Source organism: Taudactylus pleione, unplaced genomic scaffold, assembly GCF_031769625.1.
Source record: "Taudactylus pleione unplaced genomic scaffold, aTauple2 ptg000296l, whole genome shotgun sequence".
NCBI lineage: Eukaryota > Metazoa > Chordata > Amphibia > Anura > Myobatrachidae > Taudactylus > Taudactylus pleione.
This window is the reverse complement of record NW_028284698.1, coordinates 10431652-10503740: the sequence shown is the minus strand read 5'-3', so window position 1 is coordinate 10503740 and position 72089 is coordinate 10431652. Positions and strand designations below refer to the sequence as shown.

Genomic DNA, 72089 nt, shown 5'->3' with positions numbered 1-72089 from the left:
CTAAAATTCTATAAATATTAAAATATAAAAGTAAATAAATAAGTATAATAGTTAATACATATAAAATTGTTTGCTTTTACAATTTTATATCAATTTGTTTTATGTACGAGGGTGGTTCAATAAATAGGGTAGCAAGACCTCTCATTCTGTAAATGTATTCAACTCATACATGGTATCAAACCCAAAACTATTTCTGTGACATGACATTATCAACGTACACATCAACAAGTTGGTGATGAATTTCAGCTTCTGATATGCCCTTTTATAGACACAAATCTGATTACACTACGCACCTCAATGTTTGACCATATTTCTGCCAACCTGTCATCTTACAACTGGTGTTGGGACAGTATAACTGTTACGGCTTCCAAGACTCACCGTGTAAGATCTCTAGAATCACACAGATGAGGTCTTCACCAATAACAGCCACCCGCTGTTCCCTTAGAACTGGACACGTTCACCGGTACTTAGGTGGCCGCCTGGACTTAACTCAAGATAGTAGATGCTTACACGGTTATCCTAGGGCCACAAGATATTATGCGACTGTTGAATCTCAGGAAAGGGTGAGATATACAAGGAGGAGTAGACAGGGTGCAGCTTAAAGAGTTTATAAATACAGTATATAATGACTTATATGAAGCACAGTGTAACGGCTGTGAGGGGAAGCAGTGGTCTACCTGCTCTGGCCTGGTGGGAAATTAGAATGAAATAGAGAATATTACACATGTGAGAGGTTATGTTACCGTACTTATTGAACCATCCTCGTATTACAATCCATTCACTTTTATATCAATTTATTTTATTTATATCCGGCCTCCAAACCACCCCTTCCAGCCGGCCAGCACACACCACTGATGTTATTATCTCTTATATTAAATATATACTAAAATTCTATAAATATTAAAATGTAAATAAATAAGTATGAAAGTAAATAAGGTAAAACATATAAATAACAATCAATATAGAAAAAATAAAATTTTTCATAAAATATAACAAATATAATTCAGAAAATATAAAAATTCTTAGTATTCTATTGGTTACAATCTTTGATCTTCTACAGACTTGATAACTATGTTGTCTTCCATGTGCTGTATAATTACAAATGAATATCAGATCAGTATACCTATTACACATGTGCACTCTGGTAACATGTACAACTAGATACTGTATAACATTATATACATCTTTATTTACATTTGTACCCTTTGTTTATTCCCTGTTACTCACCAACAGCTGACAGCATGCAGTAATATAGCCGGGTTATATACCAGCATGTAATATTACACCCCTGTAGAGCATATGCTGCCTTGTGACATCTCTTCTTGCACTAATGTGCACACTTATACAGTAAGCACCTGGATCTGTACATCTACGGGTGGTGCAACATCTTGGTGGGAGAAGTTGGGATAAGCAGTGTTTGTAGCTAAATATTGGGGGCTACACTTACAGGATATGATATGTAACTGAGTCTTAAGGGAAGGAGATTGGGCATTTATAGGGGCATTCTCTGGTTAGTGTGTGGTCACAGAGACTCTTCTCTGCTAAAGGATCTTAGAAGGTGTCTGTAATTAGGAGTTGGTCTAATTCTGGGGCTGATTCAGACCTGCTCGCAAGCGGGTCGATGTTTGCCCCCTGCGCATGCGCCACCTCTGGCGTGCGCATGCGCGAGACCCAGCCAGAGACGGGTGCTCCGCAACTACGGGTCTCGCACCAAAACGGGGCGGCTGTCGATTGTGATTGCAGCTCACCCCGTTTTGGAGGTGGGCAGGGGGGTGGCTACACAAACGGAGGAGTTCCCGAAGGAACGCCTGCTGTTTGTGGGAGGCACCACTGACATCACCAGTTATGTCAGTGGTGAGCTTCCGGCTCTATTTAGAGCCCGAAGCTCACTAGGGCTTGTGGGAACGAGACCCTACCACAAGGGTTTCGTCGCAAGCCCCGATGGTCACGACCATCACCTGGCCGCTCGCAAAAGCTGTGGGTGGTCACCCACAGCTATGCGAGAGGCCAGGAGGCTGAAACAAAACAAAACAAAAAAACGCCCTGATTCAGAGCGAGCGCTCTGAAAGAGTGTCCGGCTCTGAATCAGGGCCTCTATACTATCAGTAGGACGCTATTGGTTCCCAAGGGGGATCCATCTGTTACAGAGCATTTAACAGGCTGATTCAAATAGACACAACCCAGCCTCTAACAACTGAGGGTCCCTAGATTCCCGCCACATGCAACATCCTAACAGTTGTTCATATCATATACATTTTGTTGCTTGAAGTCTCTGCGGTCCATAAGTTGAGAATGCATGATGCGATCTCCCCACCGATAACACCGGAATACTGTGGAAAGAGTACGCATCAGTACAAAACCAAACACGGCTTACTTAGCATGTATAAAACCTTAGTTACCAAACAATCTTTATTTCATAGCATTTATACTAAATGAACAAACTTAAATCTTATACCTTAAAGCTTATGAAACCTTGTATGTGAATATGTAATGTGTGAGTATGCGGGGTTTGATATAAAGATGCTAGTTAACTTGGTGCGGATGCGTGCGCATTTAGCTACTAAAACGGTGTTTTGTCTTATGCATTCGCTAATATGCGACTAGTTAACAGTGCGATTGTGCATATTACTGTGTGTATGATAAATGAGAAAGATGCAATCGCATGGTGCTAATAGTAGTCTCGCCATATGTACTTAATTGTGAGTTTATCTAAAATGGCGCTGGGGCGGCCATTCGCAAAATGGCGTCTTGCGATTTCATTTCCAAGATGGCGTCTTGTGGCCAGTCGCAAGATGGCGTCGCCGCGATTCAATTTTAAACTGATATCATCTCAGCCAATTTCCCAGCTTCGACTGGGACATTAAACCACAAGTGTTTTGAGTGTTGGCTATTGCCCCTTTAAGTTTAGCTGCTCTTATGCAGCCAATGAATGTTAATGGGGAGTGGTCTAGGGGTATGTAATGGAGTGTATGTAGATCTGTCTCTTTGTGCCAGTTTTTCAGGACAGAGAAGTACATGCAGTTGTTATTATAATATTTGCAGCTTCCTTTATCTTTCTTTCTTACTGCTCCTCGGCTCCCCCCTTTTTCTCTTTCCTTCATCTTCATTCAATCTGTTTTCTTTTCTCCTCGTTTTCTTTCTTTAACCTGCTCCCCCCCCTTTTGAGCATGTCCCTTCCTGTTCATGTGCCCACTCATCTTCCCTCCCCACCGCTATATGCGCCCTGGGAGCCTGATCCCTGTGGCAGCAGGCTCCCAGTACTGTTCCCTGCCGTGGCCGCCGCACCTTGACCATCAGTGTGTCTGAGGGGGTCGCCGCGCATGCGCAGTAAGGCAGAGCCGTGGCTGAGGCTTTGGCCAGAGGCTCTGCTTTGAATGCAGCCATGTCGGGAGCGGCCAGCAGTGCCGCCGCACCACATAGTATCCCCTACACCACGGCCACTGCCAGGCTCCTTCTAGGCTGCGACCGTGCATGCGGACTGCTGCTGCAGCTATGGCCGATGGCCATACTGATCCGGTTATGTTGAGGCAGGCAGCACCTGCTTCTGCCTCTATATTGCAGAGGTAAAGGTCCGGTCGCGTGCAGGCCGAGCCCGCGATCCGGATCCGCTCGGGGCGTTACTATGCCGCTAGTCGCGGCCGCTATTTTGTGCTTGAGGGGCTGCTAATGCACCCTACAGATGTTCAGCCTCCCCTGACCCTGGTCCCTGACTCCACAGTGCCCTATGTTATAAGGGGCTGCATGGGTGGTTCTATTCCCTCGGGCTGCTGCTGCAGCTTTGTGCAAGGTATGCCAGTGCGTAGGAATGGCGCTCCCCCTCAGTCCTTAATGCCCCTGGTCAATGTCATCTTTGTGGCTGCAGGGCCAGCCCATAGGCAGGAGGGGTTTATGGTTGCCCCCTCCCCCCAAGCCCATACCTTGATGACCACAATAGAAATAGCCTATAATACTAAAGTAGCATATTTTTTAGGATCCCCTCAGGTCACAAATGTCTATCCCCTCAGGTCACAACTATCCAGAACATAAGGAGTCCAATCTGTACATCTATGTCCAGGGCAGTGCACGGTTTCTTTTTCTGCCCTCCCCCAAGTTCCCCAACTTACTCAAATGATCAGTAATGGAGCCCGCATATGAAATAAAAGATTCAGGGCCTGATTCAGAGCCGACGCTCTGACCAGAGCGCTCGCTCTGAATCAGTGCCCTCCTACCTAAACTTGGAGCGGCCTCTTGGACGCTCGCATAGCTGTGGGTTACCACCCACAGCTATAGCGAGCATCCATGATGATGGTCGCGATGGTCAAGACCATCGCGACCATCGGGCTTGCGACAAGACCCTTGCGGTAGGGTCTCGCTGCCGCAAGCCCAGGAGTAATTTTTGCTCTATCAGCCAAAATCACTCCCACTGACATCACTAGTGATGTCAGTGGGGCCGGACCCAGACGGTAGGCGTTCCCATGGGAACGCCTCCATCTGGCAGCTATGCCCCCAGCACACCCACCAAAGGGGGCGTGCTGTCACTCACCATCGACAGCACGCCCCCTTTGGTGCGAGACCCGGAGCGACAGCTTGGCTGTCGCTATGCGGGTCTCGCGCATGCGCTTGACGGAGCTCCCTCCATCATGCGCATGCGCATTTGGGTACCATCGACCCGCTTGCGAGCGTCCTGCGCTCGCGAGCGGGTCTGAATGAGACCCTCAGCTCAGACAGGATGGCTCTACTTCTGCATATAATTGCTTACTGTGTTTGCTAGTCCTTTATATACCAGAATTATGTCATTCAGTACATTCGTATGATGTATATTATAGCTGGTTTAAGTGCTGATTATGCCCTCTTCCTGGTAGTAAATGTTGAACTCAAGCATTTGGAAACCCCTCTGCAGAAATTCTGCTTTTGTCACTGAGCCCTGTCCCTTTACGAACAAGGGCTGTTAGGATTGCCGAAGCAGGAGATGCAGGCAGGCCCCCCACCCCACTCCCTACTGAGCTGTGCCAGTGGGGTTTGTCCAGCCTGCGGGGGACTACTGAAGTGAAGAGAAAAACAAGCAGTGGCAGTTTTATGCTGGGAATTGAGGTCCCATTGGGGGAATAGCATACTTTAGTGATGCACTATCTGGCTTTAAAGGGGTAGCTGCTTTGTCACTGCTTTATTTATGTATGGCACCTAGGATCTAGCTTTTATCTCCTTTGAATCATTGTTATCAGTCAATAGAGGAGATTGTGTTATATATTCTGAGCATTTAAATTGACAGAATACATGGGCTACAGTGAATACATGAAATTCCACAGGGTGCATGGCTTATTGCTGCAATTACTGCCCCAAGCTGCTGTCACTGGAGTGGGAACACCTATGGGAAAGCTCCATTCTCAGCTTTGCTCCTAATTCGCATTGTCTCCTGTGGCTGTGGCACCCCCCCTCTCCCCCAGCTGTCATCTCGGGCAAGCCTTTTCACCATGGCAAGGCTTGCTTCCGTGTTGAATCTGGTACCGCCCCCAGCCATCCAGCTGTCGGTGGCAAATTTCTGTAAGACGGCATCATCTATACGCCTCGGTCGTATGTGGCGCTGGCTATGGCTATATCCCCATAGGGAGGTGGCTGAGTACTCCTGCAGTAACACTCAGCTCCAATTTTACTGACGCTGCTGTCGCAACTGGCTTTTTGAGCTTACCTCAACAGTTCGTGGTGCACTATACTTTGGCCGTTCACGTGGGTTGTGTAGGGGTTCACTAAGAACATGCTGTTTCTTGAGCTGTTCTCCAATGTTGTTGCTCTAGAACTCTTGGAGGACCGCTTGGGTAACCTGAGTATGATTTTGTTGCGACAACCTGGATGCGTTGTAGGCGCTCGAACCCAGAGGTCGTCCTCTCTTCCAGTTGTTTGTTTGCTAGCATGAATTGTTCTGTGTTGCCTGCTGCTTAATATCCAATTTGTGTCCAGGCATGTGCCTGGGATAGATTGGATTGTGGATGCACTGTTGCCGTTCTAAGAATTAGCCCCTCAGGCCGCTCTGGCAGGTGGGAACAAAATATATGATTGGCAGTGATCCTGGGCGCTTATGGCCAGGGCCGGCGCTTCCATTAGGCAGCTGCCTAAGGGTGCCGGGCTCTGATGGGCGGTCCGTTGAGGCTGCCTTCTACAGTGGGCATGGTCTTGTCTCTCCCCACCGGAAACTATTTCACCCAGTGATGGCTGCAGTGCTTACCCAGTGGTGGGCACCTGTCAACACCCTCCCCCCTTCATGCAGCTAGCCGCAGGAAGAGCTTTAGCCCACAGCACCTAGTCCGGTTACGGTGACATCATCCTGCTACCGGCAGGAGACGTTCCCTCCCCGCCCAGTGCGGTGTCTCCAGCAGTGCTGTCACCCGACCTGTAACTCGGTCTTCCCTTGCTTCCTCCCCCGGCGGTGACGAAGAGTCGGAGCAGTGCCTGCGCTACTAGGGATGAAGCATCATGAAGGCAACGAGGAGCTGCAGAGCGGGACCGTGGACTCTGTTGCTGCCGGACAGCTGGGAGCCTGGGACTCCGGGAGTACTGAGGTAAGTGGAAAAAACTGGTAGGAAATGGGAGGGGGGAATAATTAAATATATCTTAAAATGGCTTGGAGTGAGGGGGGTTTATTAAATATATATAATGGCTGGGGTGAGGGGGGTTTATTAAATATATATAATGGCTAGGGTGAGGGGGGTTTATTAAATATATATAATGGCTGGGGGTGAGGGGGGTTTATTAAATATATATAATGGCTGGGGGTGAGGGGGGTTTATTATATTTATATATAATGGCTGGGGTGAGAGGGGTTTATTAAATATACTGTATATAATGGCTGGGGGTGAGGGGATCATTAAATATATAAGGGCTGGCAGTGAGGGGGGATCATTAAATATAAATGGCTGGGGGTGAGGGGGATCATTAAATATAAATGGCTGGGGGTGAGGGGATGATTAAATATTTAAGACTGGGGGTTAGGGGGTTCATTTAATACATAGTAGATTGGGGTGAGAAGATCATTAAATATTTTGTATAAGGAGTGGGCCATTAAATATGTTATATAACAGGTGAGGGGGGATCCTTAAATATTATATATAAGGGTGGGAGTGATGTATTGTTGGGAGGTAGAAAGAGACAAAATTATTCAATATATAAAAGGGAAGAAGTGGGGGGACACATTTATTACCAATAATAGAATGGTTCGTGTGTGTGTGGGCAAATTTGTGTGTATATGTAAATATATGTATATATAGCATTCCCGCTAGGCTGTTTTAGCGGGGCGCGGCGCCCTGCCCTCTTCCTGGAAGGCAAAAAGCGCCCTGCCCTCACAGCCTGCGGGTGCCATCTTCACCCGCGGGTCGCAGTGTCCCGCGGGTGGAGAAATGTGCGGTGACCCAGTCATCGCCGGTCACCGCCCGGCATCTAGTCTCTGTGTCTGCAGCGCTTGGGGGCTACCCGGCGTGTCCGTAAGTGCCGGGCACGCCCCCAAGAGTAATGAAAAGGGGACGCGTCTTATAGACATGCCCCCTTTTCGGGCACGTAGGCACCTTCGGCGCGCGCACAAAGGTGCCCTCTCTGGCTCCGGCGCCCTGCCTGCCGCCGGAGCTAGAGTGAAAAAAAAATATATATATATATATATTTATGTTGAAAGCAGCACTCCTCAAAAGAAGTAATAGTTACAATCCTATGCCCTCCAAGATCTGCACGGAAGTCGTGTAGCCACAATAGGATATCCAGCCGGCGGCACTCAGAAAAAATGAGACATACACATGTAGGGTGCACTCTGACGAAAATGCCGAAATAGAGCGTTGAAACGTTGGTCTACGTACATGTGTATGTCTAATAACTAATTCGTTTTTTGTATATAATATATAGATATACACATATACATAATATGCACCTGGAGTGCTGGTACAACCAGCAGTGCTACCTCATTGAAGTGTGGGGGGGGAGGCGTCCACGCAGCGGACACAGCCAGAGGAGGTGGTGCAGAGAGCCCCCCTCTCTTAAGTGCCCTGGGCCCCCCCGAAGGCTTAATCTGGCCCAGCCGCCGTGATGCCGTATAATTCGCACTTTCGAGCGGATATTGGACATTAGAGCGACCCTATGGTTGCTCAGAATGTCAGATGGTATATTGCCACTGGTGTCAGTGGAACAGCGTCTTTCGTCCAACACTCCCACCGATGACAGTCACTCCCCCAGTTGCCGCCCAGGAACGACTATCGGAGTTGCATGGATCGCCATCCAATTCTAATGTGTTCCCTGGTGGTAAAATTAAGAACATATGAACAGTGCATGCGCAGATGCCCAGTGTTTTAAATGTGTACACCTCTGAATCGGGCCCTATCTATCTATCCTGACTGTGTCCCCTGACTACACTAGAGACTGTCTGGGTGTGCCTTGAAATGTCGCGCATAATGTTTTTTACATTTTTGTTTTTTGGAGGGGGTGTTTCACTATTTAACATAGCGGCTTTGGAACATTTAATATGCCACCTCCACACTTTCACCTGAGAGGCTAAAGTATGTGTGTGTGTGTGTGCGGGAGGGGGGGGAGAGGGGGGGGGGGGAGGGGGTGGTAGGGTGCCGAGAAACCTTGCATCGGCCCTGCCTATGGCATTTGGATATGGCTGCAGATAAAATGTCAAAAAAAAAAAAAGTACCACCCCAAGATTCTCAAAATATATGTAGCGAAAATATTACTGTGACATTTTAAGTGCGCACGGTGCCAAAATAAGGATTATGGAATACTCCCCAATTATGCTGATATTGGGGTCCCGTATATGTCAGTCGGTCCCAGTCGATGATACTCTCATTTACATGTAAAACATAATTATCATGTAGACATAGTGCATTAAAGTAATCAATTTATTGAACAATAAAAAATTAATGAACTGGTGCAACTTTCGTAGTGCAATACATAAACTTATTCATAAGCGCAATACATGACATGCCAGATAGGTTATAATATGTGCATATATGCGTACACAATATAAAATCCAAGGGCCACTGCCTCTTGTTTATAGTAAAAGTTGGGGAATTACCTCTTTGGCAGGTGACCCGTGTCCTTATGTTTGGCAGATCATCAGGCCGCCATTTAGGAATTGTCTACGAGGGCCAATGCCCCCCAGGACTTTGCGCTGTTATCAGGCGGGTTGGCTGGAATGGGAGCGTTTTTTCTGATTTCAGTGGCTCATGCACCTAAGAGCTTGCAGAGAGTCATGCTGACATTTATTTTGGATCTGTATTCGCAAGGGTGGTCGCTCGCTGTGGTAGGGCATATTTTAGCAGGTGTGTCTATTTTCTCTGCGTTGTATGACAGGCCCGGCCCCTTCAGCTCCTTCATAATTTCAGGGGCCTGCAGGGGTTGTTCCAGGTCGACCCCTAAAGCGATTTACTGCAGGTGTTCCATTGTTATGTCCATGTTGCTTTACTTGGTGGCTGCGGTCCCTTCAGTTTGTTTTTATTTGCAGCTTTGAATGCTTGCTGTTTCAATTAGGTTTTTGCCATGACGCTTCTTGTAGCATTTTGGGTCCACAAATCAGTTGTCGCCTTTAAGAGGGCTGACCCACCACTCACTATTGCGATGTAATTTGTATGCCCAGAAGCGATGCTAGGCCTTATACAATGCTCCAGTACGGACCAGGCTGGTGGAGGGCACTGGCTTTCACTTCAACCATATCCCATTCCTGCAGTATGTCCGATGGTGCTGGCGCGCGCCTTTGAGCAGATGCATGACGATGGGATGGGGCATGGTTGATGCACAAGGATGTATCCCGGGTACGAAATACCAGTTTTGTAATTTTTTTTGCAGCATTGTTTGGCTTTTTCAGAGCTCGAGCTGGGCAAGTTCGGTAATCACTCATTTAGAAGAGGAGCTGCTTTATCTGCGGCTTCTGCTGGCTTATCCGACGGGGATATCCAATCCCTTGGTCGGTGGCATTCTGCTGCATTCCGGGGTTATATTCGTCCAGGTTTAGCTATTTTGCTCAAACGTAGCTCACCGGAGGCCTAACTACTCACCGACCTACTGCAGGAGTTTAGGAGGAATTTTTTATTTTCCCCCGGGGGACCAATTGGCTTCTGAATTATATGATATGGCGTGATGGTTAGTTTACTCTGGTTTTTATTTTGGTTTTTTGCCTCAAGTCTGGTTAGCTACGTTGTTCCCCTCCCCCTTCTCCCCTCTTTGTTACGGTTCCATGTCTTGTCGGTATGGTGTGTATGTGGTTCAACTGCTTGATTTGTTTTTTTTTTTCGTATTATAAGGTGCTGCATCTGTGTGTGAATGAACATATCTACTTATGTTGTGATAAGTAGATATGTTCTCCATTGTACGCAGTGCTATAAGTAATGTTTGAAATAATATGGAGAGAGTGGCATTTGGTTTAAATAATTATTGCAATAGATTAAATAAATGGTAATATATACAGTAGATATCCAGGATACTACCACATATTTCAGAAAAATATTAAAAACACACCTGTATTGGTACCAAGAATCTATTTTAATTAAATTTTTCTTACCTATATAACACTTTAATTTCTTTCATTGAATATTTCACGTATTATATCATTGATTTACATATTATAAAGAATAATAAAAGTTATATTTTAATTCTGTGCATCCATTGCAGACAACTCTTTCCCTCTCTACCCATCATTGGGAATGACTTAAGTCAGCGAATTGCATTGGATTTGCGCTCTATTGTCATTAGAGCCACTTGATAGCAGAAGCTCTGCCTTCCTGCCAGTTGTTGTGGTATTTCATTGTCCACAGGAGTGTTTGGTGGTGTGCTGGTTCTGGTGCCCGGTTAGATGTGGCTAGGAGGAAGGAAAATACTGCAGTGGTGAGGTACATGTTGGAGAATGCTGGTGGTGTAGTGGAGAATGGTGGTGGTATAGTGGAGAATGGTGGTGGTGTAGTGGAGCAGGTGTTTATTCATTCAGCGATGCACATTTGTTTCGTGGAGCCGGTGTACATTTTTAGTCCTGCAGGATTGGCTCATTTTCTGCTGGTTGAGGTGTTTATTGCTACAGGGTTGAGTTATGGTGGCGGTGCATCGGTTTAGGCCTCGCTTGGCGGTAAAGAATGACACTTGGAGTTACTTTATGTTAATAGGTAGGCTTAGTGGGTGCGCTCTCATTGAAGTGGAGTAAGGCGACAGCTAATTGTCCTGGATGGGAAATGGCCATACCACCAGGACCGGTGGTTGAAGTTAAAGTAGAATTGATCAGTAATGCTTGGCTTTTTTGGCTGTGTGTTTGTTTGAACGGTTTTATTGTTATTGTCCTGTGTGTTCTTATTGTGCCATCACCATTATTAGTATTAACTTATAGTCTAAAAATGTAATCACTTGTCAAAAATAAATTTGACAAAATATTTAAATGCCAACACTGTTGTCTGTGTCTTTATTTTAGAAGTTAAGTTCTAAAATAGTTATACAATAAGTTATATTGTATTTAAGAGGGTATTATATGGTAACACGATAATACACGTTAGTGACTTTATATTCTATTAGACAGCTTGGTAACCACAGATTCCTATAGAACAGCCCCACTTGTAACTACGCTTATTATAATGAATTGTAGAAATCTTCCTGGTATTTTCCATACACCAAGTATCTAAATAATGCATCACTCAGCAGGAAATGTTCTGGAAAACATTTATTGTGTTTGTTTTTACAATTCTTCATATTTTATTACAAGCCATTCAATTTTATATAAATTTATTTTATGTACAAGGGGTGGCCCAATAAATCAGTAACAAGAGCTCTCATTGTGTATATTGCAGGAACTGCACTCCCTCCTCATGGTACTGTGTCATGTGCATGAGACACAATCCCAACTTATTGGTTTTATGAACTTCTGTGCGGTTCTTCAGTACCCAGCGTGAACACTTTTTCCTGTACCCCGGTTGCCCACGAACGATGTTGTGCACAGTGAGCTCGATTCAGACCCGGTCGCTAAGCTGCGGACGCACTCTATGGACGATTATCGCACATTTGCGCATGCATATGTGTCAATGTATGCATGCGTGAACCAGTCACTGCGTCTGGGAATCGTGCGCTCGTAGTACACAGATAGGACGCTATTTTGAGTGACAGCACCGTTTGTTGGAGGTAACAGGGGAAGGTGCTTGTAAACGAGGGAGTGGTGGTGCGAACACAGGCGTGTCTGGGCGTCAAAACGGCGTCTTACGGGTATGCATAATTAGCAAAGTTGCGTCAATGTACACGTCACTTGGTTGTATTTCAGCCTGCAGTAATCGCAGTGCTGGCGGGGGGATAAGGTCTACCTCAAACGCTGCGTGCAGCTCCGATGGCTCTCGATGGTTCCGATTAATCATACACTTTCTGGAGATGACGGGTGTTAAGTGAGAAAAGTTAGTGTCTTTATTCTGGCGGGCGTTCGCTCTGCCATCGCTCTCTAAGACATAGAGGGCGTCCTTACACCAGACAGTGCATCTTAAACATCTGTCCTGCTATTATCAAAGACAGTGTACCAAACCCAAACCTGTTTTCGTGACATGACATTATCACCGTACACCTCGACATGTTGGTGATGAATTTCAGCTGCTGATGTGCCCTTTAGATGCAGAAATGATCACACTACACACCTCAATGTTTGACCATGTTTCTGCCAATCCCACCATGTTACTGATGTTGGGACAGTATGACTGATATGAGCCTCAGTGTAATGGCCATGAGGGGAAGCAGTGGTCTACCTGCTCTGGCCTGGTTGGAAATTAGAATGAAATAGAGAATATTACACACGTGAGAGGTTATGTTACCGTACTTATTGAACCATCCTTGTATTACAATCCATTCAATTTTATATCAATATATTTTATATATATCCGGCCTCCAAACCACCTCTTCTAGCCGGCCAGCACACACCTCTGATGTTATTATCTCATTGCTATTACATACTAAAATTCTATAAATATTAAAATATAAAAGTAAATAAATAAATATAAAAGTTAATACATATAAAAGTGTTTGCTTTTACAATTTTATATCAATTTGTTTTATGTACGAGGGTGGTTCAATAAATAGGGTAGCAAGACCTCTCATTCTGTAAATGTATTCAACTCATACATGGTATCAAACCCAAAACTGTTTCTGTGACATGACATTATCAACGTACACATCAACAAGTTGGTGATGAATTTCAGCTGCTGATATGCCCTTTTATAGACACAAATCTGATTACACTACGCACCTCAATGTTTGACCATATTTCTGCCAACCCTGTCATCTTACAACTGATGTTGGGACAGTATAACTGTTACGGCTTCCAAGACTCACCGTGTAAGACCTCTAGAATCACACAGATGAGGTCTTCACCAATAACAGCCACCCGCTGTTCCCTTAGAACTGGACACGTTCACCGGTACTTAGGTGGCCGCCTGGACTTAACTCAAGATAGTAGATGCTTACACGGTTATCCTAGGGCCACAAGATATTATGCGACTGTTGAATCTCAGGAAAGGGTGAGATATACAAGGAGGAGTAGACAGGGTGAAGCTTAAAGAGTTTATAAATACAGTATATAATGACTTATATGAAGCACAGTGTAACGGCTGTGAGGGGAAGCAGTGGTCTACCTGCTCTGGCCTGGTGGGAAATTAGAATGAAATAGAGAATATTACACATGTGAGAGGTTATGTTACCGTACTTATTGAACCATCCTCATATTACAATCCATTCACTTTTATATCAATTTATTTTATTTATATCCGGCCTCCAAACCACCCCTTCCAGCCGGCCAGCACACACCACTGATGTTATTATCTCTTATATTAAATATATACTAAAATTCTATAAATATTAAAATGTAAATAAATAAGTATAAAAGTAAATAAGGTAAAACATATAAATAACAATCTATATAGAAAAAATAACATTTTTCATAAAATATAACAAATATAATTCAGAAAATATAAAAATTCTTAGTATTCTATCTTCGATCTTCTACAGACTTGATAACTATGTTGTCTTCGATGTGCTGTATAATTACAAATGAATATCAGATCAGTATACCTATTACACATGTGCACTCTGGTAACATGTACAACTAGATACTGTATAACATTATATACATCTTTATTTACATTTGTACCCTTTGTTTATTCCCTGTTACTCACCAACAGCTGACAGCATGCAGTAATATAGCCGGGTTATATACCAGCGTGTAATATTACACCCCTGTAGAGCATATGCTGCCTTGTGACATCTCTTCTTGCACTAATGTGCACACTAATACAGTAAGCACCTGGATCTGTACATCTACGGGTGGTGCAACATCTTAGTGGGAGAAGTTGGGATAATCAGTGTTTGTAGCTAAATATTGGGGGCTAGCCTTCCAGGATATGATATGTAACCGAGACTGAAGGGAAGGAGATTGGGCATGTATAGGGGCATTCTCTGGTTAGTGTGTGGTCACAGAGACTCTTCTCTGCTAAAGGATCTTAGAAGGTGTCTGTAATTAGGAGTTAGTCTAACTCTGGGGCTGATTCAGACCTGCTCACAAGCGGGTCGATGTTTGCCCCCTGCGCATGCGCCACCTCTGGCATGCGCATACGCGAGACCCAGCCAGCGACGGGTGCTCCGTAACTACGGGTCTCGCACCAAAACGCGGCGGCTGTCGATTGTGATTGACAGCTCACCCCGTTTTGGAGGTGGGCAGGGGGGGTGGCTACACAAACGGAGGAGTTCCCGAAGGAACGCCTGCTGTTTGTGGGAGGCACCACTGACATCACCAGTTATGTCAGTGGTGAGCTTCCGCCTCTATTTAGAGCCCGAAGCTCACTAGGGCTTGTGGGAACGAGACCCTACCACAAGGGTTTCGTCGCAAGCCCCGATGGTCACGACCATCACCTGGCCGCTCGCAAAAGCTGTGGGTGGTCACCCACAGCTATGCGAGAGGCCAGGAGGCCAAAACAAAACAAAAAAACGCCCTGATTCAGAGCGAGCGCTCTGAAAGAGTGTCCGGCTCTGAATCAGGGCCTCTATACTATCAGTAGGACGGTTTTTATATCACCCAGACATCTTTCATATGAATGCCTGACTAGGTGCACATATACGCTTTGTAATAAAAGCACTGACATATAAAAGGGACACATACAGTAAAAACAGTCCACATCCCTCCCAGTACCCTCCCAGTTATTATTAATATATGACTGGTGATGCTTGTTTTAGGAGAAAGCGTAATATGGGAGACTAATGAATAGGGTGATGGTGCAATAATAGGAGGCATTGTATAGAGGGGGTGGGGCCAAAAGGAAACATGGCCATGCCCCCCGCTCTGCCCGCAAATACCGGGTAAGCTGTCCAGCGATGCCACCCTATGCCGGCCACGCTCCCCTGCTATGCCAATCTACTTGTTCCCTCCCGGAAGGGGCAGCCAGAATGTCAGCATCCCTGTCATCTACATTTCCACGTGCACCACAATCCATCCAAAATAGATTTATCTCCATTTTGTGGACAGTTACCAAAGGTATAACATGGGCTTCCCCTGTACATGTCCTAATACACACATTTAAATAAACAGAACACACTGAATGTCGTCATATGTTGCAGTTAGTAAATGAGCTTTTATTTTATACTTAAGTCTTATTAATTATTAAGGCATGGGGGCTGATTACTAAGATAAATCATATGATGTAGTCCATAGCAACCAAGTAGTCATTTTCTATCATACATCTATCCACTAGACTGATGAACGGTAATATCTGTTGTTATAGCACATTGTCATATTTATATTATTTCATGACTGTCCAACACCCAGCCCACAAGGGGTCCTCATAGAGCCTGTAGTGTAATTAGAGGAAAAGGCCTCTAATCATAATCATAAACCTTCCAAAGAATAAGGGTTATAGTTAATAAAGTGAAAGTTTCTAGAAGTGGAGATGTTGCCCATAGCAACCAATCAGATTCTACTTAACATTTAACTAGCACCTTCTAGAAGATAATAGCTGGAATCTGATTGGTTGCTATGGGCAACATCTTCAATTCTAAAAACTCTCACTTTAGTAAATATACCCCTAAGAGTGTGCACCAGTGGCGGTTCTTACCTTTTCCCAGCCGGGGGGCTGCCCGGGCTCCTAATCTTGTATTGCACACGTGCAAAAGTCGGGCTTGGGGGGGAAAAAAAAACGTGCATGCGCAGCTGTAGTATAAAAGCATCTGGGCTGTTATACTACACTGCCAGTGCCAACATGCAGGGCAGGTCTACACAGGGAGACTGTCTCCTGCTCCCTGCTGTGCCTGCCCTGCTATTGATTATCACGCCAGTGAGTGGGCAGGGCCGGAGTCAGAGCAGAGATCACTGATGGGGACTCACAGTGGCAGATTTTTACTGGGGGGGCTGCAGTCCCACTGCCCCTAGTTAGAATCCTCCACTGGTGTGCAAATTAGGGTGTGCAGTCCAGTATTTGTGTATATAAAGAAGATAGCCACTTCCTTCTGCTAGGTACCAGCACCCCTCCCATCTGCCCTTAGGTGTTTATAACCAGCACAGGTTCCTGCATTGCTAGCTACATATTACCAGGCATTGTATAAATATACAATAATAATAATAATCTGTAACTAGAAAATATAAATGGAGTTTTGGTAAATGACTCTTAATGAAAGCGCACTTGCTCTGTGGCTGGAACCGGCCGCCTCCACCTACGGTCATGGCTACTACTGCCCGCTACAACAATCAATAGTAGCAGTGTGCTTGGCTCTTTAATTGCCGGGCACAGCGCTACTTATAAACTTTACAGTGGACCGGGCAGCGCTGCAGCGCCCCCTCTCTGTTTCTGTTAGTATCACTTGTGGACTGGGAGAGACATCATGACGACTCCCAGTCAGTCCCAAGGTGGCCTGCGATGAGGAGCCGCTGGCCTGCCGCCATTCCCCCTACTGCGGCAGATACAGAGACTGCGGCTCCCTAATGCCCCCACCCTCAACTTGTTATAAAGCTAAGTGCTGCTTTATGTGCGGGGATGGGGGATTTTAATTGGCATACTGTGTAAGGGGGATGGGGGATTTTTACTTTGGCCTAATGTGTAAGGGGGTGGGGGGGTTACTGTTTGGCCTAATGTGTAAGGGGGGGATATTTACTGTGTTGGCATAATGTGTAAGGTGGACTATTACTGTGTGGGCATAATGTGTAATGGGGAGGGGGGAATTTTACTGTGTGGGCATAATGTGTAAGGGGCATTACTACTGTGGGCATAATGTGTAAGGGGCATTACTACTGAGGGCATAATGTATAAGGGGCATTACTACTGAGGGCATAATGTGTAAGGAGCACTACTACTATGGGTATAATGTGTAATTGGCATTACTACTGTGTGGCGTAATTTGTAAGGAGCACTACTGTGTGGTCATAATTTGTAAGGGGCATTACTAACGTGTATAAGGGACACTATTATGTAGTGTAATGTAAATAAGGGGAACTACTACCGTGTTTCCCCGATAATAAGACACTGTCTTATTTTTTTTTTTGTTAAAAAAAACACCATAGGGCTTATTTTCGGGGTAGGTGTTATATTAATTAATATTGACAGCAGTGCCCCTTATGCAGGCCCCCTTGTAGAAGTGCCCCTTATGCAGGCCCCCCCTTGCAGAAGTGCCCCTTATGCAGGCCACCCCCTTGCAGGCCCCCTTGTAGAAGTGCCCCTTATGCATGCCCCCCCTTGCACGCACCCTTGTAGAAGTGCCGCTTATGCATGCCCCCCCCCTTGCAGGCCCCCTTGTAGAAGTGCCCCTTATGCATGCCCCCCCCTTGCACGCACCCTTGTAGAAGTGCCGCTTATGCATGCCCCACCCCCTTGCAGGCCCCTTTGTAGAAGTGCCGCTTATGCAGGCCCCCCTGTAGCAGTGTCCCTTATTGCAGTGCACTTACCTGACTCGCCGCCGTCCGGGATGTCGCTCTCACCTGCGCGCTGACTGGATCTAACATGATCCAGCAGGCGCGGCCGCACAGGATCCTCAGCACTGTATGACTGGGAACGCTGGTCTCTGCAATGTTCCCAGCTCAAAATGAGTTCAGGTAGGTCTTATTTTCGGGGTAGGGCTTAATTTGGACCGGGTTACAAAATTAAGGGTAGGTATTATTTTCGGGGTAGGTCTTATTATCGGGGAAACACGGTATATCTCGTAATGTGAATTGGGGGGTAGTATAGTGTGGCCACACCCTTTTTTCGGACGCGCGCCTGTAACGCTCACTGTCCCGGTTTCATAGTGGCCGACATACAGCTCCCTCCTTCCGGGAGGGAGCTGAATGCCTGCACACAGCACGGGGCGTGGCCGGGCACTGACTCTGCATGGGGGTGGGACCAGGGGCGTGCGATCGTGCCATCATGGCATCGCCCCCTCTTCACAATGCCAAAAATAAAGGCATTGTAAAGCAGGGGGCGGAGCCACGATGACACGGCACCCGATAATCGGGAGGCTTCCGACCAAATCGGGAGGGTAGGCAAGTCTGCCCTGTTTACAACATGGGGGGGGCACTGATGCAAATTCTGGCACAGGGCACCAAAATGTCTAGCTACGGCTCTGCCGGTATACCATACACGCCTACTCTCACAGGAGTCACGGGAGGCTCACGATTTTTGAGGTAAGCCCCGTACCCTCGGTAGAGTAGGCATTTCTCCCGCATTCTTGCCCACTTCCTAGTGAAGTGGGCAGAATAGGGAAAATTTCTGTGGCGATTTCGGGTCCCCGTGTAGGGGACAGGGTTTTGTGACGCGATTCTGCAAGAATCACGTCATTTGGCTCCACCCCTGTTTAACGCTGCGTGAATCATGGCAACTTACCATGAGGGGGCGGGGCTTAATTACTTGGACCGTCATGTCCCACCCCCCCATTGCCATCCAGCTGCTTCTCCTCCCAGGATTTCTCCCGGGGAAGAGAAAAAATTAGTCGGCAAGTATGCGGTATACCAAACCATTTGGAGTAATGCTGGAGGATGGGAAATAAATAAAACAAAAGGACATTACTCTGTACAAACACTGAACCCTTCTGTAGATAAGAACATGTATTAGTTCTGCGCGGTACTGTATGTGTAGCTAAGTATATAAGGCTGTGTTTTTTGGGATTTGGTATTGAAATATCGACAGCTCTTTAGCCACCAGTTCAAATACCATCTCTGGAAGCTCAACAGCAGGAGATCCCGACGCGACTAGGTAAGTAATCTAATCCTCCCCTATACCCCCCAACCCTAACCCACCCTTAGTGGTGCCTAAAAATAACCTTGCCTAACCCTATGTCCCCCCCAGTGGTGCCTAACCCTAACCCCCCCTCCTGGCGCCTAAACCTTAGTCTCCTGGGGGGGTGCCTAACACTAACCTCCCCCTGGGATGCCTAACCCTAACCACCCCCCTCCCCGCATGCTGACACTAACCCCCTTGCACTGATGTGCTCGCAACCGGGTCGATGGGTAGCCCTGCTTCTTGCGACCGCCTCTGAATGAGGGCCAATGTGTGGTCTGTGTAATGTACATTGTGTGACTTGTGTGAGAACTTCTGTTGGGCAAGGTATGACAGGGGTGAGAAAATTTGGAATGCAAGGGTTGGCATATGGGATAAACACTGGTGGGCAGAGGGTGTCATGGGAGATAAGACATGGTGGCTGTGGGAGTACAGCTGGTAGGGAGTGTGTGGCATGTGACAGAAATCTGGTGAGCATGGGGGCATGTGAGGGAAAAGTTGGTGACCAGATGGAATATGAAGAAAAAGCTGGTAGAAAGGACATGAAATGTGAGATAGAAGCTGGTAGGCAAAGGGTGACATATGATAGAAAAGTGTGGTGAGCAGAGAATGGCTAGTGATTGAATAGAAACAGGACTAGGGCTGGTACGGGAGGTGTTGGGCACTCCCTGGTCCTAATATATTATAGATGATCCTGCCCACTATGCCAATAAGTAAGGGTGTGTAGAGCTAGATAGTAAGAGAGAGACACCTCAGATTCCTGACTCACCATGATGTGATTCAGCCGTATTCGGAGAATGTAACTCAGGCCTCACTGACGGGCGCAGCACTGATGCGGGAGAAGAGGATCCCTGCCTTGCACACCGGCCTTGGATTTCTGTAAAAGAAAAAGAAAGGGCAGTTCTGTGAGAGCACCACCATTCATGTCCCTTACCAAACAATACTCACCAAGTAACGAGTTCATCTGATGACCTCGGTGGAATCCTTGCTCCTTCTCTTCATGTGTATGATGGTGTTCCACTAGCTGGCTCTCACTGATGTTACCAGATGATCTGTGGACAGAACGTACCTTATTACTTATCCTGTCCCTAATCTATCTCTGGTGATACACTCTACAACCATTTACATGCAGCCCTGGCTGTTACGCTCTACATGACATACAATAACCCAATCATCCACTGCACTGATCACTTCCATTTTGGGTACATACCAGCTAGAGTACATTACTAGCGTCTTTCATAAATGCTGTAATACATTTGTTCCCCCGGGATCACGCACCATAAGGCCCCGTGAAACAACTGATATTGCATGGTTCTCTTTCTTCTTCTGAGGTGTCCATCCTCTGCTAACATCCCTGACAGGCCTCTTCTCCTCTCCTCACCCCCTGTCCTCCATTTCCCCCATTTTATTATATCTCTTATGTGTAACTCAAGCTGTATATCAGTTTAGTTAATAATCTCAAGACTGCTATTGTTTCTCCATTTAGTCTTGTGAGAAGCCTATTGTACACCTTTCACCATGAATATTGATTATTACTGCTCCTTACTGTACATCATTGTTACTAGCTCTAGCTCCCTTTTTTCTCTCTTTATCCTTGTTTACAAATAATAACACATAAATATATTATGTACATACATGCAGAGACCTCCATTGGTGTAACCAGCAGTGCTGCTGCCTGAGCTCTGTGTACTTATAGGCAGGGTGGCTTTGGCAGGGTTCTCCAGGTGGAGTTGGTAAATGAGAACCCATGAAATACTGCCTGGTCCTTAGATGTTATTGGCTGTTTGCTGGCCTCTGCTGCTTCCAGACTTTCCAGGTGGTTCTTTCTGCATCCAGAGTGAGGAATGGCTGGCTACAGAAAGAAGAAATAAGTGATTATTGCATCTTTCATTTCAATGTGTAAAGCTGCATACACACATAAAGATTTTCTGTCCAACCATCCAACTATACACAAACAGTTGATAGACGGCGCTAATGTCTCACAGCAGATAGAAAATTAAAAAATGTCTTTAATTTAAATGTTAAATATTTGTATGCACATATATAATAGATAGATTATCCCTAAATGGGATTCCTAAAAAGGTATAATCCTAAAAGACATATATTGTACAAAATGACAATGATACATATAAATAAAACAACCGGTGGGAAGTGATCTCCAATCCCCTGTATTACAGGGTGCCAAAGCCCCTTTCCAGATCCAATGTTAAAAGGCTGTACACAATAGTTCCTCTGTTTGCAATGGTATGAATAATGGGCCTGATTCAGAGCCGCTCGTAAGCGGCCGCTCGTTCACTCCGAGCGATGTTCGCACACCTGCGCATGCGTATGGGTTGTAATACGCATGCGCGAACCAGTCAGTGTGGTCGGAAATCGTGTGCTCGCAAAATAGCGAATGCCTGCTAATTTGAGTGACAGGATGAGGCGTTTGTGGGGGGTAACAGGGGAAAGTGCTTGAAAACGGGAAGTGGAGATCCGAACGCAGGCGTGCCAAATGGTCAAAACGGGCGTTTTAAGGGTGTGCATAATTAACAAAGCAGCGTCATTGACCACGTCACTTGGTTGTATTTTAGCCTGAACTGCTCGCATGATTGCGGTAGGAAAATGCTACCACAAGCACTGCGAGCAGTTCATACGTCTTTCGATGTACTCGATTAATCTAATAAATAGCGGAGATGACGTATGATGCGAGCGGCAAGGGGGCATTTTTTCCAAAATAGTGAGCGCATGTTTTGTTCGCTCGTTCAGACATAGAGGCGTCAACAGACCGCAAAGAGCGAGCGCTTAATTTAAATAGCCAGCCCCTTTTTCTGAACGAGCGTCTGCAAATAGCGTCCGGCTCTGAATTAGACCCAATGTTCCCAGTTATGTGACACTGTGTTGCAAACAAACCGATTGTTTTATTTATTTTATATGTATCATTGTGTTTTATTTATATGTATGATTTGTGATATATATATCAGATGTGAATTCAGCTATAAGAAAGTATTATCAAAGTAATAAAAATCCTTTCTTATATACTGTATGTCCACTTATAGAAAGAAAACTCTTATAAATGTGTCTTGTCAGTAATTACTGTATAGACCTGATCACAAGAATATCTTATTTAAAAATTTCCATTTATAATTATGTAAAAGTAGCCAGGTGGCATATTAGTCACATTGCAGCCTCCTGGCACTGGGGTCATGAGCTAAATTTTCAGCCAAGGCCCTATATGCATGGAGTTTGTATGTTTTCCCCATGTTGGTGTGGGTTTCCTTCCAGACTCCAAAAACACATTGATAGGTTAATTGACTTCTGATTACAATGTACATGTGTGAGTGTATTAGAGAGAGCTAGTAGAAGTGACAGGTGCACATCTCCTTATATCTATGTGACTGACACTTATACATCATCTGCTGATCTGCATTTAGTTACAGGCTGCCCAGGAGCTCATACAAGTTCTGTGTTATACTTACTGGAGCGGGTATGTACGGGGGTGCAACTTCAAGAGCTTCAATTGAGACCCAGTCAACATGCTGGAAAAATGGATGGTGGCGGATCTTTCCATGCACTCCGAGGCGTCTGGTCGGATCTTTATCGCGCAGCTGAAAAAGTGATTTGTATTTAATTTAGTGACTTTAATTAATACAGCAGAAGTGCTCAGCACAATCATGTTATACACATTTCTGCTGCCTGGCACAGAGGAATATAAAGTGATCTATCCATGGCCACAGTATGATAACACTGAGATTCTATCTGGGGACTGTAGCATGTCTCACATTGGGCCTGATACAGAGGAGGATGCATTTAATACATCAGACAAAAGTGCTGGATGTTATAAATGTGTGCATGGGTCTGAGACGCACTGAGCCAGCATCCTGATGGTTACCGCCATCTGTAGCACAGTGATAAATGGTATGTTAAATTAAACATCTAGGATTTCCCTCATGCTGTATATAATGTTATATAACGTTATCTATAGCCATTAGAATTGTATAAGTGACAGAAATACTTCTAAACGTAATATCTGGTTACCTTTACAATGATGTCTCTGGCTGCTGCGCCTGGTGCTTTAAATAGCTTACGTTGGAAGGTAAGTCTGCTGGTGATCATTTGGGTTAGGATGACACCAAACGAATACCAGTCAGCACCAGCGTTGTAGTTCTTGCCAGACCGCATCTACCAGAAGAGAGATAATAGTTATTATGGCTGTCACCAATCCCACTCTAATGTACATTCTTTTATCTCACTGCCCCAGTCCATCACTCTATATAATAAGTGTTTATGTGGGGATAGAATACATGGAGGTAGAATAACAATACAATGTAATGCTCCAATTCAGAACACTGATGAGTGACTGTGCAAGCTTGTAATGATATTGGCATGTGCTGGGTTGTATGGGGAAGGCTGCATGTATACTATACAGGCATTACTATTACTCCGATCTTTATTTCATTATTTATATATCATGGATATTTCCCTGACCTGGGATATCAGGAATATAATAATAGTTACTATCTAGTCTCCTACCTTACTCACCTTTTCTTACTATTTACATAGTAACATCTCAAGACAACATTATAAATCACGTGACGATGATGGCCGTCATTATAAAGATCCAAATAAATAACTAAGAACCCCTTGTTATCCCCTCATAATGTGTAACCAGCACCAGTGCTATAGCCAGGACTTGGTACAGCTAAAGCAGAGCGACCACCAGGGGGTGTGGGGATTAGCTCTCTGCATGGTTGGGTCACCAGTGATCTTGCAGATACAACTGTAACAACGTAATCACATGTGAGAGCCTGACGTCTCACTAAGAGATCTCTGACAATGGCTAATGGGCCTGATACAGAGATGTACCCAATGCCAATGTTTCCATAAGTGAAGCGATTATTTGCCACTGCACAGGCAACATGGTACATTACGGTAGTCGGTATGCAATCGGGAAGCCGGCTGCTGGAATCCCGGCAGCCAGCTCCACGACTGCTTTATCCTGCCGTGGGATAAATGACCGGCGTCTATATCTAGATGCAGCTCATTTCCCCAATGCCGGGAGACAGGCGCCCGGAATCCTGATCGCGGGGGGGTGGGAGGGTTAGGTTTAGGGCACCGGGGGGGGGGACTTAGGGTTAGGCACCCCCCCGGTAGGGTTAGGCTAGGGGGAGGGAGCGTTAGGGTCGGGCACCCCCCCTGGGGGACTTAGGTTTAGGCAGCGGGGAAGGGGGGGGTTAGGGTTAGGCACCCCTACGGAGGGTTAGGGTTAGGGGTTTAGGTTAGATTAGTTCATACCTTACCACGATCGGGATTTCCAGCGCTGTCGGGCTTCCGCTGCCGGGCTCTGCTGTTTTGTCAGCCTGCCGCTGCCGGGATTCGAACTCCAGGCCATGCGGCAGCCGGGATATCATACCAATTCTCCGTAGTCACAAGCTGTGCAGGTAATGTACAGGTGTTCTTACAGTGTGCTTTTTGTAACCATATTGCCTTACACCAGGCTTCTCTATGAAATGGGAGCAGTTACATGAGTAACAGTAGGAAATCCTGTGCACCTCACCTCAGGAGCGATGTAGCCAGGTGTTCCTGCGTATCCATTGGCTGTTCTGTCTCCCAGCATGTTTTCAATTGCAAGACCGAAGTCTGCAATCTTCAGATGACCCGTTTCAGCAACTAGAATGTTTTCAGGCTTGAGGTCTCTGTGAAGAAGAAAAACTCTTTGTATGCATTATGCAAATATTATTTTGATACATTAAATGATGTGTACATTCTAAATATTAGTAGTTTTGGATGTAGGTTTAGGAGCATTGACTAGAGTGCCAGCACCTTATATTGTCATTATGAAATTAGTGTCTATATGATACCACTATTTTATGTACATGTATATGGGTTCAGCAGAATTCTTTTAATCATTTTGCAGCTAAGGACGAGTAGGACCCGTCCTAAGCAATGTAGAGGTTCAAATTGGGATGGGGAAGTTACCTAACAGTCCCCTCTTATAGTTGATGTTGCTTGGACCTGGAAGGGAGTGGGGCTTGATGATGTCATCTTGTCGGCCCTGTGATGTCTTTAATCATCATTACTCTTCTAGATTAAACATTGAAGAACTTTTTAAAAGCTAAAAAATAGGGGAAAGAGCATTCTGAGTGCTCTATCTGCTCTATCCTGGCATCCACAGATTAAGAGGGACCCTCATATGAAAGAAGAGAATCTCCCCTTTCAAATGATTTGATCCCTGAGAAGTTATTCTGTAGTGAATATCGGTGATCACCAGAGAACACATCTGAGCTCCAGAGATTATTATAAAGTCCAGGGATAGGGGAATATATATCCCATCCTGGCTTGAATAAACTCAGGGGCATCTTTATTTGAAAGAGGGGAGTCCCCTCTTTCAAATAATGTGGCCTCTTTGTGGTTATTATCTGGTGATCACCAGGCAATATCAAACTGCACTGCAGAAATACTAGTACACCTGGCAGATAGGGAAGGGTACTTAACACAATTAATTTCCCCCATTCAGTGGCGCTGAGAGGGGGGGGGCGGGTATTAATTACCTGGGCTTGTTGGAGGGTACCGGGTCCGATGCTGCCCCCCTCTCTCTTATCTGTCAGCAGCCCAGCTGCAGTCTCCTCTCCTCTGTCATGCCCCCCTTGGCAACCTCATGTAAAAGAGGAATTTTCTTGGGGTAACCTCATGTAAAGGAGGAATTTCCCCTCTTTCAAAAATGTGTAGTTTTTTACTTGTGATCACCTGACAATAGCACCCTATGCTATAGAAGTGTAATAAGTCAGGGCTGGTGTGCTTCTAATCCCCAGATCTCCCACATGCTGGAATCAAGTAATACAACGGTCCCCTCATTTGATGCGATAGATTGTCTATGTATCAGAGTGCTATACCTTGTTGAGCTGCCATATTATTCCTGCACATTTGGGCCTAAATTGTGTTGCCCGCAGCTCTGTACATGGCTGCATCTAGTGAATTATAGCAAACCGCATATGTATTATGTACGCTACCATATTTGCCTATAATTCTTAGTCAGACAGACCTCTGCTGTTTCTCTCTGTATGTGGAACGGGGGGATATACGGAAGAATAATAGGAGAGATAGAATGCCATGGGCATGTAGCCAGAGGTACCATCCTGTTCTGAGTCCTGCAGATGGATCTCCTGCACCCAGCATGGGACAGTGTAAGTGCCAATACCAGAGATGACGGCTGTGACTGCATATGGAAAATGAATGGGTGGCGCAATGTGCACACAGGATGATGTGCGCTTACTCGCAATAACATCCTGTTACCAAAATATGTGCATTGGAATGTGGCCGCATACAGAGCTGCTTGTGACACAGAATCAGGCCCTTTATGTGTTTCATTCATACACGTAATAGAGAAAATGCATTATCACTTTCTGTGCAGCTTCTGTTTTGGAAACCTGTGTAGAATGCATTATGATGCTGGTCTGGAAAGGTGGATTAATGGTTACAAAATAATGCATACATTTTATTTTGGTTCACACTGTTTTGCAATTACAATAAAAAAAACATTTTATGCCATTGTTGGTAGATTGGCTTTTGCCTTGGTAGGAGAAATAAGCAAACTAATGCTATTACCAGGAAAGTCAGAGTCTTCAGAAAAAACTAGGTATGATTTGTGTGTACACCATAAATAATGACTGATGTTAGATGCTGGAATGTGACCATTACAAAAGTGCCATAACTGGATCAGCAGTAAAGGGGTTAAAAACCTGTGTGCGATTAATATTCTCCACAAAGGATTCCAATTATTGCTGCAAGCAAAGGTGGAAAAAAAAATATCTGTTTTGCACTGAAAGTAAATTTAGTATAATGCCTCTGCCGTGCCACAAGCCTAATTCACAGAATTTATTTTCCCCTCCACTTGGTCACATTTTCTCTTTTCTTCATTAACAGATCTATGGGCCCAGGTCCCATTTGTATAAAACACCATTACCATTAATGATAAATTATGCATACACAGTATGTGAGATAAGTTACATAAATGTGCTGTGATAATAGAACAGTGGCTGGCATGTCACTCTTGTACATCTTTTGCCTTTGGGCCGGCCTATCTTATACCACTTACACACCGAAGATGAAAACCCTGTGTAATTCACTTTTACCCGGTAATTTCCTAAACAACCCGGGATTTTTCCCTGTGTGAAAGGGTCTCCGACCCTGGTTTTTTGCAGGGTCGTAGACTCGGGAATTAAGTCCCGGGTTGACCCTTTCACACAGGGAAATAACCCAGTGTATACTGGGCCTGATTCAGAGACGGACGCTCTGAACGAGCACTCGCTCTGAATCAGGGCGTTTTTTTTTTTTTGTTTGTTTGGCCTCCTGGCCGCTCGCATAGCTGTGGGTGACCACCCACAGCTATTGCGAGTGGCCAGGTTGATGGTCGTGATGGTCAAGACCATCAGGCTTGCGACGAGACCCTTGTGGTAGGCTCTCGTGGCTGCAAGCCCCAGAGAGCTGCTGGTTCTAAAAGAGCCAGAAGCTCTCCCACTGACATCACTGGTGATGTCAGTGGGGCCGACCCCAAATGGCAGGCGTTCTTTCGGGAACGCCTCCATTTGGCCATCCACCCCCCCCTGCCCACCTACCAAATGGGGCGAGCTGTCAATCACCATCGACAGCTCTCCCCCTTTGGTGCGAGACCCGGAGCGACGGAGCACCCGTCTCTAGCCGAGTCTTGCGCATGCGCACGACGGAGCCATACTTGTTGATGAAAACACACTGATACTTTTCAGAAAATCCATGTAGCCATAGGGATCATTGTGTCTTATAACCAATGCAGGGAAATAATACTAAAGATCACATTTGAATGTATATATCTCTGTTTTTATTTTAATATAACAACTTCATAATGGGGGTAAGGTGCAATCAGGGAGATTTCTAGACTCTTCGGGGAGACAGGGAGATTACTACTATTTCAGGGAGTCTCCCTGACAATGAGGGAGAGTAGGCAAGTATGGGCCACAAGTAATACATCCCCATATCAGGCAGCTGAGAAGCTTCTGGATAGAACCTCTGAATAATGTGAGTACAAATTTTTTAAAACTCTCCTCACCCACAAATCCCAGTAACAGAATAAATGACTTGTGCAGAGAGATCCTATATGTGTTCTGAGAATACAGAGTGAGCATTACTGTGTAAGGGACGCAGTGTGTAAGATGTAGGTGGAAATATCGGCAATGAATAAAAGTGTAACATGTAAATATTCTGCATAATACAATCCATACTTATATAACATCATTATACTATTGTTATGTTGTAGCTATATAATTACCGATGGACTATGCCCTTGGAATGGAGGTATTGTACCCCACATACAATCTCCGCTCCATAGAACCTGGTAGAAAGAGAATAAATCAATGTATCATTGTTAGGTTGATCACATATTGGCAACACATTTTCTGACAATGTCTCTGATATTTGTTTTATATAATTTGTCTTTGGTGATACCTATCACTAATCTAACTGTGGTCTCGATTCAGACCCGGTCGCTAAGAAGTGTTCGCTTGTAGCTGCCGATGGTTCGCATTGTGAGCGAAAGCGTATGCATCGCAGTGCGCGTGTGCAAACCACTGTGAAAGATCGGGAAGGGTACGCTTGCCGAACATAGACAGCCCAGCAGAGTGAGTGACAGGAGAGGCCGTTTGTGGGTGGTAACAGGGGCTGGCCACTAGAAACGGGGGAGTGTAGATGTGAACGCAGGCGTGCCTGACTGAAATAACGCAGTTTCAGAGGCGTGCATAGTTAAAAGGAAGCGTCATTGTACAGATCATCTGGCTGTTTTTTACACTCAAGTGATCGCAGTGTTTGAGGTAGGGTATAGACTACCTCAAGTGCTGCGTTCGCTTTCGATGGTACCCAATGTACCGATGCTTGCATACACTTCCTGGAGATGGGATGGCATTAGGGAGCGTCTTAAGACAAGCTGGTGGGGACGTCTACATACACGAAGTGATCGCATGCCAAGACATAGAGGGCATGCTTATGCCTTACCGTGCGTTCGTCTGCCGTGCCGTCACTTAGCCGAATTTGCATACACTGGGAGTGAAAGAACGCATCCAGCGAGCGGGTCTGAATGAGCTCCAGTGTTCATAAGATTGACCAACTTGCACGCCCAAAGGCAAGTAGCACCTTTCTATGTGATAAGCTCCACCCAGCTCTATCCTAATTGGATGGGGTTATACCCATGTGTCCTTCTCCCTGCATCTGACAGCTGCCTCCTTTCCTATATAAAGCTGACTCGCCCCGCTGTTCTCTCTGACCTGCCTAATGGAGCCCAGCCTGAGATCTGGCAACAACAGTGAGAGCAGAATCTCCTCCAAACACATGTGGTGAGTAATATATGTATACATTACTATAGGGACATTCCTCATCAAGTGACCAATGCAACTTACCTTACTGTTTACTTTTATTCTCAGCACACATTTATTACTATAAGAGTGTGTCCCAAATATACATCTCATGTAGCTTCTGCTTTATAAGTGTTTGACAATGTAAAAATGAGGCTAATATTGGCATTGGTGAACATATGATTCTGAGTGGGACCCAGCCACATCCGTGTGTGCATCTTTTGGTGGTCGCCCATCGGTGACTTTATGCCAATGATGCTGCAAAGTCCTCCCTGGTGTACTCTTGTGCCTACGAATGTGCAAGGACTAAGACACCCACTATCAGCGCCCATAGATGCTGAAATACAAATTGGTCGTACCACTGACACTGGCACCAGCCCTATGGCAGATGCAGTTTCCCCATCTGAGTACGGCCTCCTATATGAGCGGCTGAGCTGGCAATTTATGACTTTTAAGGCCCATCGACAGCCTGTCTGAATACTTATTTTGATATTATTCCCAGGAGTTTTTCTATATGTATAAATGTAATTATTATTAATATAATTAAAAATATATTTATACTATCCAAGTGTTTTCCTGTGTGATACACCAGCGCCTGGCATAATTCTCCTGCACAGAAACACCCACTACATTGTCAGCACATTTCTGAGGGAATCAGTATGATTTACCGCCGGCCGACAGCAGCAGGCCGACAGAGGAGGAAATCCTGATCGTCTAGAGAGGTAAGTATAACTAATCTAATTCCCCCCCTAACCCTCCTTTGCCTTCCTGCCTAACCCTAACCTCCTCCCCAGTGCCTAACCATAACCTCCCCTTCCCCTAGCCTAACCCTAACCTCCCGGGGGGGTGCCTAACCCTAAGTCCCCCCTGGGAGCCCTAAACCTAACCCTCCTCCCCCCAGCAGCTGTCCACGGCCATAGCCCGGCATCCCTTCGATCGGGATGCCGGGCGTCGGTCTCCCGGCGTAGGTAAGATGACAGATGTCGAGATTTCAATGCCTGTCATGTAACCATTGCCGGGATTAAGCAGTAGGGAAACCGGCGGTCGGCATTGCGTCCACCTGCTTCCCGACTGCTTCCTTTTCTTAGACTGTGTCTCCCATGCGCCTCAATTGCAGCTCTGACCCTGTGCGCACGCTATCTGGACACATGCGCAGTGCGACATAGATTCAAGCGCAGCACAAAGAAATCGGCAGTGCGTGTGACTCACAGTCAGGCCCTTAATTTTCTCAGGCTAGGATCAAGATATTTAAAAAAAACAAAAACATTTTGCTCAGAGCATACTATCATTTTCATGGTCACAGATGCAAACATTAAAAAGCAGATTTCCCCAAAAATAATGTTTTAAAATCTCCAAAAACCTTGATGTTTTAAGATTGTGAACACAAAATTTCAAGGATCTCAGTGCAATCTTATATTTTTAACCATGTTTGTTAATATTAGCACATGAACATGTCTGATGTTGCACTATATTGCAGTCACTTATCAAACATTTATAAGAAACATTGACAATTTTATGCAAATGCAGTGAGAACTGGAGCAAGGCCCTACCTGTCCTCCCCTCACAGCTCTCACTGGCTGCCACGGACTCAGCCTCTCACCCCCTCCAGCATTGTGAATAGAGAGAGGGAGGTGAGAATGAGAGGGAAGTAAGATATAGAGGGAGGAGGGAGAGAGAGGGAGGAGGAGAAGAGAGGGCCTGATTCAGACCCACTCGCAAGCGCTAAGTGCTCACAAGCGGGTTGATGGCCGGGCAGTGCGCACGCTGCACGTGCAAAAGCCCTGGAGCGAGAGAGAAATTCTCTCTGGTTCTCTCTGGTCAATGATATCTTATGGTCGATGATATCTTATGGTCGGCCGTACTGCACGGCCAACTGGACGATATCGCATGCGGCTCCGTGCAAGGTAATGAAGAACGGAACAAGGAATCATTCCATCCTTCATGACATCGATCTGATGTGTACCACGTATATGATATGTGGACCACCATATTATCCGGGTACGCAACATTCCAGTGTGAAAGACTTAGCTGTGATCAGTGACATGTTTGCACACTTTGATAAAACAGCTTTACAATTATGTCACAACTGTTTTTTCCTGCTAATATTACTGATATCCCAATTCTAAGATATAACAAAGATGTATGCTTTTAAACACTGTGGGGGCCTATTCATCAAACGATAAATGGCCCGGTAACCATGTGGAAACGCTAGTTTAGGTTACCAGGTCATTCATCATCAGGGGTCCGGTAGGACCACCTGATATTCACCAAACTCCAAAAACTGAAAGTTTTCAGAGTTTGCTTCCGAGAACAAGCGCCATCTTCAGATGGCGCTTGTTCTTGGATCCCCGCTCCTTCCTATGGGAAGAAGTTCTGGGGATGTGAAGAGGGATCCGAGTGGATCCTCCACCACCTCCTCACTACCTCCCTGGTGGCTTTGCGCATGCATGATCTCGAAGAGGTACATAATGCAGCTACTTCTGTAGCTGTGATACTAACCGAGGGGACAGCTGCATTTTGGAGCAGCTGTCCCCGCAGCGGAGCAATGATGAATTGCTCCTGTGCCAAGTTTCCCCTGCTGCGAGTTGGATAGTTAAGTATCCCTCGCAGAGAGACCATTCCTTAATCATCGGGGCCCATACGGCCTCCGATGATGAATAGGCCGCTGTGTTATCAATTTCTATACATCAGAAGAAAACGTTCATTAAGTCCATCCTCTATCTAGTTGTGTTTACAAGATATTATCTATATCCTCACCTTGCACTGGGGATGTCAAGGCGGCCTTCCCTTGTGAGGAGCTGATGGAAATCCCCACCACATGCGTACTCCATGCCAAGAAGCACATGCTCCTGTTTATGGAAGAAGCAGTAGTATCATTACACATGTCGGGGAAGCCAGGAGGGAACAAATGGGATCTAAAGGAAAACATCTCAATGAATTAATAATTGCAGAAGGGCTGCATAACTACATTAGCATTAGAAGCTGTTATCTAAGGCATTGATCCCCTATCCTGTGTCAGACTGTGGCATGAAGGGCCCACTGGGGGAAGGCAGCGGTAGGGGCCCATACTTAAGGGTTGTGGCCAGCCAAACTGGATGCTTGGCCACCCATTATAGAGGAGATAGCCTGCAGATAACATGGATACTACAGTGCATGGTCTGTTCATCCATGGTCCTGCTCTACCAGGTAACTGACCCTGTAATATAGTAACAATGTATAATTCAAGTGTACTGTCTGAAACTTGACATTAGAAGGGGAGGGGGGCCCTCAGGCAGTGGGGCCCACCGGAGATTTCCCCTGTACCCCTGTGGGCTAGTCTGACCCTGTCTCTATCTATGGGCCACATAACACAGGCAAAGCCGCTCTTTTCTTCCTGCAGGAAGCAGGACAGATGCACGGATACCTGGTACAGAATTACCGCTGTCTCCCTGTAACTGTCCTTTCTTGCATTGTCCTGAGTCTGAGTTTGGCTTTCTGCAATCACCTACATAGCTGCAATGGGGCCTCTTATAAGTAATGTCAGTCAAACAGCAAGAATGAATGAGCTACACTGTGATATGCCACCAGACCATTACTGTCCTATAGTAGAGCATGGTCTCACAAGAGTTTTACTGCATGGGAGCAGGGGCATAGGGAGGGCGGTTTCGGAGTTCCAGACGCCTTAGTTGCCAGAGGGTGCCCTGAAGTCAGACTCCGGAAGCAGCTGTCAAGTAGGTGATAGCCTGCCAGGTGCTGTGATACAGAGTAACAGCAGCGTCCTGTCCTGCCTTCCTGCTGCTCTAGTGAGAGACTCCATGGTCAGAGGAGCTTGTACTGAGCCCTGATTGGTGAAGCTCAGCACATGTTCATCTGACCTCATCAGAGGGCGGGGCTACAGCAGAATGTCGATGAGGAAGAAGCTGCAGGGTCCACATTAAGGTGAGAGAGGTACCCCAGTTATGTCTATCACCCTCCCTGCCTGTATGTATATGTAACCCTTCATGCCTGTATTTATGTATGTGTGTGTCCCTGCCTGCATGTACTATATGTGTGTGTATGTGTGACCCTGCCTGTATGTGTATGTATGCATGTGTGATCCTGTCTCTATGTGTGTATGAATGTATGTATGTGACCCTGCCTGTATGTGTGTATGTATGTACTGTATGTGTGACCCTGCCTGTATGTGTGTATGTATGTACTGTATGTGTGACCCTGCCTGTGTGTATGTATATATGTGTGATCCTGCCTGTATGTGTATGTATGTATGTGACCCTGCCTGTATGTATGTATAACCCTTCATGCCTGTATTTATGTATGTATGTGTCCCTGCCTGCATGTACTGTATGTGTGTGTATGTGTGACCCTGCCTGTATGTGTATGTATGCATGTATGATCCTGCCTGTATGTATGTATGCATGTGACCCTGCCTGTATGTGTGTGTGTATGTATGTATGTGACCCTGCCTGTATAGTGTGCATGTATGTGTGACCCTGCCTGTATGTATGTATGTGTGATACTGCCTATATGTGCATGTATGTGTGTATGTATGTATGAATGTATGTGACCCTGCCATGTGTATATATATATATATATATATATATATTATAGCACACACTTTTTTTTGGGGGGGGGGGCTGGGCACGCTCATGCTCCGGTCGCCCTGGCCACACGCTACACCTCTGCATGGGAGGACAGTGAAGTGATATGTAGGGGAATATGTTACTGCATACCTGGGACTTGCTTACTCTTCCGGGAACCTGTGGGAGGCTCCCGAATTTTGAGGCAGTTCACCCGCACCCTCGGAAGAGTAGGCACTAGTGGGCAGAATGGTAGGAACCTTACCGGGAATTCACAGTCTGTCAGGAGGGACGGGGCTTAAGGTGCATACACACTGGGCGATAAAGTGGACGACTGAACGATAACGATATCATTATCGTTCAGTCGTCCACTTTATCGTCCATTTTTAACCCCAAAAAGATGAACGATAACGACGACGCGCGTTCCCGCGGGTCGTTCGTCATTATCGTTCATTGGGCTGACATGCAGGCCAACCTGACGATCTTGTCAGGTTGCTGCATGTCAGGGAATGGGGAGAGAGCCCGGCGCTGAACGATATCGTTAATGATATCGTTCAGCAGCTGTGCTCAATGTCATGAACGACATTGAGCACAGCCTGCCGGGGACAACACTACACGATATCGCTCAGGGAGCATATCGTGTAGTGTGTACCCACCATTAAAGTCACAATTCTATGATAATTACATCATTTGGCCCTGCCCCCTATTCAAATGTGCCCTAGTAGTCCAGCCCCACCCCCCTCACTGCCCACCTTCATCTCTTTTCTGGCTTCTCCCCGTAGAGGACAATTTAAAAGTAGGCAAGTTGGGAAGGATGGGGAAGATATACAGCATGTTTTTGCAGTGGGGGAGGAATCTGTTATAGCAGTGATGGTGGTATAATAAATAATACATCCAAACTAAATATTTAAACCAAGTAAACAGCCAGGTCCCAGCAATAGAGTAAATGTGGCAGGAGATACAAAATAGCTGTGTACATGAATATAAAACTGCAGCACTGAGGGGTCTATTTACTAAGCAGTGTTAGGAGACAGTGAAAAGTGATAAGAAAGTGATAAGGTACCAGCCAATCAGCTGCCAACTGTCATCTCACAGGCTGTGTTTGAAAAATGACAGTTGGGAGCTGATTGGCTGGCACCTTATCACTTTCTCATCGTCTCCTAACACTGCTTAGTAAATAGACCTCTTAGGGCCTGATTCAGAGCCGGTCGCTATTTGCGCTCGCTTGTCAAGAAAATAGGGGTGGCTATTCAAATGAACCGTTCGCTGTTTGCGGTCTGTTCACGCCTCTAGGTCTGAACGAGCGAACAAAACTTGCGGTCGTTTTTTGGGAAACTACGCCCCCTGGCAGCTCGCATCCTACGTCATGTCCGCTATTTATTAGATTAATCAAGTACATCGATCAGGGTATGAGCTGCTCGCTATTCTTGTGGTTGGTTTTTGCTACCACAATTTTGCGAGCAGTTCTGGCTATAAAATAACCCAGTGACGTGGTCAATAACGCTGCTGTTTTAATTATGCACACCCATAAAACGCCCGTTTTGACCTTTAAGCACGCCTGCGATCGGATCTCCACTCCCCGTTTTCAAGCACCTTCCCCTGTTACCACCCACATACGCCTCATCCTGTCACTCAAATTATCAGGAATTCGCTATTTTGTGAGCACATGAATTTCGGTTGCACTGACTGGTTCGCGCATGTGTATAACGATCCGTACGCATGCGCAGTTGGGCAAACATCGCTCGGAGCGAACGAGCGACCGCTTACGAGTGGCTCTGAATCAGGCCCTTAGTCTGACCAGTAGGGGATACAGGGAGGGGGAAAGGGATAAGGGTGATCACACAGCCTGAAGCCCCGACCACTTATTTACACTGCCAGTGTTAGACAGTGCAGCTGGGCAGGCCTGCAGCGCCGGCAATGACAGACAGACTGACTCAGATTTGCTGCTAATGGTGACACTGCTGCTGCTGGGCTGCCAGTGTAGTGTCTCTCTCTGTGGGCCTTCTCCTCTCGGCAACTCCTTTGCGCATGAGCTCAGAGATTTCTGACATGAATAGTAGGAATCTGAGGACACTGAAGGGTCCGTCTACTGGCACCATCTTCAGCAGCAGAGCTGCGCAGGGGTAATGTGGCCGGATCATGGATGGAGTGTAGAGGGCAGGTCCTGTCCCTTTTTTGCAGACTGTCACTCTGACTGTGTGAGTGAAGCATATTTTTATGGGGGCCCGGGGACACACATACACACCATGTGGTGCAGTGCACATGTGTGTGGGGAGGGGGTCTGGAGCATATTATTGGGAGGTCTGGAGCATATTATTGGGGGTGGTGGGCGTGTGGAGCATATTACAAGGGGGTCTGGAGCATATTAATATATAATTTTGTGGGGAGGGGATCTGGAGCATATTATTACTGGGGGGGTGGGGCTGGTGTGTGTGGAGCATATTATTACAAGGGGGGTGTGGAGCATATTATTATATTATGTCATGTGGGGATGGGGTCTGGAGCAAATTATTGGGGGAGTGGGTGTGTGTGGAGCATATTATTGGGTATATCTGGAGCATATTATTACAAGGGGGGCTCTGGAGCATAGGATAATGGGGGGATGCATTAAAGGCAAAAATTCTGTAAAATCCATGAAAATGCCGCTTTGGGGGTTTTACCGCATTCCCCAAATGTAATGTACTAAGCACTGGAATACGATGCATTCTGGTGCTTTGTCCTGATGGGTAATGCCACCTTCAGGTGGCATTACCCAATATAAGCCTATGGGCTTCTTATTGGGAAGCTTCCCCTTGGGAGCGGATCCCTCCCATCACCCTCCGTGGCCCGGAGGGCGTTAAACCCGGAAGTTCCTCTGTCTGGAGCCATCGCAAAAGACAGCTCTTATCAGGAGAGCTATCCTTTGTGATATTCTTGGTACATACAGCGGTAATGAAACATGGTACGTACTCAAAGACATGAGGGATGTACCACATCCCATAAGCGATGCTTAGTACAGAGCATCCTATGTTTGTTTCTTTCAAAACTTGTTACAAATGGGAGTGATAGAACTGTAAGTAGGAGGAGTAATGAATAGAGAGGGGAGGAGTCAGTATAATCTCTTAAATAGTTCCTCCTAGAAGTAAAGTCTAGATCCGCCACTGAGTCTGATGCTACATATACTTAGGTACAACATTCAATTCTGTTGTCTATTTTCATTAACCTCTATATCACCAAGTGTTGTAGATACAGAATGCCGGGATTTCTGGAAATGATTAGATGAGATTTGCTTTCTAGGAAAGTCACAGCAGAGGAAATTGAGGATATATGGTATATGTGTATATATTGTGCAATACAGAGATAATGACAGCAGTACCTTGGTCTGGAAAGCAAAGTACCCATGGATAAGGAAGGCGCTTCCCGATGCAAGTTCTAATATCCTCCTCTCCACAAACACCATATCCTCCTCGCCCTCCGCTAGCAGCTCTCTCTTGCTCATGACTTTAACAGCCAAATGGTGACTGCCATAGGAATCTGCAGCCAGCAGGACCTAGAGGAAATATTACAGAGTCAGCCTCATAAGCCACACAGGAATGTAAAGGCAAATGCATTGTTATATCACAGTGATTGTGTATTACCTGCTGGATTACTGAATAAGAAAAGACCAATAAGAAGCTTTTGTTCTGCAGTCACCTTCCCTCACCCATAATCCAATTTATCTGGGACCATGGATGGGAGGATAAGGGTCTGATCACCAGTTTAAGGTCTCCAAGTGGGCCAAAGACAGGAACCTTAAAGTATACACCACCCTCCTCCCCCTCTCAGCACCTTAATTGCTGGAAGTAAAAGTTTGCAGATACTGATGAGAGGAGCATTTGCTAAGTGTGCATTAGACAAAGAATTGCACCTATTTTTCCACTTTGCAGAAAGAGACTTGAAATATTTGGGATATGCAGCTGGTCTAATGTGTGATTGGCTGACAGTGTAAGAGATAGCTCCTGATTGGCTATCCAACTATTAACTATCCATGCTCACTGGAGCATAATTCATTTTATGTAGGGTCACAGTTTTGAGGGGCCCATAGCAACAGTTTAAAGGGACTCCCAATACTTCTACAGAGGCACTAAACTCACTAACGTGTATTATCGTGTTACCATATAATACCTTCTTAAATACAATGTAACTTAACTTCTAAAATAAAGACACAGACAACAGTGTTTGCATTTAAATATTTTGTCAAATGTATTATTGACAAGTCATTACATTTTTAGACTATAAGTTAATACTAATAATGGTGACGGCACAAAAGAACGCACAGAACAATAACAACCAAACGGCTCCATACACACACACACACACACACACAAGCCAAGCATTGGTGATCAACTCTCCTTTAACTTCAACCACCGGTCCAGGTAATATAGCCATTTCCCGTCCAGGACAATTGGCTGTCGCCTTATTCCACTTCAAGGAGAGCGCACCCACTAAGCCTACCTATTAACATAAACTAATTCCAAGTGTCGTTCTTTCCCGCCAAGCGAGGCCTAAACAGATGCGCCACCACCATAACTCAACCCTGTAACAAGACACCCTCAATCAGCAGAAAATCAGGCAATCCTGCAGGACTAAAATGCACACCATCCACACGAAACAAGTGTGCATTGCGAAATTGAATAAACACAAGCTCCTCTATACCACCACTATTCCCCACTATACCACCACCATTCTCCACCATACCACCACCATTCTCCACTACACCACCATCATTCTCCACTACACCACCATCATTCTCCACTATACCACCACCATTCTCCACCACACCACCACCATTCTCCACCATACCACCACCATTCTCCACTACACCACCATCATTCTCCACTACACCACCATCATTCTCCACTATACCACCACCATTCTCCACTACACCACCACCATTCTCCACCATACCACCACCATTCTCCACTACACCACCATCATTCTCCACTACACCACCATCATTCTCCACTATACCACCACCATTCTCCACTACACCACCACCATTCTCCACCATACCACCACCATTCTCCACCATACCACCAGCATTCTCCACTACACCACCATCATTCTCCAACATGTATCTCACCAGTACAGTATTTTACCTTCCTCCTAGCCACATCCAACCAGACCAGAACCAACATTCCTCCACACACTCCTGCGGACAATGAAAGAACACACAACTGGCAGTAAGGCAGGGCATCTGTTATCTATCAAATGGATCTAATGACAATAGAGCGCAAATACAATGCAATTTGCTGACTTAAATCATTCCCAATGAAGGGTAGAGAGGAAAAATTGTCTGCAATTGATGCACAGAGTTAATTATAACTTTGATTAGTCTATTCACTTCCTGATGAAGCCTCTGATCTCTATACAGGCGGAGAAACACGTAGAAGAATAGACGGCAGTAAGCTATATACTGCCCGTGTGATCACACTGTCCATTGTTGTGCCGGCTCATTCAACCCGACTTCCGTATTGCACATTGCCGCTGCGGAGAATACAGACATACAGGTGTCTGATACATTGCCGCCGTGGAGACTACAGGTGTGCAGGCCTCCGGAGGATAGAGGAGATAGACCCGGCACTTTATGCAGGTTCAGTCCACCTGACACTTTCATCGGCTATTGCTGCTGCAAAAAATACAAGTATACATACCTCTGGATAACACAAAGAGGAAAACCCGGTATTCGTTTCAAACGTGAGTGCACCACGTCTTGGTAAACAGTATACCTTTTCTATATGGACTGATTGTGCAGTATCCTACCCTCCTGGGGGATTATGTTTATAATATATATGTATTGACTTATTATGGGACTGAAGCAAAGATAGCGCAAATAAGAGCTAGCTACATTGAAACAATTCAGAGATATTCGCTATCTTACAGTTCATTGCAACAAACTAACTAAGCTGTTTATACTTCGGATATTCTGGTCTATTCATTATCCGCATCTACAGATATTATCAAATATCTTACCTCAATAATTCTGGATTTTTTGTATTCAATATTTGATCTTTCTTGAGTCTGAATTTTATATATTAAATAAGTTCAGTTGTCATATTTTTAAAACATTTATTTTTTTGTCTAACCAATATCCATCTTTTGATTCAAAGTTATCATTTGTCTAGGGGAGGCATTTTTTTCCCATTGTGATATTTTTATCATACAATTTTATATGATTATCAATAAATATTTGATTGCGCTTCATTGTTCTATTAGTATTAGTTGTTGATCATATTGACAGGTAGAGTACAGCCTGTCGTGATATTTGAAGCTGCAGTCTTGTGCTCTTTTTATAAAACAACTGTGTGTTTCATTATATATTAATTTCAGCGCTAGACTGCTTGTTTCTGTGTGTCTTGAAAATATGTATAGAAAATATAAGTCCGTGAAATAGTAAAAGAAATGAAAGTGTTATATAGGTAAGAAAAATGTGTAATTAAACTAGTGTCTTGGCCCAAAATCGGTGTTTCCAATATTTTTCTGAAATATATGGTAGTATCCTGGATATCTATATATTATCATTCATTAAATCTATTACAATAGTTATTTAAACCAAATGCCATTCCGTCAGTATTATTTCAAACATAATTATAACACTGCTTTGAATGGCGTTCATATGTACACATAGCATAACCTAAGTGGATATGGTTATTCCAGGACAGATACAGCACCTTAGAATACAGAAAGAAAAAACACAAAGAAAGCAGTCGAACCATAGACACACCATACCGACAAGACATGGAAATGTAACAAAGATGGGGGAAGGGGGAGGGGAACAACGTAGCTAACCAGACTTGAGGCAAAAAAACAAAAAAAAACCCTGAGTAAACTAACCATCACGCCATATCATATAATTCAGAAGCCAATTGGGCCCCCAGGAGGAAATAAAAAATTCCTCATAGACTCCAGCAGTAGGTCGGCGAGTCGTTAGGCCTCCGGTGAGATACGTTGGAGCAAAATAGCTAAACCCAGATGAATAGAATGACGGAATGCAGCAGAACGACACCGACCAAGGGATTGGATATCCCCATGGGATAAGCCAGCAGATGAAGCAGCACTTATTCCAAATGAGTGAGTACCGAACTTGCCCGGCTTGAGCTCTGAAAAAAGCCAAACAACGCTGCAAAACATGATAAAACTGGTATTTCATAACCGGGATACATCCTTGTGCATCAACCATGCCCCATCCCATCATAATGCATCTGCTCAAAAGCGCGCGCCAGCGCCACCAGACATACTGCAGGAATGGGATATGGTTGAAGTGAAGCCAGCGCCTTCTACCAGCCTGGTCCACACTGGAGCGCTGTATAAGGTCTAGCATTTCTTCCAGGCATATAAATTACATCCCCAATATTGAGTGGTGGGTCAGCCCTTTTAAAGGGGGCAACTAATTTGCAGCCCACAGAAACGCTACATGAAGCGTCATGGCAAAAAAACTAATTAAAACAGCAAGCATACAAAGCTGAAAATAAAACAAACTGAAGGGACCGCAGCCAGCAAGGAAAGCAATCAACATGGACAGATCAATGGAACACCTGCAGTCATTCGTTTTAGGGGTCGACCTGGACCAACCCCTGCAGGCCCCCAAAATTATGAAGGACCTGAAGGGGCCAGGCCCGTCATACAATGCAGAGAAAAAAGACACGCCTTCAAATTAAGCCGTACTACAGTGAGCGAGCGCCCTTGCAAATAAATGTCAGCATGACTCTGCAAGCTCTTACATGCCTGAGCCACCGAAAAACAGAAAAAAACGCTCCCATTCCAGCCAACCCACCTACTAACAGCGCAAAGTCCTGGGGCAATGGCCCTCCAAGCTAATTCCTAAAATGCCGGCATGCTGAACTGCCAAACATAAGGAGGACATGGGTCACCGGCCAAAACGGCCTGAGGGGCTAAATACTTTAACTGCAACAGGGTACACGCAATCCCAAACTGTATACCAGGCACAATACTGGCAACAAAATGGACATTACGCAGAAGGCAACCAGAACAATTAATTCTAGCAAACGAACAACCGGAAGAGAGGATGAACTCTGAGGTCAAGCGCATGCACCACGCCTAGGTTGTACTCACGTTACCCAAGCGGTCCCCCAAGAGTTCTAAAGCAACCACAATGGGGCACAGCCAAAGCAACAGCATACTCTTAGTGAAGCCCTATGCAACCCACGTGAACGGCCAAGGTGAAGCGCAGCACGAACCTTTGAGGTAAGCCGAAAAAAAACAATCGCAACAGCAGCGTCAGTAAAATTGGAGCTGAGTGTTACTGCAGGAGTACTCAGCCACTTCCCTATGGGGATATAACTAAGGCCGGGTTTCGGTTAGCACCCCGCAAATATAATGAAATAACCCACCTGCCAATTATAATGGGAGCATTAGGCCGCCTCACCCGGCGCCCAAGCCCCTACCCCCCCGGTGCAACAAGCGCTGGCCAAGAAATGGGCCCAGCTGCATCTGAACATGAGGAAGCAATGGGGAAGCAGCAACTGCTGATGACTGATCAATTGATGACCCAGGCGTGGAAGACTGGGATGCTAGCAAAGGGTCAAAAAACGCTGGCCCGAGATGACAGCGTATGGAGGGCAGCAATAGTAGCAGCTGGGTCAAAGGGTGTGTGGGTGGTGCGCCACAGCCACGGGAGACAATTCATCCGGCGTGGGTGTAACAAACCAGGGGAGTGGCAAAGATGGGTACAGAGGAGCATGAAATGGACAGAGGGCGCCACCCAGGGTTCCGGAATGCATGGGGCGCTACCTAGTATGACGGCCGCCTGTTTTATCTTGGTTAGTTTGCACTATACCCTAAATAAGTTACAGATATTTTAGGAGACCTGAAATAATGGTGGTAGACAGAACATAATTAGTAGTACTCACATTAATATAGGTGCAATGTATATTTGCGAAGTAGGAGCATAGCTGAGAATGGAGCTTCGTATAGGAGTTTCCACTCCAGTGACAGCTGCTTGGGGCAGTAATTGTAGTAATAATCTGTGCAACCTGTGGGATCTCACTGTAGAACATGTATTCTGTAAATTTAAGTTAAATGCTCAGAATATATCATACAATCTCCTCTATTGACTGATAACAATGATTCAAAGCAGATAAAAGTCAGATCCTAGGTGCTATACATAAATAAGGCAGTGTCAAAGCAGCTACCCATTAATGTCAGATAGTGCATCACTAAAGCGTTCTATTACACCAATAGGACCTCAATGCCCAGCAGAAAAAACTGCCACTGTTTGCTGTTTCAACTCCACACTCCAGAATTCCCCCGCAGGCTGCCATACCACACTAGCTCAGTTAGGTACAGGGAGTGTGTGTGCAGGGAGTGGTGGGTTGCTACACTTCTCCCAGGCGTCATGGTCCCAACTCTGGTAACAACTGAAGCAGTGTTGGGCAGCCGACCAGTTAGCTCTCCTGGTCAGCGGAGCCAGGACTGTCTAGCTCTATGCCTAGGAGACTAAATAACTGCTGGCGTAACTGCGTACTGCGGTAGTGGAGAGCCCACCGCTACTGGTCATACACGTGACCTCTGCAATATATATATATATATACACACACAGGAGGGGCCTGCCTGTGCCTCCCGCTTGGGCAAACCTAACAGCCCTTGTCTGTAAAGGGGACAGGGCTCAGAAGCAAACACGGAATTTCTACAGATGGACTTTCAAATGCCTGATTTTTAACATGTTACCAGTAAGCGGGCATAATCAGCACTGAAAACCAGCTATAACAGACATATGAATGTACGGAATTAAATAATTCTGGCCTATACAACCAGTACAAGCAGACACAGTAATTATATGTAAAAGTAGAGCCATCCGGTCTGAGCTGAATCCTTTTATTTCATTACCGATCCATTACCGATCAACTGAGCAAGTTGGGGAATCTGGGGGAGGGCAGAAAAAGAAACCTTGCACTGCCCTGGACATAGACGTACAGATTGGTCTCTTTTTGTACTTGATAGCGTATTATTCAGTATTAATAATTAATCCTATAGATGGGCTATATCATTGCACCCCAGACAGTACATGTTTTCCAGATCACCCTGTCGGTGCACAACTATATTCATTACTGTCTTTCCAATTTATTTACTACTTGCTGCACCACTATATTCACTACATGTTTTTCAGATCTCCTAGTCGACGCACCACGTTTTTCATTACTGGCTTTGCAATTTATTTACTACTTGCTGCACCACTATATTCATTGCATGTTTTCCAGATATCCTAGTGATATATGTTAAAAGATCAACAGGGACTGAAGTTTTGCCAGTTAGTTAATAGGTAACACTACTAAGGGGATCCTAATTTGTATGGCCCCTTACTATATGGGGCACTAATAGGGCAGTCTGGGTACCTGGGAGGGCATCTAGCCGCGCCTAGAGCAGGCAGCAGCAGCCCCCCCAGTATTAAAATGGTGGCCGCTCTCAGGGCAAAGCCACGCCCCCTTCGCGGCCCTAATCGCGGGCCCGCAGGCCGCTCATTGAATCAACCAGCGGGGCAGACACCACTACTTGCCGCTGGTTAAAAACTATAGAGACGGAGCCAGCGGCAACATGCTGAGCCGCGCTCCGTCTCACTGCACAGTCGGGGCCGAAGCTTCCGGCCTCGGCTGTGCTAAGGCGCGCGGCCGCGCCGAGCACCACGTGGAGGCACAATTGGAGGTGGCGGATACCGCCAGCCGCCTCCGTACTGCAAATATAAAAGGGCAAGGCTGACAGCCGTGGCCATAGCTGCGGCCCTGCCCTACTTGCCTCAGGCCCTTTCCGCGATAAGCGCGGTGGCCTGCAGGGGAGAGGAAGGAGAGTGATGGGCAGCACGGGAGGCCGCTGTGTTAGCCCCACATACAGCGGGCAGTGACACAGAGAAGCGATGGGGGACATTGGGAAGGAGAGAGGGAGAGACCAGGAAGGAGTCAACAGTGGGATAGAAGATTGAGGGAAAGCATGAAAGAATAAGGGAATAGAATGAAAGTATAGGGGAAGAGAATAAAATAATAGCAGGAGGGGAGAGAACAGGAGAAAGAAAAGCAAAGGAGATTTATACATCACATTATACTTCCCTGTCCTGGAAAAATAACTAACAAAGTGGCAGATTTACATACATCATCCCATTATATACTCTTAGCCCACTCCCCATGAAACATTCATTGGCTGCATAAGACCTGCTAAACTTAAAGGGGCAATATCCAACACGTTATTAAACTGTCAACACTCAAAACTCTTGTGGTTTAATGTCCCTTAGGTTTAAATTTACAGCCTTCTGTCTTACATCTCTCAGACCGATCGGTATGGAATACCGTTGGACGCATATCTGGCGGTTCTAATCCCGACAGCGGAAGACCGGCAGTGTAGATCCCGACAGGTAAGTATTTTCTCTATTTGCCAAGCTAACCCTCCCTTAGGGGTGCCTAACCCTAACCCCCCCTATAAGTGCCTAAATCTAACCCTTCCTTCCCTGCAGCCTAAACCTAAGTCTTCTAGGGGGGTGTCTAACCCTAACCTCCCCCTGGCGGTGCCTGACCCTAACTCCCTCTTCCCCTAGCCTAATCCTCCCAGGGGGGTGCCTAACCCTAAGTCCTCCCGGGAGCCCCTAACCTAACCCTCTCCCCCCGTGGCTGTCCGCGCCCGCCGTGTGGCTTACCTTCGATCGGCATGCTGGGCGTCGGGCTCCCGGCGTAGGTAAATTGACAGGCGTCGGGATTTCTGCACTTGTCATTAGACCCCTGTCGGGATTAGACAGTCGGGATGCCAACGGTCGGCATTTGGACTATCGGCTTCCCGACTGCCACCCCTCTCAGAGGCAGTTGTATGCCTCATTGTAGTACCAATTTAAATAATTAACAAATAATTTATATCAATTAAAATAAATCACAATAAATTACTACAAATATGCTCTTTGATAAAGCCTCCAATACAGAAGCGAAACGCAGAATTCTCGGATACTTACCTGAGGAGCGATCATCAATAGCCAATTCTTATATTGCTGCGGGAGCCAATAATTGCATCAAAGCGGTGGTTTGCCCAAAACGCTGGATGCGCTCCTTACAGCGATTTGTGGAGCTGTTACAGTTACTGCCCTCAGAGCTCCTATTCCAGCCAAGCGTGAACAATAACATTGATGCTGGGTGTATATCCATGGCAATGCCGCGGAGTTATGTGGCTAACACCGCTATAGACCTGGAGGTCTGAAAGTGAGGGAATGTAATATACCCACCTTTTAGGATCTGTTCTGGTGAGATATTTATTTGACCGACTGCTTCAATAAATTTGTTGATGGTTCCTTTGTGGACATTTAAGACAAGCTATTAAATATAGTGGCATTTAATCACTTTTCATATATCGCCAAATTATGATCCACCATGGTGTATGGTATGATTTAGTGAGTATTATATAGAGTGTGTTTTTTATTTGTAGTCATTTATTGTGATTTATTTTATTTGATATAAATGATTTGTTAATATTTTTAACTGGCATCTTGATCTCTATTTATTTTTGCTATGCCCAGTGTATGTATGGTTTAATTAATGGGATGTAATTAGCGTAACATAATTTCCATATATTTTGTAGTAACAAGTTTCTAGCCTTTTTGTGAGCTTACACAGGCTCACAGGTGTTTGTAGCTATAAAGTATGTAATTATTCTATTGATGGATTAGCGCCCTGCTTAGTGTTCTTCATATCTTATATGGGCTAGTGTATACAATATACAGTATTGATTACACTAGTATCATGGTGGGAATCGGTATGGGATGCCGTCAGTCGGGATCCCGGCTGTCAGAATCCTGACACCGGCAATCAGACAGGGCTAGCATACAGACACTCGCTGCCCTAACCCTCCCTCTTTGGTGCCTAACCCTAACCTCCCCCCCTAGTAGCTGAACCTAATCCCTTCCTCCCCACACCCTAACCCTCCCACCTTAGTGCCTAACCCACCCCCCCACCCCGCTACTTACCTTGTCATCACTGGGATTATGATAAATGACAGGAAGGCGGAGGTGGTAATATCAGTGTCGGCATCACGCCACCGGGATACTGACTGTTTCCCTCATGAGTAGGCCTTGCAACAGGGAGGGTCCAGGGGTACTAGTGTACAGGGCCCCGAGGTCCTAGGTGGCCCCGGAGTGTACCGCTGCTTGTTCTGCTGCAGTGATCATCAGGGTGCAGGAATGTACGGGCTGTGCTGATCAGTGCAGCAGCAAATCCAGTGGTGAGCACTGAGCAGGGCCAGGGGGGGCAGGGTGCCATCTTCCTAATTACCTGCTGCCGGCCGCACGCTACATACACATTTACAGCAGGTCCGGCCCGGTCTGTGATGACTCAGTCTGAGTCACTCACTTACTGCTGGCAACACGGGCTTGGAGAAGCTCAGCACTGTGGTGGGGACAGGGCTGCTGCCTAATGACTGCTTCTATCTACCAGCCAGTGATCTGAGGAGTCTGATGTAAGCTGAACTGTCTCCTTACATCACTGGCTGAGAGACAGAAGCAGTCATTAGGACCGCCCCCACCCCAGTGCTCTGCCTCTACTCTGTCTCCACTCCCACACAGCAGCAGCAGCAGCAGTCTGGACTCAGCACTGCAGAAGACAGACAGGAAGCTCCAGCAGGTAAGTGCAGTCTGGGGGGAGGGGAGAACACAAAATGTGGGATAGGGTTGGGAAGCATAGTGGGGGATGAGAGAGCACATTGTGATAGGGGGGATGGGAGTGCACAGTGTAGGATGGGATAGCACCACGCTTCGGGTACGGTGGCTCACTTCGCTTGCCACAGGTTTATAATCCCCCCTATGTCCACGTAGATAGCACGGAATGACGTTGGACAGTAACTGATGACATCAAAGTACAAATACTGGAATCTATCCACTTCCGATAGGGAGAGCACAGTGGGATGGGAGAGCACCGTGGGGGATAGGAAAGCATAGTGTGGCGCGGGGAATGGGAGAGTATAGTGTGGGGTGGGGAATGGGAGAGCACAGTGGGGGATAGGAGAGCACTGTGTGGGGCGGGGAATGGGAGTGCACAGTGGGGGATAGGAGAGCACAGTTTGGAGCGGGGAATGGGAGAGTACAGTGGGGGATAGGAGAGCACAGTGTGGGGTGGGGGATAGGAGAGCACAGTGGGGGATAGGAGAGCACAGTGTGGGATGTGAAGATGGCGTGGGATGGGGATAGGGGAGCACATTGAGGGATGAGCTATGAGAGATTATAGTGTTAGATGGGGGAGCACATTGGTATATGGAAGCACAGTCTGGGATGGGGAGCTTATGTGTAATATATATATATATATATATATATATATATATATACAGTCAGGTCCATAAATATTGGGACATTGACAGAATTTTCATATTTTGGTCTCTATTCACCACGACAATGATTTTGAAATGAAACAAACAAGATGTGATTTAACTGCAGACTTTCAGATTTAATTTGAGGGTAATTACATCCAAATCAGGTGAACGGTGTAGGAATTACAACGGTTTCTATATGTGCCTCCCACTTTTTAAGGGGCCAAAAGTAATGGGACAAACTAAACAATCCTAAATCTAACTTTCACTTTTTAATACTTTGTTGTAAATCCTTTGCAGGCAATTACAGCCTGAAGTCTGGAACGCATAGACATCACCAGACGCTGGGTTTCATCCCTGGTGATGCTCTGCCAGGCCTCTACTGCAAATGTATTCAGTTCCTGCTTGTTCTTGGGGCATTTTCCCTTCAGTTATATCTTCATCAAGTGAAATGCATGCTCAATCGGATTCAGGTCAGGGGATTGACTTGGCCATTGCATAACATTCCACTTTTTAGCCTTAAAAAACTCTTTGGTTGCTTTTGCAGTATGCTTCGGGTCATTGTTCATATGCACTGTGAAGCGCCGTCTAATGAGTTCTGAAGCATTTGACTGAATATGAGCATATAATATTGCCCAAAACACTTCAGAATTAATTCTACTGCTTTTGTCAGCAGTCACATCATCAATAAATACAAGGGAACCAGTTCCATTGGCAGCCATACATGCCCACGCCATGACACTACCACCACCATGCTTCACTGATGAGGTGGTATGTTTAGGATCATGAGCAGTTCCTTTCCTTCTCTTCTCTTCCCATCACTCTGGTACAAGTTGATCTTTGTCTCATCTGTCCATAGGATGTTGTTCCAGAACTGTAATGGCTTTTTTAGATGTTGTTTGGCAAACTCTAATCTGGTCTTCTTGTTTGTGTGGATCACCAATTGTTTACATCTTGTGGTGAACCTTCTATATTCACTCTTGTGAAGTCTTCTCTTGATTCTTGACTTTGACACATATACATCTACCTCCTGGAGAGTGTTCTTTATTTGACCAACTGTTGTGAAGGGGTTTTTCTTCACCAGGGAAAAAATTATTTTGTCATCCACCACAGTTGTTTTCCGTGGTCTTCCGGGTCTTTTGGTGTTGCTGACCTCTCCGGTGCGTTCTTTCTTTTTAAGAATGTTCCAAACAGTTGATTTGGCCACACCTAATGTTTTTGCTATCTCTCTGATGGGTTTGTTTTGATTTTTCAGCCTAATGATGGCTTGCTTCACTGATAGTGACAGCTCTTTGGATCTCATATTGAGAGTTGACAGCAACTGATTCCAAATGCAAATGTCACACCTAGAATCAACTCCAGACCTTTTACCTGCTTAATTGATAATGAAATAGCCCACACCTGTCCATGAAATAGCTTTTGAGTTGATAGTCCCCATTACTTTTGGCCCCTTAAAAAGTGGGAGGCACATATTGAAACTGTTGTAATTCCTACACCGTTCACCCGATTTGGATGTAATTACCCTCAAATTAAATCTGAAAGTCTGCAGTTAAAGCACATTTTGTTTGTTTCATTTCAAAACCATTGTGGTGGTGAATAGAGGCCAAAATTGGAAAAATCTGTCAATGTCCCAATACTTATGGACCTGACTGTATATAATATGCTTATGCAAAGGAGCTAATACCAGTCCCCATGCTGCTTAGGTTAAGTACGTCGAGAATCAAGTAGCCAGCGGAGAGAAGCCAGCACTGAGAGGAAAGAGAGGATCCAGCACATGGGGAGCTGAGGAGTGGAGCTGACCCAAAGAGAAGACACCCAAGCAGAGATGCTGCGGCAGGTAGACATAGAAATAGGTAATTGTGGGGCATGGAGGGACACTGTGGCTCAGAGGTTCCCCAGAGAAACTACATTTAGGTAAGGCACACTCTCAGGTGGCTAGCCTGTACCTGCCAGGCAACCTGGGATGGGGTCCCCTAAAAAAATGTATGTCCCGGGCCCCATGATTTCTGTTGCTGGCCCTGATGGTGAGTATATTATAGACTGTCCATATCTGTATTCAATACTATGTCAGCTGTGTCTTACTGCACTGTTCAGCACTGAGGCCAATATTAGCTGGGTGCAGGGGTGGCTGGCCCCCTAAGCCTCCAGACCCCATAGAAATAGCACCCCATGCACCCACTATAGCTAAGCCCCTGTAGTCGGGTGCTCCATAGAGTAGGACCATTCATTCCATTAGTGGTCTGCTCCCCAGGTATAGTACCCAGAGCTATTCAATTACAGAACCAAGAGCAGCCCAGACACCACAAATGATGCTCATTCCTGCTCACACCTCTGGGGGGCGCAAACATAAATAAGCATTAACTTCATTGCTGCTCGTGGGTTTGTAATTAAATAACTGCGAGCACTTTACCAGTGGAAACAGATTGCGCGACTCAACCCATGACTAATTGAATTTGCCCCCATGTGTTTTTATTCCTTCCCCTATGGATTACCACCCTCCCCCTGAATTTGATCAGACCAAGAAAGAATAAAGATGTTAGGTAACTATATGTAATGGGAGCAGCATTTTTTTCTTCAGTGGCGGTAAAACCTAATTATTAGTCACAGGGAAGATTTATTTCTTTAGGATCAGGTGAATCAATTCTTTAAAATCAGGGAAAATATTAAGGGGCCTAGTCATCATCACTTAATTTTCACAAAAGCAGGTGAGAATGCACATTTTTATCTGCAATTGTAAAAATTAAGTCAGGCCATTCATCAAGCAGGTTAAGCAGGAGATATTGCAGATATCTCCTACTTACCTTCCTCTCGCGGAATGGCCCGCTGTCCCCATACACTAGTACAGGGACAGAATTCATCAAGCTCCAAAAATATTATATTTTCGGAGCTTGACTGCGGGATCATTCACCTTCTTCAGATGGCGAATGCTCCTGCTCCGGCATCGCAACCCGCCAATTCCCTATAGGAAGGAGGTCTGGTTTGCGAAGAGGGATCCTTTTGGATCCCTCCACCCCTGTCCAGCTCCTTCCGCCAGACGTCGGGGTGCTTGTGCGCATGCGTGACCTGTAGAATATCATTACATGGAATGGTTATGCAAAATCAAAACTGACAGATTGAATGGAATTGTGCTGCAGCTTTGCTCATTTCTAATAGCATCCAAACTCAGGCATACAGTAACTCCCCTGTGACTATTGGAACTTCATTGCTTACCTTTCCAAAACTACCCTGGCCTAACTGGTGGTAAAATGTAAGTCTCTGGATGGTTTCAGAGGCTCTATGGCAGGATGACTGAGCACTGCTGGTTCCTAATGGAGACATAAAAGAACATGTCAACATCTACCATATATTATAGATCATTAACTGAGGGGTTTATTATAGCAAAAAATCACATAAAGACCTGGGCATCCAAGTGACATGAAGATTTCTATTCCTGTATCCTACTACCTACTGAGTGCCAAGTGCAGTAATAATATTAATACTATTCATAGGGGCATATTCAATTGGGTGCGAGAATAGCAAACAAACGCACCTACAAGGATTTTCCTGCAGGTGCGGGTTTTTTGCTATTCAAATACAGTAGGTGCAGATTATTTCTATTTGTACTCGCTGGGAGATTTTAGTTCTCGCACCTCCCGAGCAAGTGTGATTTTTTCCTAAAATCGATAATTTTAGGAAGAATCAGTGGGACTTGCTCTGGCACCCCAGCGGACCGCCCCTGTGGACTAATTGAGCAATTGGAAGTTTCTAATTAGCTTAATTAGTCAGTAATTACTCACCTTCCGAAGTGCTGTCTTCTTCATCCAGCGTCGGCTCCCGGACTACTGCAGCAGCGGTGAGTATGTCAGTGTGAGTGTGTATGAGTGAGTGTGTGTGACCCCCGGTATATGTGTGTGTCCCCCAGTGTCCGTGTGGCCCCCCAAAAATGGGCGCTGGGAGAACTACATCTCCCAGCAGCCCTTGCCCCTCCCACTAGCCCCTGGAGCCCCCTTCCCAGTGAGAAGACAGAGGGGAGGCCACCAGGAGCCATGGAGACCACCACGGCACAGAGTTTTCAGAGCTGAAAACCCAGCAATTACTTTTCTTTAATTGGATACTGCAGGTATCGGAAGAGAGCATACCCGCGGTATTCCAAAATTGGGCGCAAGGTTTTTTACCTCGCTAAACCTTGCATCCAATTGAATATGCCTCATAGTAATAATATACACATACAGTAATAAATGCATACATATCAAAACTATTTTGTTTAAAGATTCCCCTTTGTGAAATACAGGAATGCCTACAACAATCTTACCAGCAATCTGCGTTCCGCTCAGAGGGGGCGGGGCCTTATGACCCAGTTAAATGAATCAGTTATTTGTATCCTCCCCTATTCAAATATATGCGATTCACAGGATTACACACACAAGATAACTGTGGTGCACTGAGTGACAAGCATAGTGAGCGATTCCACCAAGACATTTCAGCAATGGAACAAATATATCAGGGTAGGGGAATCGCTACTGTTGGACAGTGACAAGAGATGCCCCAGAAGAGGAGTACAAGCGACAAGCAAAGAGAAAGCACCCCCATGAATAGGCCACTATATTAGATAGTACTTTCCTATGCTGTATGTTTGTGTCGTATGCTGTATGTTTGTTTCGTTTTGTGTTCTTATTTGTGATTGATTGAATTGAAACAACTGTTATTAATTTTCTATCAAGAAAATATCAGATTATTTTAAAATAGCTTTTCACTATGACTATATTACTAATGTACATACAGTATAGTGCAAGTAGTGTAGCTCAAAAAATAGAGCTAGTAACAACATTCTGAAATCATTTTAGTTTTTCTTGACCTCAAATTAGTAATGTATGACTATTTTTAGAAAGGAAACAAATTAAAAGTATTAATTTGTTGTACAGTGTAATGAGGAAGTCAGAGTGGGACTGTGGGACAGTCACTGAAAAGCGGGACAGCCCCGCCGAAAGTAGGACAGTAGGGAAGTATGCCCGAGCTGTGCCAGAGCCAGGCACTTCAACCATCAAGTAAATATCAGGTATGTTTATAAACACGTACTATTGCCATATACTATATGAGTGATACAGTATACTGTATTTGCAGTGATAACTTAAATAAATAAGATTTTAGATCTATGTTTTGTATAAACTTGTCATTCTGAAATGTAAAGCGCAATGAAAAGATAATAAATATAAAGTGACTTAATGCTGAGAACTGTCTTTACTAAATCAATGTGAGAGGATCTAAATTTATTTCCAATGTTTAGTACATGTAAATAAGAATGTTTCCTGTATTTACAAGTGAAATGGAATACGTCCACTCGGCCTGAGATTGTTCCCAACAATAAAATAGAGGAATTTTACTTTGGGAAACAAAAATGACAGTGCTGGCCCGAAGCAGTAACATACATAACCTAGCAATGGCTAAAAGCAGCCTTATTTCTCATGAAGAGCAACCTTAAAATACAAATAAAGTTAAAGAGTTCGGACCTGTTTACTAACACATCACTGATTTCCTGATTTACTCTGTGCTGCTGGGAACCCTGTTGCTTACACTATATAAGTTTGTGGCTTCCTGCTGCCTCCATTACCCCTCCTCATATCATGACACACCCACACAGCACTGGCCATACCCATAAGGTGCCTACACACTTGGCGATGTGATGCCGATCCGACAATGTGTACGATTTCCCTTGAAACTCCCCTAGCAGTTCCCCGGCAGTCCTGCTCACGATTTGGCATACGATTTGGTGTATGTACAAAAGATACATCGTGCATCCTTTCTTTTTTTTCAGTGCATCATGTTCCAGATTGTCAGATCTGCCCTACAGCACGGCAAATCTGACGATGCGATGTGCGACCAGCGGGGACACGCATCACATCGTGATTGTGAGTGGGGATTCACGATTTGAGCATATTTTACACGATTTGTCGTTCCCGCTGCCTAAACCTAAGTCCCCCGGGGGGGTGCCTAATCCTCCCTCCCCCTAGCCTAACCCTAACCCTCCTGGCGGTGTGCCTAACACAAAGTCCCCCCCAGGTGCCCTAAACCTAACCCTCCCACCCCCCCGCGGCTGTCCGCTCTCGGTGCCTGCATCCCTTCGATCGGGATGCCGGGTGCCGGTCTCCTGGCTTCGGGGAAATGTCAGGCGTCTACATCTAGACGCCTGGCATTTTACCCTCGCCGGGATATGACAGTCGGGAAGCCGGCTGTCGGTATTAAGGCAGCCAGTTTCCCGATTGTATACCACGGAATCGGCCAGATCGGGTAAATTATCTCCAAGTGTGTAGGCACTTATACTGTTTCTCACAATAGGCCATTGATTATTTTTAGTCATGCCATAAACGTGGTAGGAACATTCGTGACATGGTTGTCCGTACGGATGTGACTTCCATGGGCAAAAAAAGACCTACTAATTTCTTAAGAAAGAAATTGGGCAACTACAAATGTCTGGGTTGCACTACGTGCAGTTATTTGGAGATGGGGACAGCTTCTGCCAGCCACATACGGGCAAGAGATTGCGGATCAGTCATAGACTGACATGTAGTAGCCAGTACATGATCTATTACATCAAATGCCTATGTGGTTTGTACTACATAGGCAAAACCATTAGGCAATTCAAGGAAAGAATGGCGCTCCATAGGAGTGCCATCTGCTTGGCATTAGAAGGCAGAGCCACCGAACAGTCCATGGTGAGACATTTCAGGGAATTCGGACATGACTTATCTTCACTAAAATACAAGATGATTGACCATATTCCTCCTGATATCAAGGGAGGTGATCGCGCTAGGAGACTACTGCAGGCAGAAGCCGCTGGATACATGACCTCAATACGGTCAGACCTTTCGGTCTGAATGAAAGTCTGTCATTTAATTGCTTTTTGTAGCGGCTTGGCCTGCTACTTCTATTACAGAGCCTTGATTGTCATAACTCTTTACTGCTTTAGTGACTGATGGACCCTCCTTGTCCAGTTATTATGTGTCATAGCTTCACATTAATTCTCATAGTTGTGATTATTTGATGCAGTTCTATTTTCATTGGTTGCATTATATTTAGCACTTATCTTACAATTCTGGCAATTGTCTCTTTTTTTATATGTTTCCTTTTCTGATAGGACTTGATGATTCATGTGTTTGTTACTTTTTGTCACAGTTTTCTGCTTGGTCAGCGTTGCCTGGCAACCTCAGATCTGGTGTCTGCCGGCAGACCCGCTGGGACACTGCGCGAGTGATGATGTCAGCAGTTGCAGTCCGGACACGAGGAAGCAGTGTACAATCACGGTGGAGGGGTATTACACTGTTATATTAGGTAAGATTTTTTTATTCTATGTTGTTCCAGATGAAAAGTTTGCACAAAATATATATATCTAACACAGTCTGCCGGCACTCATGAAAAAATCAGCAACCACAGTGCGGCAATCCAATCCAAATCCCAGAATGAATGGCACTCGGAGACAACAAAGAGTTACAATCCAATTTATTGAGTCTAACGTTTTCAGGGTCTCAGGGCCTGATTCAGATCCGGTCGCAAGCGCTGAGCGCTCGCAACCGGGTCGATGGTGGCCCAGTGCGCATGCACACGATGGAGCTGGCTCAGTCGTACGCATGCGCGAGACCCGCAATCCGTCGCTCTGGGTCTCGTACCAAAGGGGGCGTTCTGTCGATGTTGAGTGACAGCACGCCCCCTTTGTTGGGCAGTCCGGGGGAGTGGCTGCCCAAACTGAGGCGTTCCCATGTGAACGGCTCCATTTGGGGGCGGGCCCGCTGACAAGTGATGTCAGTGGGAGAGATTTCGGCTCTGTTAAGAGCTGAAATCTCTCTGGGGCTTGCGGCAACGAGACCCTACCACAAGGGTCTCATCGCAAGCCGATGGTCGCGATGGTCTTGACCATCGCAACCATCTTCCTGGCCACTCGCTGTAGCTGTGGGTGGTCACCCACAGCTATGCGAGCGGCCAGGAGGCCGTTCTGAAAAAAAAATTGGCCAGCCCTGATTCAGAGCGAGCGCTCTGTCAGAGTGTCCGGCTCTGAATTAGGGCCTCAGCCCCATCATCAGATGTGTATGAAGGGGCTGAGACCCTGAAAACGTTTGACTCAATACATTGGATTATGACTCTGTTGTCTCTGAGTGCCTTTCATTCTGGGATTTATATATACAGTATATATTATTATTATTATCCTTTATTTATATGGCGCCACAAAGGTTCCGCAGCGCCTTACACAGTACATAAATGAGCACACAAGAAAAACAGTTAATAGTAATACAAAACAATGCAGGACAAGGACATGGTTTATAAACATAGCTGCATAACACAAGCAACAGGACCAGTGGCGGGCTGGGCCAGGGGGGCAGGGTGCCATGTGCCGCCCAGGCCTCAGCGCCATGCGGGCCGCAGGCAGGCTGTGACACAGCTGTCTGCACCGCACGTGTAGTGCTAACTGGACGGAGTTCGATCAGCGCTACACAGTGACTAACAAACACACAGTGCTGGCAGCTGTGTGTTTGTTTTGAGCGGCAGCCAATGAGAGTCTGTCAGACTCTCACTGACTGCTGCTGCGCCCACTGCCTAGGCCGCTCCATCTTCCGGCTCCTGCAGTGGGTAATGGGAGAGACGTCATGACGTCTCTCCCATAATGCAGAGCGGGCCAGCCTGGGAGGACAGACGGAGGAGCGGATGGTGGCGGCGGGAGCGGGGATTCAGGTAAGTGTTTGTTTATTTTTTTTTTATTACCTGTGTCTACCTGGGGGGGGCACTACTGGGGGCACTACAAGGAGGGAGACCACTACTGGGGACCCTACAAGAAGGGAGACCACTACTGGGGGCACTACAAGGTGGGGGACTACTACTGGCGGCACTACAAGGGGGAGATCACTACTGGGGGCACTACAAGGGTGGGGGACTACAATTGGGGGCACTACAAGGGGGGGACTACTACTAGGGGCACTACAAGGGGGGAACTACTACTAGGGTCACTGCATAGGGGGGAGGGGACTGCCACTGAGGGGCACTGCATCGGGGGACCACTGCTGGGGACTCTATATAAAGGGCAATACTAGGGGTACTGCATAGGGAGGAGACTACACTGGGGCCACTATTTAAGGGGCACTGCATAAGAGTTACCACTATTGGGGGCACTGCATGGGGAGTGGACTGCTACTGGGGGCACTGCATAGGGGGTACCACTACTGGGGGCACTATATAAGGGGCTTACTACTGGAGGCACAAGGGGCACTGCACAGGGGGGACCACTACTGGGGGCTCCATATAAGGGGCTTACTACTGAGGGCACAAGGGGCACTGCATAGGGGGGAATCACTACTGGGGGCACTACTGGAGGCCTGCATAAGGGGGTCCTCTCCTGGGGCACAGGGGGGCACTGCATATGGGCACCACTACAGAGGGCTGCCCCTAATCTTTTATTTTTACTTTACATTAATCCCATATGGACCTGCCTCCTCCCTGGAACACTTGAGGGGGAGACGCCGTAGCACGTATGTGCTCTGGGCACCCTGGCTACACGCTACTCCTCTGCCAGGGCCGCCTGCATGCATTTGCCCCCCAGGCTAAAAGTTGCCAGCCAGCCCCTGAGCAGGACATGAGCAACCAGGTGTTAGATGCCGTTGTGGGGAGTTAGGAGTAAATGATACTATAAGTAGTGGTAGGAGAAGCACGTGAGGGAAGAGGGCCCTGCTTGTGAGAGCTTACATTCTAAAGGATGTACTGTGTATATATATATATGTATATATATTATATATATATATATATTCACCACACAGGCGACGTTTCAGCGCCTTTAATAGTGCTTTTGTCAAGCCATCAGGTGCTGAAACGTTACAGTTTAAGCAGAGTTACAGTGTGTTTTCTTCTCTGGAGTGCCGCCTGTGTGGTGAATATGTTCAGGTTGACTCAGCTGTGAGACTTACTGTGGCGGGCACCCGGTGTATTTATCTGCGGATCCCACGAGTGCCGGATTGTAGCTATATATATATATATATCAGTATATATATATATATATATATATATATATATACATACTACATATATGAGATTTATACATCAAATAGGATCATTAGTGTACTTTCCCTGCAATGGTTATAAGACACAATGATACCTATGGCTACATGCATTTTCTGAAAAGTATCAGTGTGTTTTCATCAACAAGTAGATCTTACTAACTGCTTTGGGGCTCATTTACATTTCAAAAGTAGGGCCCATCAGTAGTTACCATCGATGGCACACCTTTAGTGAACCATTGATGGTTTGCACCCCTTTGATGGCCATCGCTGCTGGGAGATGCCGAGCCACGGGCCAATCAAAAATGGGGGCGGCGCTTAGCGGCCGCCGGGGAACTAGGCTGAACTCCGTTCTGCAAAATTTTAAAAAAGAAAAAACATTGGCCACCAGTAGTCCATCGATGGCAGAGAACCATCGATGGTTTATGGCCATCCCTATTCAAAAGAGCAGCTCCATGGCACAGACAGATAGCACAGTCATTGTATTACATATTAGCGATACTTGTGGAGAAGATACAGGAGCTGATCCTGAGTTGGGAGCAAAGCAAGTAACTGTGCACCTTGGTAAAACCATGCTGCACTGCATGTTGGGCAGATTTAAATGTGCATGGGCGTGTACACACTCAAATCTAAATTGCAATGTAATTATAAAGCTTTGTGGGCTACATGCAATACAAGCCAGTATTTACCCTGCATGCATACAAATATACTAATGTATTTGCACCCCTTGCATTGCAACATGGTTTGTTCCAGATACAAAGATACTTGCTTTTTTTGTTTTGCTTTACTCCCAACTCAGAATCATTAAATATTGGGATTTATAAACATTCTCAGATTGACCAGCAAGGCAAATAACAGTAATTTAGATTTTGATGCAGGTAATTTAGCATATTACAAATAAATTGTAATAAATGTATTTTTAAATATTAGTAGATGATATAGAGGTCTCAGCACTTCTCTAATGTGGTACAGTGACCAAAAGACATTCACAGTGTTTATATGAAAATAGTTTGTATGTGTGAGTTTCCCTTACTACTTCTCTCTGCATCTGCATCAAGTACGTTGCTCATCTTCCTCTCAGCTCCGCTCTCACTCTTCTCGTCCGAGCTAGATGGTAACTTTCTCCATCTCTTCTTATCATTTCTCTTGATGGATCCCTTCTGCTCTTCCTCATCAGATGAGCTGGAATCCATCCTCCTCTTTCTGGCTTCTCCAGCCCCGCTCCTCTCCTCCTCTGAACTAGATGGTAACTTTCTCCATCTCTTCTTAGTCTTCCTCATGATGGATCCCTTCACATCTTCCTCATCAGAGGAGCTGAAAACAATCCGTCTCTTCATCGCCTCTCGAACCCCACTCCTCTCCTCCTCTGAGCTAGATAACTTTCTCCATCTCTTCCTATTCCTCTTCATGATGGTTCCCTTCACATCATCCTCATCAGATGAGTTGGTAACCATCCTTCTCTTCATGGCAGCCTTCTCCATCTCTGCATCCACAGCTGACGTCCAACTGTCACTGTTTCACCACTGGTTTGAAAGTAAACAGCTCAGCTGTCCTGGCGGAAGCCGCATGCCTTAAAAACAACATGTGGCAGTTACCTGCCCATGTCACTGTCCTGTATATGGTGTATGCTGGATGTGTCTATGTGCATGTAACATCCATTGTGAGGCATGGGTGAAATGACCACTGGATAACTTGGGGGTTTCCTAATTTATGGTATGAAAGTAATTATATCAATGTAGACTTTTCAGATTAAAATGTAACTATATTAAGAACATATGAAAATACGTTTATTTGTTTTTATTTATAACAATAGCAACTAGTTATTGGAAGAATAAACAACCAGGTGTCAGTACAAATAATGTTATATAGCAGCAGGGGCGTTTCAAGAAAGGAGGGGGGCCCATGTGCAGTCCCCATCTGGGGCCCCCTCCTCTCTCTCCGGCGGACGGCAGCGCACTGAGCGCAGCGTTGTAGCGGTTGACTCTGGGCACTAGTCTCTACCCAGAGTCTACAGCGAATGCGTAGGTCACCAGGAAAATGGCGCGGCAGCCATTATCCTGGTGTTTTTCATATTGCACATGCTCAAAATGCCGGGATAATAGCCACATTGACCAATTTCCATGCGGTTTTTGCAGCACTGACACCGGCGCCGATGTGGAACTCTGGAGTGGTAAGTATAATATAGGGTCAGGGTGGGCGGTGTAGGCCCCCTTGGACCCAGAAGCCCGTGTACACCGCACACCCTGCACCCATTATAAATATGCCCCTAAATAGCAGGTAAGCATAGTAAGTAACTCTTATAGCTTAGGGAGGAATTCAATTAGCCACAAAAAGATACTTTTCGGCTAAAAAGCGGCTTATCATGCAAATTCGTACTTATCGTGCAATCCTATTAGCCATGACTTATTACAGGTGTGAATTCTCCATATCATTTGCAGCAAAAAGTGTTTCACAACCTCCTGAGTAGTAAAAGTTGTGCAAAACCCCTATTTTTAGCTAAAATTATGGGGACCACTAGGACACATCCCTTAATGACTAATTAGACAAAAATAAGTTTTATATGTATAAAACAGCCATTTGACACAATTTAAGAACCCCAAATACTTTTATTAGGACCACTAATACACCCCTATTTTGTTATCCTATATCACTTTGCCTTTTTTGGGGGGTAGAGGCAGAATGACGCTTTGCACTTTTGGAATTCAACTGCGCAAAACGCGATAAGTGGAATTCGCATGTGAAGGCTGTGAAAATGTAGTTTGTGAAATGTTAGCGCATTATCGTGGCTAATTGAATTCCCCCCTAAGTCTGTAAAAGGACCTCAGTCATGGAAGTTTCACCTCTCACTCAGGGGCCTATTCATCATAACTTAAAAAAATTGAGTTCTACCTAATTACCGGAGGAATTCATCATTCCTCCTCTCCATAAGTATCTATTCCGAAAAGCTGTCATTTGTGCGATGACTTTTCCCTGTCTGTTCCTCCCTTATCGCAGATGGAATCAGAGCTGCGCATGTGCCGTTACATTCACAAAAGCGACGCATGTGCAACACTGAATACAGCTGCTGTAATTCTGTGTCCTCCCCAACCTCCCCCCTCTGCTGCCCTCCTCCACCTACCTGACAGACTGTCACAGGCTACAGCCGTGGACCCCAACCTCCTGCTGTAGAGGAGAAGAATAAAAAAGAAAAAACTTTACTGTGTTCTGCCGGGAGAACACAGTCTGTGTCAGAGCAGCAGCCGGAGCCGGAGGAGGGACCAGGGAGTGACGGAGGGAGCCGAGGAGGACCTGCTCACACTGAAAGCAAGTATAACCCGCTATACGCCATCTGAGAGTGGCATATAGCAACACCATCAAATTATGAAAATACATAATTTTAGGAATTTGATGAATAGCCTAATTCTACATCCCCACTAAGGGAGGTTTAGGGTTAAGGGGGGGGAGAGGGGAGGGTTAGGATACTTACCAGCCCCAGTAGGGAATTAGGTCCGTCAGGCATCCGCTGTCTGTATTTCATCCGGCGGCGATTCAGCCGCCAGCATTAAATACTGATTCCCTTACTACTAGTCATTGCACACGGCTGATCATGGATATGGAGGATGATGAGACAGTACGCATATTGTCATCTTTCACATTTATTGAACGTCTACTAGTACTAGTGAGTACTGTTTGGTCATTGCTTTTTGGAAATAAAATGTCCTTGTTTACAGTGAGCAATGTGCCTGGAATAATACTTGGGCACATATAAGTAGGGAGCAGATTGATACTAAGGGATCTATTCATCATTACTTAGTTTTCACAAAACCAGGTGAAAATTAACATTTTCACCTGCAATTGTAAAAATTAAGTTATCGGGCCATTCATCAAGAAGGTAAAGGAGGAGATGTCACAGGTATCTCCTAGTTACCTTCCTTTTGCAGAATGGCCCGCTGTACAGACCGGCCCGGTCTGTGTTGACTCACTGCTGGCCATGCTGGGGCTTGGACTGGAGAAGCTCAGCACTGTGTTGGGGGCGGGGCTGCTGCCTAATGACTGCTTACATCTACCAGCCAGTGATCTGAGGAGTCTGATGTAAGCTGAACTGTCTCCTCAGATAACTGGCTGATAGATAGAAGCAGTCATTAGGCAGCTCCGCCCCCACCCCAGTGCTCTGCCTCTACACTGTCTCTAGTCCCGCCCAGCAGCAGCAGTCTGGACTCAGCACTGCCGAAGATAGACAGGAAGCTCCAGCAGGTAAGTGCAGCCTGGGGGGAGGGGAGAACACAAAACGTGGGATAGGGTTGGGAAGCATAGTGGGGGATGGGAGAGCACAGTGTGAGAGGGGGGACGGGAGAGTACAGTGTGAGAGGGGGGATGGGATAGCACAGTGGGGGATGACCGTGTAGGATGGGGGTTGGGATACTACAGTGGGGGATGGGAGAGCACTGTGTAGGATGGGGGTTGGGATACTACGGTGGTTGGGAGAGCACGGGGGTTGGGAGAGCACAGTGTAGGATGGGGTTGGGAGAGCACAGTGTAGGATTGGGGAAGGGAGAGCACAGTGGGGAATGGGAGAGCACAGTGGGGAATGGGAGAGCACAGTGTAGGATGGGGGATGGGATAGCACAGTGTAGGATGGGGGATGGGATAGCACTGTGTAGGATGGGGGATGGGATAGCACAATGTGAGATGGGGAATGGGAGAGGGAAAGGTATAGATCCCCTTCAGTATTTGTACCTGGAAGTGATTTGAGGGCGGTAGTGCGTTTCCCTGCCCATACAGTCCACCAAAAAAAGAAACTTGTCCCCTTATGGGCTCACTTCGCTCCCCACGCTTAGGGCACTGTGGCAAGTAAGGTTTATATTCCCCCTCTATGTTCACGTAGATAGCACGGAATGACGTTGGACAGCAACTGATGACATCAGGGTACAAATACTGGGATCTATCCACTTCCGATGGGGAGAGCACAGTGGGGAATGGGAGATCACAGTGGGGGATAGGAGAGTACAGTGGGGGATGGGAGAGCACAGTGTGGGGTGGGGAATGGGAGAGCACAGTGTGGGGTGGGGAATGGGAGAGCACAGTGGGGGATAGGAGATCATAGTGTGTGATGGCAAGACACAGTGTGGGATGGGGATAGGGGAGCACAGTGGGGGATAGGAGAGCACAGTATGGGGCGGGAAATGGGAGAGTACAGTGGGGGATGGGAGATCACAGTGGGGGATAGGAGAGCACAGTGTGGGGTGGGGAATGGTAGAGCACAGTGGGGGTAGGAGAGCACAGTGTGGGGTGGGGAATGGGAGAGTACAGTGGGGGATGGGAGAGCACAGTGTGGGGTGGGGAATGGGAGATCACAGTGTGAGGTGGGGAATGGCAGAGCACAGTGTGGGGCGGGGAATGGGAGAGTACAGTGGGGGATGGGAGAGCACAGTGTGGGTTAGGGAATGGGAGATCACAGTGTGGGGTGGGGAATGGCAGAGCACAGTGTGGGATGGGAAGACACGGGACCTGATTCAGACCTGCTTGCGAGCGCAGGACGCTCGCAAGTGGGTCGATGGTGCCCTACTGCGCATGCGCGCGACGGAGGGAGCTCCGTCGTGTGCATGCGCGAGACCCGGCTAGCGACGGGGTAGCCGTCGCTCCGGGTCTCGCACCAAAGGGGGCGTGCTGTCGATGTTGATTGACAGCACGCCCTCTTTGGTGGGCGTGCCGGGGGCATTGCTGCCAGACTGAGGCGTTCCCATGGGATCGCCTACCCTCTGAAGCCGGCCCCACTGACTTCAGTAGTGATGTCAGTGGGAGTGATTTTGGCTCTGATAGAGCCAAAATCACTCCAGGACTTGCAGCAGCGAGACCCTACCGCAGGGTCTCCGTCGCAAGCCCGATGGTTGCGATGGTCTTGACCATCGCGACCATCATCATGGACGCTTGCATAAGATGTGGGTGGTAACCCACAGCTATGCGAGCGTCCATAAGGCTGCTCCAAGTTGAGGTAGGAGGGCCCTGATTCAGAGCGAGCGCTGTGGTCAGAGCGTCCGGCTCTGAATCGGGCCCACAGTGTGGGATGGGGATAGGGGAGCACATTGAGTGATGAGCTGTGAGAGAGTATAGTGTTAGATGGGGGAGCACATTGGGATATGGAAGACAGTCTCTGTATGTGTTTTATATATATATTAGGGGTGTGCACCGGCCACTTTTCGTGTTTTGTGTTTTGGTTTTGGATCTGGATCTTTCTTCGTGTTTTGGATCTGGATTGGTTTTGCCAAAACCACCCTTCCATGTTTTGGGTTCTGGGTTTTGTGTTTTGGATCTGTATTTTTTTTTTAAAAAGCATAAAAACAGCTAAAATCACAGAATTTGTTGGTTTCTCTGCTCCTATGCTATTATTAACCTCAATAACCTTAATTTCCACTCATTTCCAGTCTATTCTGAACACCTCACACCTCACAATAGTGTTTTCATGTCCAAAAGGTTGCACCGAGGTAGCTGGATGACTATGCTAAGCGACACGAGTGGGCGGCACAAACACGTGACCCATCTAGGAGTGACACTGCAGTGGCAGACAGGATGGCAGTTAGAAAAACTAGGCCCCAAACTGTACATAATGCAAAGAAAAAAAAGAAGTGCAAGATGGAATTGTCCTTGGGCCCTCCCACCCACCCTTATGTTGTATAAACAGGACATGCACACTTTAACAAATCAATCATTTCAGCGCCAGGGTCTGCCACACAACTGTGGCTGAAATGATTGGTTCATTTGGGCCCCCACAAAACAAGCTGGCAATTAATGTGTCCCTGCACAAACTGGCTCTACGGAGGCAAGATGTCATCCTCATCCTCCTCATCCACCGATTCCTCACCCTCTTCAGTGTGTACATCCTCATCCTCACAAAGTATTAACTCGTCCCCACTTGAATCCACCACCACAGGTCCCTCTGTACCTTCTGGAGGCTGGTCTCCCTGGAAGAGCTGATAATTCATTTTGATGAACATCATCTTCTCCACATTCTGTGGAAGCAACCTCCTACGCCTTTCGCTGACAAGGTTCCCGGCTGCACTAAACACTCTTTCGGAGTACACACTGGAGGGGGGGCAACTCAGGTAAAATAGAGCCAGCTTGTACAGGGGCCTCCAAATTGCCTCTTTTTCCTGCCAGTACAGGTATGGACTGTCTGACATGCCTACTTGGATGCTGTCACCGATGTAATCCTCCACCATTCTGTCAATGGTGACAGTATCATATGCAGTGACAGTAGACATGTCAGAAATTGTTGCCAGGTCCTTCAGTCCGGACCAGATGTCCAAACTTGGTCCTGCCTGCCCTGCATCACCGCCAGCGGGTTGCTTAGGATACCTAAGTTTTTTCCTGGCAGCCCCAGTTGCGGGAGAAAATGAAGAAGGAGCCGTTGACGTGTCACGTTCCGCTTCAGCTGACAGTGTGTTCACCAGCAGGTCTTTGCACCTCTGCAGGCTTGTGTCGGCCGGAAAGAGAGACACCACATAGGCTTTAAACCTAGGATCAAGCACGGTGGCCAAAATGTAGTGGTCTGATTTCAACAGATTGACCACCCTGGAATCCTGGCAAAGCGAATGAAGGGCTTCATCCACAAGTCCCACATGCCGAGCGGAATCGCTCCGTCTTAGCTCCTCCTTCACTTTCTCCAGCTGCTTCTGCAAAAGCCTGATGAGGGGAATGACCTGACTCAAGCTGGCTGTGTCTGAACTGACTTCACGTGTGGCAAGTTCGAAGGGCTGGAGAACCTTGCACAACACGGAAATCATTCTCCACTGCGCTTGAGTCAGGTGCATACCCCCTCCTTTGCCTATGTCATAGGTGGATGTATAGGCTTGTATGGCCTTTTGCTGCTCCTCCATCCTCTGAAGCATATAGAGGGTTGAGTTCCACCGCGTCACAACCTCTTGCTTCAGGTGATGGCGGGGCAGGTTCAAGAGTGTTTGCTGGCGCTCCAGTCTTCGGCACGCAGTCGCTGAATGGCGAAAGTGGCCAGAAATTTTTCGGGCCACCCAAAGCGTCTCCTGCACGCCCCTGTCGCTTTTCAGAAAATTCTGCACCACCAAGTTTATTGTGTGAGCAAAACATGGGACGTGCTGGAATTTGCCCAGATGTAATGCCCGCACAATATTGGTGGCGTTGTCAGATATCACAAATCCCCAGGAGAGTCTAAGTGGGGTAAGCCACTGGGCGATGATTTCCCTCAGTTTCTCTAAGAGGTTGTCGGCGGTGTGCCTCTTACTGAAACCGGTGATACACAGCGTAGCCTGCCTTGTAACGAGCTGGCGTTTCTGAGATGCTGCTACTGGTGACGCTGCTGCTGTTGCTGCGTAAGGTGATACATCTACCCAGTGGGCTGTCACAGTCATATAGTCCTTAGTCTGCCCTGTTCCACTTGTCCACATGTCCGTGGTTAAGTGGACATTGTGTACAACGGCATTTTTCAGGACACTGAGGACACTTTTTCTGACGTTTCTGTACAGTCTCTGTATCGCCTGCCTAGTGAAGTGGAATCTAGACGGGATTTGGAACCGGGGACACACTACCTCCATCAATTGTCTAAATCCCACTGCACTAATGGCGGATACCGGACGTACGTCTAACACCAACATAGCAGTCAAGGCCTCAGTTATACGTTTTGCTTCAGGATGACTGCTGTCGTACTTCATCCTCCTCGCTAAGGACTGTTGGAGGGTCAATTGTTTAGTAAAAGTAGTGGTGTTCCTACTTCCTCTCTGGGATGATGAACGACTCCCAGCAGCAGCAACAGCAGCAGCGGCAGCAGTAGGCGTAGCAATGCAGGATCCTCCAGAGGAATCCCGGATAGGAGAGTCAGTCATGCCAGTGACATGGCCTGCAGGACTACTTCCGATCCTGACTAAGGAGGAAATTGACGAGGAGGGAGTTGACGGTGTGGTTTGCAGGCGCTTGGATACAACAGGACAACGGGATTTAGGTGTCCCTGGACTGCTTACGGTCTTAGCCAAAGTTTCTGAACTTGACAGTAACTTTTTATGAACGCGCTGCAGGTGCCGTATAAGGGAGGATGTTCCTAGGTGGTTGACGTCCCTACCCCTACTTATTTCACCTTTACATATGGTACATATGGCAAGACAGTTGTTGTCCGGATTTGGATAGAAATTTTGCCAGACCAAAGAGGTGGAATGTTTGGTCTTCTGCCCAGGCATGACCGTGATGGGCTTTTTCATCCCACGGACAACAACTGTCTCCCCCGAAGCCTGATTTAAACAAACCACATCACCATCAGAATCCTCCTCGCCAACTTCCTCCTCAGCGCCAGCTACACCAGTATCCTCATCCTGTTGTACTTCAACAGTGACATCTTCAATTTGCATATCAGCAAGTGGACTGTGGGTGCTCCTTTCAGCACTTGTAGGGGGCGTGCAAATGGTGGAAAGAGCCACCTCTTCCCGTCCAGTGCTGGGAAGGTCAGGCATCGCAACCACCACCACACTTGGACTCTCCTTGGGGATTTGTGATATCTTCTTAGAAAGCACAGTTCTTCGCTGTGCTTTTGCCAGCTTAACTCTTTTGATTTTTTTAGTGGGAGGAGGGCTTCCATCGTCATGTGAAGCTGAACCACTAGTCATGAACATACTAGGGATCGACCTTAGCCGTTCCTTGCCACTCCGTGTCGTAAATGGCATATTGGCAAGTTTACGTTTCTCTTCAGCTGATTTAAATGTCTTTTTCAAGGTCATTTTCCTGAACTTTGCCATTTGGGATTGTATGTGCCCTCTACTATGACATTGGGCATCGGCCTTGGCAGACGACGTTGATGGCATGTTATCGTCTATGTCATGACTAGTGGCAGCAGCTTCAGCACTAGGAGGAAGTGGTTCTTGATCTTTCTCTATTTTATTTTTATCGGAGAAAGTTTGGTCCTCCATTTATGTTATATCGATTTGATATATACGTGCGGCTAAACACAGAAAATATTTTTTTTTTTGGTTTGGACTGGAGTGTACTTTGGGGGTTACAGCACCCTTTAACGGTCAAGCCAGCCGGCCCTTATGACACAGGCGCACTCTTGGCACTACTTTGTTGATGCACGTGCGGCTACTGCGCACACAATTCACAAACACAGAAAATAATTTTTCTTTGGTTTGGACTGGAGTGTACTTTCGGGGGTTACAGCACCCTTAACGGTCAAGCCAGCCGGCCCTTTACTTATGACACAGGCGCACGCTTGGCACTACTTTGTTGATGCACGTGCGGCTACTGCGCACACAATTCACAAACACAGAAAATAATTTTTTTTTTGGTTTGGACTGGAGTGTACTTTCGGGGGTTACAGCACCCTTAACGGTCAAGCCAGCCGGCCCTTTACTTATGACACAGGCGCACGCTTGGCACTACTTTGTTGATGCACGTGCGGCTACTGCGCACACAATTCACAAACACAGAAAATAATTTTTTTTTTGGTTTGGACTGGAGTGTACTTTCGGGGGTTACAGCACCCTTAACGGTCAAGCCAGCCGGCCCTTTACTTATGACACAGGCGCACGCTTGGCACTACTTTGTTGATGCACGTGCGGCTACTGCGCACACAATTCACAAACACAGAAAATAATTTTTTTTTTGGTTTGGACTGGAGTGTACTTTCGGGGGTTACAGCACCCTTAACGGTCAAGCCAGCCGGCCCTTTACTTATGACACAGGCGCACGCTTGGCACTACTTTGTTGATGCACGTGCGGCTACTGCGCACACAATTCACAAACACAGAAAATCATTTTTTTTTTGGTTTGGACTGGAGTGTACTTTCGGGGGTTACAGCACCCTTAACGGTCAAGCCAGCCGGCCCTTATGACACAGGCGCACTCTTGGCACTACTTTGTTGATGCACGTGCGGCTACTGCGCACACAATTCACAAACACAGAAAATAATTTTTTTTTTGGTTTGGACTGGAGTGTACTTTCGGGGGTTACAGCACCCTTAACGGTCAAGCCAGCCGGCCCTTTACTTATGACACAGGTGCACGCTTGGCACTACTTTGTTGATGCACGTGCGGCTACTGCGCACACAATTCACAAACACAGAAAATAATTTTTTTTTTGGTTTGGACTGGAGTGTACTTTCGGGGGTTACAGCACCCTTAACGGTCAAGCCAGCCGGCCCTTTACTTATGACACAGGCGCACGCTTGGCACTACTTTGTTGATGCACGTGCGGCTACTGCGCACACAATTCACAAACACAGAAAATAATTTTTTTTTGGTTTGGACTGGAGTGTACTTTCGGGGGTTACAGCACCCTTTAACGGTCAAGCCAGCCGGCCCTTTACTTATGACACAGGCGCACGCTTGGCACTACTTTGTTGATGCACGTGCGGCTACTGCGCACACAATTCACAAACACAGAAAATAATTTTTTTTTTGGTTTGGACTGGAGTGTACTTTGGGGGTTACAGCACCCTTTAACGGTCAAGCCAGCCGGCCCTTTACTTATGACACAGGCGCACGCTTGGCACTACTTTGTTGATGCACGTGCGGCTACTGCGCACACAATTCACAAACACAGAAAATAATTTTTTTTTTGGTTTGGACTGGAGTGTACTTTCGGGGGTTACAGCACCCTTAACGGTCAAGCCAGCCGGCCCTTTACTTATGACACAGGTGCACGCTTGGCACTACTTTGTTGATGCACGTGCGGCTACTGCGCACACAATTCACAAAAACAGAAAATAATTTTTTTTTTGGTTTGGACTGGAGTGTACTTTCGGGGGTTACAGCACCCTTAACGGTCAAGCCAGCCGGCCCTTTACTTATGACACAGGCGCACGCTTGGCACTACTTTGTTGATGCACGTGCGGCTACTGCGCACACAATTCACAAACACAGAAAATAATTTTTTTTTTGGTTTGGACTGGAGTGTACTTTCGGGGGTTACAGCACCCTTAACGGTCAAGCCAGCCGGCCCTTTACTTATGACACAGGCGCACGCTTGGCACTACTTTGTTGATGCACGTGCGGCTACTGCGCACACAATTCACAAACACAGAAAATAATTTTTTTTTGGTTTGGACTGGAGTGTACTTTCGGGGGTTACAGCACCCTTTAACGGTCAAGCCAGCCGGCCCTTTACTTATGACACAGGCGCACGCTTGGCACTACTTTGTTGATGCACGTGCGGCTACTGCGCACACAATTCACAAACAGAAAATATATTATTTTTTTAGCACTTGGGGGGAGCACCCCTGATGGACAGAGCACCCCCTGGACAACACTACAGCACCCCTTTAGGACTGGGACACTGCACAGGACTTTGGAGTGGACACAGACCCTATGGAGAACTGACTGCACAACACAGTCCAGCCAGCCCCTATGGACTTTGAAGTAGTGGACACAGCCCCTATTAACAACAGCAGCACAGCACAACACAGCCAGCCCCTATGGACTTTGAAGTAGTGGACAACAGCGGCACTACACTACACTACACTACACTACACAGCCCTAACTCCCACCCTCCCTCTTCACTGTCCACAGCCGAGTGAGAAAATGGCGCCGACGCGGGTACCTTATATAGGATCCAAAACCCGCGAGACTCGGAAGGCGGGATGATGACGTTTTGCCTCGATTTCAGATCCGAGTCAGGCGGGAAAAGTCGAGCCTGACTCGGATCGGACTCGGATCGGGGGGGCTCGGGGGGGTTCGGATTTCAGAAATCCGAACCCGCTCACCCCTAATATATATATATATATATATATATATATAAAATATGCTTGTGCAAAGGAGCTAATACCAGTCCCCATGCTGCTTAGGTTAAGTACGCTGAGAATCAAGTAGCCGGCGGAGAGAAGCCAGCACCGAGTGGAAAGAGAGGATCCAGCACATGGGGAGCTGAGGAGTGGAGCTGACCCAAAGAGAAGACGCCCAAGCAGAGATGCTGCGGCAGGTAGACATAGAAATAGGTAAGTGTGGGGCATGGAGGGACACTGTGGCTCAGAGGTTCCCCAGAGAAACTACATTTAGGTAAGGCACACTCTCAGGCGGCTAGCCTGTACCTGTCAGGCAACCTGGGATGGGATCCCCTAAAAAATGTGTGTACCTAGCCCCATGATTTCTGGCCCTGCTCCTATATATGTATATTTTATCCTTAGAGACCTTATATAAGATAAATAATATTTGGCCCTGTAAGGTATAGATCTATACCAAAAGATGATTCTATATTCCATCCAGATGTTCAGTAGACTAGGAAATTATGAATGGATTTCTGTGATGTATATAGCGGTAGCTAGATTGTGTATTGTGTTATTCTGTGTTTACCCTGTCCTAGATGTGCAAAGCACACAATATTGTAACTAGATTAAATAAAGAAATGTTGTTTTATATTATTATTTTTCTTTAAGAGTGCACCACCAGAGTATTTTCTTTCTTTCTTCTTTGAACACTTTGGTAACTGCTTATTGACTCTGGTGCACCACCAACATTATGAAAACTAGGTAACGCTAATGCGTCTATATATTTGGTCTATTTGTTGGTTGAGATTAGATCACAGGTTCTCACACTCGGTCCTCAGGACCCCAAACAGTGCATGTTTTCCAGGTCTCCTCACAGAATAGCAAGTGAAATAATTAGCTTCACCTGTGGATCTTTTAAAATGTGTCAGTGAGCAATGAATACACTTGTGCACCTGCTGGGTGACCTGGGTGGGGTCCTGAGTTTGAGAAC

General features: G+C 46.3%; 1 protein-coding gene across 1 annotated transcript; it reads right to left on the bottom strand.

Annotated features, from left to right (window-relative positions):
* Positions 1-20213: 20213 nt before the first annotated feature.
* Positions 20214-51695, bottom strand: LOC148511710 (protein kinase C delta type-like). Its single transcript, XM_088482916.1, has 9 exons — positions 51607-51695; positions 37454-37627; positions 32300-32391; positions 28468-28530; positions 24724-24862; positions 23205-23348; positions 22646-22774; positions 20823-21039; positions 20214-20239 (listed from the first exon to the last, which is right to left on the bottom strand). The coding sequence occupies exons 2-8, from the start codon at positions 37574-37576 to the stop codon at positions 20878-20880; spliced, it is 852 nt and encodes a 283-aa protein (XP_088339042.1). The 5' UTR covers positions 37577-37627; positions 51607-51695; the 3' UTR covers positions 20214-20239; positions 20823-20877.
* Positions 51696-72089: the final 20394 nt, after the last annotated feature.

Excerpts from the sequence above, each read along its gene's own strand:
- LOC148511710 (XM_088482916.1), bottom strand. The coding sequence starts at position 37,576 with ATGAGCAAGAGAGAGCTGCTAGCGGAGGGCGAGGAGGATATGGTGTTT. Across the intron at positions 24,863-28,467 it reads TCCAAGGGCATAGTCCATCG|AGACCTCAAGCCTGAAAACA; the intron begins GTAATTATATAG and ends TCTTCTTCACAG. Across the intron at positions 21,040-22,645 it reads CCCCGTACATACCCGCTCCA|CCAGCCATTCCTCACTCTGG; the intron begins GTAAGTATAACA and ends TTCTTTCTGTAG.